We start from the raw sequence: 72,089 nt of genomic DNA, 5'->3' as shown, positions 1-72,089 counted from the left end.
AGACTAGTGCTCATAGCCTGACTGTGGCTTACCTGATAACAGAAAAGCAGAAGACACTGGGAGCTGTGCACAAGATGGATAAAGCTGATAGGGACACAGGTAAACTCTTTGCAGCAGGAAGGGTCCCAGTCTTTAAAGGAGCTTAACAATATGTGCTTCTTACAAAAGCTGTAACTCAGGCTTTGGCAACAGCTCCAAGATGGGAACAAAATGCAAGAGGTGCCAAGGACACATAGGAAAGAAACTATCTTGCTGTCTCACCACCTAGCAACATCTGACACCACCGATGCTTTGCCTGAACAAGTGCAAGGAGCTGCCAATCATCCACCCATAACCCTTCCTTTGGGGTTTATAAATCAGGAGCTGGCTTCTGACTGACATCTGACATTTAAGGTCTCCACCTGAGAGCATTTGCTGGCTTTTTTCTCTCCCCACATAGGCAGCTCCTCTCTCCCATGCTGCACCTTTGCAGTGCTGCTGAGTTGGGATGAAACAGCAGCAGCTATTTGAACTTGTAATGTGAGGGAGTAGTGAGAGGAGCTGGGGCATCCAGGAATTTAGAGAGATGCTGTTTGCTCTTTTCTAAGTTCTAGTGATGCAGAAATGATCACGTCCTCTGTCAGGGAAATGGGGAAGTAAAACAGTGAGCATCAAGTAAGAAGAAATTATATTTAATGAAATTGGATTCGGAAATGTTTTTGTTCCAGCTACTTTAAAGCACCACTGGCATCATAACTGAGGAACTGCCAAGAAGATAATCTTTTCTGCTGCTGTGGTATCTTTTCTCCCCCCTTCCCTGGCTTTTTTCTCAGGCATGTTTTGGCAAGTGATAAATCATGTGCTGGAAGAGTGCATGTCTCTTCTATTTGTCTTTAACATTGACCTCAGCCCTAGGGAGCCTCAAACAACAAAAACCTGTCTTGGTCCAGACTGTCTTCTGGGTTACATCAGTTTCTTCAGTGTGAGAGGACAGACCTCCTCTTAGAAACCCCACAGACATCCCAAACTCAAGTAGTGGGACTGAAACCTCAATAAACATCGAAGCTCAAGTGTGTTGCTGAGTCAATCAAAGGGACAAAGATATCTAGATAATACTTATAACACTATTGGCATCAAATATTTTCACGAGTTAAGAGAAAGAGGTACTTTCAAATGATCTTCCTGCCCAGGTCTTGAGTTACCAAGAGGCTGAATGGACAGTTCTAAAGGAAACAGAACATCTCAGGGTGAAAAAGGAGGCCATTTCTAGAATTTTTGGCATCATAAAGTCACAAATCCTGAAAGAATTTGCAAAGGAAGTAGCTGTTGCTTCTGTGTGCTCATCTCTGGCCATTGGTGAAGCATTGTGGTGAACACCACAACAGCATCCCATTTCCCACGCCTGTTTTTTGTGTGTCAGAGCAGCAGGCTGGGTCCTGGGATGTTGGGATGAATGCAGCTCCCATGACCATCTGGGGATGCAGGGCTCTGCTGGGCCAAGGATGAAGCTCTCCTGGCGTCATGTTGTGAATCCCCTGGTGAACCCATCTTGGGTGAACCCCCTTCTCCAGTGTCAGGATAAAAATCCTATTTAGCAGCACCATCACCGAGGACAAAATTGAAAAGTCTTTTGTTGAACAAAGCACCTTTCACTTAAAAAATCCAGGCAAGATAAAATGACATGTGTGCTAATGATGTATTTTATGAACCACCATCTGTCTCAGGAAAGGTCAGAGAAAAATGGCAACTGCTGCTCAGGTGATTGGTGGTGGAGGGGGGAAAATGGCCTCATCTGAACGTGACAAGAAGCTTCAGTGACATCATATAAATGCCATAATTGGGAAGTGGTAAATTGAACAGGGCTGCCTTCGGAATTTGATGTGTCAATAAACAAGTTCAAGGTGACACGTTGGATCAATACGGCACGACAAGAATCATCCGACAAATTTACTGCAAAGTAATTGGGTGCAAAATGACTCAACTCAACCTTCACACTGCAGAAAATCAAACAAACAGGCAACCTACAGGCAACAGTTTGTATATGTCAGATGCTGCTTAAGGTAGCTTGCGCAGTACTAATAGAGTTGTTTTAAAGAGAGATGGGGAAAAAAAAATAAAAGTGAGGTTTCCGTTATTATGAGTGTGACCTGAGGCATTGCTATAACCCTCTATGCACCTTGAGGGTGTATAAATAGAAAAACAAAACACACAATTGCTAGAGGTAGTCTTAAATATTGATATTTTTCTTCCTGTCTGTGTTGAGATGACAAATAAAATAAACTATAAACAGGGAACACCTTTTATTTTTTTTTCTCTTAGCACAAACAAGAGACTTTTCGTCTAATAGGTTTCTCACCTCTCACTCCCCTTATTTTTTGATAAAGGAAGGTGTAACAAGTCACTTCTATTAAAAAAAACCCTCTATTTTCCCACATTACGCAGAGCTATTGAATGCAAATCGCTGGCTACCATTAGAATTAACCATCCCCACTTACTACTAAACCTGAAAAGAGTCACTCAGAGAAGTCTCTTCAGCGCATTAATTTGTTGACAACAAATTTGATGCTTGATTTGTCCCCACTCGACAACCTTTAATCTTGAGTTTCTCCGAGGGGAAAGTCAAGAGCTTATTTTTTTTCCAAGAAATCTGGGCTCTCGCCGAGGCTACGAAAGAAGCTGGTACACTGACTGCACACTTTGGAAATGTCACAGAGATTGATTGTGTTTTAATTGTGCATTCATTCTGGAGTGAGAAAAGAGAGAAGATGAGTGGAAAGTCACAGCCAAGGAGAAAGATGCCGTTCATGCTCTCATCCCCTCCCAGCCAGGCTGAGTTTCAGAAGAGATTACATTTTTTTTTTTTTTTTTGCAGTGGTGTCTTTGTGCATCCCTGGAAATGATGGGAAAGCCTCTCTCCTGCCTTATCCCTGATGTTGCTGGAGCATAGGGAATCCGACACAGACCTCAGGCCCTGGTGCTGACACATGGCTCCAGCATCCACATAATTTACGGTAATCCGAAAATGCAGGAGAGCAGACAAACTCCACAGCTGAGCTTTATTGATGGACTGACGCCACTGGATAAAGCAGCGTGCCGTATTGGTAAGCTTTGGGCACACCGAGAATTTAATGGATGTCAGAATGTGGACGGGGGAAAAATAGGAAGATTGAGACAGAAGATTTGTGCCGGGGATGGGATTAGTGTGAAGAATTATGGGTGCAGTAGTTATGTTAAAAAAAAAAAAATATATATATATATATATACATATGGATATATATATATAATAGGGAGATTTGCCCCTGGCTGCCATCCTGGAGTTCTCAAGCTCCCTAAAGCAGGGACATCCCTGGGAGCATTTCCCAAGGCCAAAGGCTGTGCAGCCTCTCTAAACCCAGGAACTTCTCGAGGTTGGTATTTTCTGCAAGACAACTGAGCTGTGTTCCATGAAAGGAATGCGACCAAGTTGAGTGAAAACTAGCAGTCCATCCTTTTTGGGGAAAAATACTCCCAGTTCTAGCAAGTGTCCTGATGCTGAGATGTGGAACCAAGAGCACAACATCAGAAGGGCCAGTCTCCCCTTTTGCCTGCTACCAAAGTTATCCTGCTATGTAGCAGAAAGGGAAAAACGCCCCTTTTTATCCCAGCAGTGGTTTGGGATCCCCTTGAGCTGCCACCTGACTAAAGGACAAGGTTATTCACTTATCAGAAGATTTCCTTGTCTTTCAAGAATGACTTGGAAAGTCAGCTGGGAAGTGGGGACGATCTTATCCTGTAAGATTAGGTAGTCCATTATGTGAACCTGTCATTTCTGGTGGCATGCTTTTCTCCCCTCACTTTGGCTGAATCACAGAGCAGTCACAGCAGAACATTAAAACTGGACAGTCTTGGTTGGAGGAAGTAACGTGATGCAAACCATCTCCCAAGCAGGGCCCAAGCGAGTTCAAAAATTTCAAAATAGAACTTCTATCACTTCTTCAGAAGGTATCTTGAGGTGGTTTTACTGTTTGATGGGGTTATTTGCCAGTTTCACACATTTTTTTTTTGTTTTTATTTTGGTTTGGTTGGTTGGTTGGTTGGTTGGTTGGTTGGTTGGTTGGTTGGTTGGTTTTTCCCTGAACTATTTGTATCTGAGCCAAATCTGGCTATGGAAGGAATCCCACAGGATAGCAGGAAGTCTGAAAAAGTGAAAATGCAAGGATATTTTATTTTCAAACTTTTGGAGAACATTTGTGTTATCAAAATGTTGTTAACCTAATTCTATTGTACTCTGGGAAGAAGTTCTTCGTGGTAAAGCTGAAAGCCTCGTGTTGCTCTGCTGCAACACATCTGCCAGGATTATCACATGAGACAGCATGGTATTTCCACTAGTGTTCCAGGTATTTTAGATTTCTACAGCAGAAGGCATGGATGAATATCAGCCTCTCTACCATTCTTTGCTTTGAAGCACCCTGCACATCTGAAAACACCACCTCCACACCTGAGTGAGGAGTCTGGGATGTTCATTTCCTGTTAATTAAAGTGGGAATCAGATATCCAGTCTCTCAGGTTGCTGTGCAAACAAAACCATGAGAGAATCACACTTTGCTGGGCACAAATGGGGAGCTGACAGACTGGTGGCACCTGAGCCCATTGAGGACATGGATCCACCATTTGGGGTTTCCACCACCTGAAGCACACTGGAAAAACCCCAGGCCAACATTTCTTTGCACGAATTTTGCTGAATGTCTTGTTCCTTGAACTGAACTCAACTGATTTTCTCTCTTTGAATGATATTGATTTCCAGTGTTTCTCTAATATATTCTTTATCATCTTTGTTTACTTGTAATGATTATTTTGTTGTTAATTGATATTTCTGTTGTTCTCCTTAAAAGCTAATTGAAAATCAATCCAAGCCAATGGTAAACCTGTCTCTGATTTCAGTGCATTTTCAGGTTATGATTGTTATTTTTCCCCTCTTTTGGTATATCAAAAGGGGAAAAAAATCCAAATAAAACAGTCCTTTAAGCTGTGTAGCTCTTCCTGGAAATATTCTGTATGTATGGTGCCTTCCCTAAATCCTTAACACTTTGATTGTCTTTGGGTTATCAATCACAACAGTTATTTTCTTGTCTGACTTAAGAGGATTATCGGGACTGGATTTTGTACTTTGTCAGTATTATAGAGTGACACCTCCACACTCGGGGCTGGGCTGCAGCCTGGCAGTGAGCCTGCCTGTCTTCCCTCTCACTGGAATCACCTGCAGATGCCACCCACCTTGCTGGTGACAGTCTCTAGGAAATCTGTCCAGCCCAAGCAGAAAATTCAAATTAAGGCACCTGGAAGGCAGGGAAAGGGTGAAAGGGACAGATTTCAACCTAAGGAGCAAGTGATAAAGCGTGGTTTTTCTTTCTGGGATCCTGGCAGAAATCAGATGCCTACAGCACAGAAGCTTTGATATCACCTTAACTCATGCGAGCAGGTTGAAAACAAAAAGGTATTTCATTTTGTGTAGAACTGAGGAATGAATCTGACCCCATTACTCCTCTGCAGAGGAGCTTATGGGCTGTTCTTCAAAGAAACATATTATTTTACAGATTTCTCTGCTCCATAGGTAAGTCGGCTTTTCCTTTCCAGCTGTCTCTCATCTTGTTTTATTTGCCTGTAGGGATGCACAACAGATTTTGGCAGCCTTTGGACCAAGCCTTGCCTGAGGGACCAAGGGCTCTTTGGGTGTTGTGTTCGACCCCAGATTGTCTCCCTCTTGAGTGAACAGGAGCAGAAGAGGCATGGGTGAGGTTTTCTGGGGCGGTGGGAACATGTCCATGGGACATCTTGCAGCCCTCTCTGTGTTCCCTTTCTCCTTCCAAGTGGAGAGGAGCTCAGATGCTGCTGTGCCTCTCTAAAACTCCTTCAGAGGAGGTCTAACCCTGTTCATCTGATGGTCTCACTGAGAGCTGATGTTGCCAGGTATGCCTGCAGGTCTGGTCCATTAGCCCAGGAACTCTCCTCTTACCTGGAATAAATATTGCAGCTTTGGCCGTTTAAAACTATCCTGCCATGGCTGGGACTGCTGTGTTAATTGAGCTGCAATTGCAGGGCCTGAAAGGCAGCAGGGTTTGTTTAGTGTTGCTATTAGTTTTTCTGGGTTGCAGAGAAGCCTTGCATGGCAATTGAGCCCATTATGTATTTGGGTCTTGCTTAACAAGATGCAGTGCAAAAGGCAGTCCATTACTTTGGAACTAGAGGCTTTGCCTTCTTTCCAAGATTGATTTTTATTTCACAAATTATTACTGCATGGATTAATGATCTCTCTGCATGCAAATGCTCTCGGCTGCTACCCAGGTACATTAACCTTTCATAGAACAAAGAATTCCTGCTCCACAATGTTGCTTTGACCAAGGAATTTCTCTTCTAGGTGCTGAATATTAAATACACGGGCATCACATCCTTCCCAACCACACAGGATCTGGATTCAGAAATTTTAGGCCTGTGTGCAAACCTGTGACCTCCTGCAGGTGTTATCTTCTTCACTGAACCACTACAAGCTCCTAGTGCTGAAGGGCAAAATTGTACGCTGTAATTAGTATGATAATACTTGGCACTAACAAAGCATTTTTAGAGCATAAAAGCAGCACTCAGGCATCCCAAAACAGGAAAGGGTTACAGTTTATTGGTGTGTAAAATGGGACTTAAAGGTGGGAAAAAATATGTCCGTGAAGGTGCCAGAGAGAAGAGTCCAGACTCCTGAAGCTCATCTCCATTCTTGAAAGATGAAGCAACACAGTTCTGTTAACAGAAGCTGTTCCACTGAACCCTGATGTCCTAAGATTTCCACAAGGATGTGCTCGACACATAAACTCATAACAGAGGGGTCAATCCTGCAACAACTTCTACACTGAGGGTGGCCATTTGTACCAGGAATATGATAGGACAAAGGGAAACAGCTTTAAATTGCCAGAGGGAAGGGTTAGATGGGATGCTGGGAAGAAATTCTTCCCTGTGAGGGTGGTGAGGCCCTGGCACAGGTTGCCCACAGAAGCTGTGGCTGCCCCATCCCTGGCAGTGTCCAAGGCCAGGTGGGAAAGGGTTTGGAGCACCCTGGTCTAGTGTCCCTGCCCTTGGCAGGGGGTTAGACTACATGTTTTTTAAGGTCCTTTCCAACCCAAACCATTCTGTGATTCTATGATTCTATTTAAACTGTTGTAGAAATGGAGATTCTTTTATTATTTATGTTGACTGACATCCTTAGTCCGGTTCCCTCCCAGTCATTCTGTCGTGGCAACATGCTCATTTAGAATTGAAAAGTCTCCTCTGCTGGCAGATTGCTGCCTGCTCTCAGTAAATAGCATGAAATGTAGCCAGCTTTGCTGTATTTGCGAAACTTTCCCCACAGCTCTAATTATGTCTGGGTAGTACTAACATTTAGTCAGCTTAAATTATTAAACTCTTGCAGCCCCCGCAGGTAAAAACCTGTTTAATTAATGACTGATTAGTTAAATCATTATGTGTTCTGATATGAATCACAATAATTTTTATAGACCGTATTATCATTTTAAAGGCATGCTAATTTATTGAAGGATTCTTTTTCCTAAAAGGAACAGAAATAGGAGTAGCTTAGTGCCTAGGAGAAACCACCTCCTTTATAAGGACAAACGATATCATCAGAAATCTAGTGTAGAAGGATATTCCCCAGACAATCCCAAATGCTCTCTAATATATCTGGAGTCTGGAGACGCTTAGACTCTAGAGTAAGAGATCTGGACATTTATATGTTTAAACTCGCATTTTTATTTATTTCCCCATTTAGAGGGCAAATCATGGCACAACTGCACAGCCTTCAGATGTTTTCAGTGCTGCCAGCAAAAGTAGACCTGATGTCCCCTTTCCATCACTGTCCTTCTGCCCTGCTGGTATCTGCTGCCCATCAGAATCCCTGTCTCAGGCAACAGAGTCCCATGTTCAGCACAAGCAGATTTCAGTGTCAGTCTGGACTAAAATGAGGCATCACTAATTGTATGGGTTCAGCCAGGTAGCTTGTAGCTCTTGCCGAACCATGTTGGTCCATGGCCCCACGATGCCTTGCAGGAGGAGATGGACTGGCATGTCCAGATGTTATCCTTTCTAGCATATGACCCTGCTAGCGAAGTGGTTTCCTGATGGAAACTTTGGCTGTGACCCCAAGACTGAAATATGATCCTGGGACAAACGTCAAGGGTCACAGTTGTGCCAGAAGAATAAATAAATAAGTATGTAAGTAAACCTCAAACCTCTTTTTCTCAAGGATCTTCATGACACATCATTCCTGATGCAGCATTGCCCCCAGACCATGTTCAGATGCTCAAACACCTTAAGTGTCCGAGTTACTGATGAAGGTATTATCTGACACCAGAAAGTTGTACCTGACAACAATAATTTCTGTAAGGACTACAAATTTCTTTAGAAGACTTCATTCAGCTAAGCTTTGACATCTCATAGCAAAACAGTTGTGGCATTATCTGTCATACTTTGGCTTCTGAGCCAGACTTGCTGTGGTAGAGATAAACTCCTTTTCCAGGAAGAAAATATGTTTGACTGTTGGGAAGCAGAGATATACAAGAAACTGTACATCAAATCTGAATGTTGCTCTCCAAACAAGAAAGACTGTAGCCACACTCTTGCAGGACCTGACAGAAACATCCATTTTCTTTTTGAGTGGAAGCAGTGGGCACAAACAGCAAACTTCCCATCTCCAAAACCCCATTACCCTCACCAAGAACCTGAAACCACCAACTGATAGCCTTATTTTCCAAGGCACAGCTGTGTTCAGTCTCTTGGAGACTGCAACAGCCGGATTTGCAAACTCAGGTGGAATTATGCTATTTCTTGGTCTTGTAGAAGTTGAGTTCAGGCTCTCACTTGAACCTTGATAGGTCTGGTTGTCTTCAGCACAGCAAAGTGATGACCCTCCAATGGAATGACCTTGGGAGATGGCCTGCTAGCAGGGTGCACATTTTGACAAGAGGTAGGTGTAAGGCAAATTCAGGTGAATTCAGAGGAATTTCATCTCTTTGCCCAGCTGAAGGCATGTGTGCTCTCCCAGCAGGAGTATGGAACTCCCAGGGGAGCCAGCAGGAAGAGTCAGCTCTTGCTGGCTGGCTGGGTGGACATACTTAACGACATACATACTGTGTAGTGTTGCCTCCCTGCAGAAATCTAGCAAGGCACTTGCAAAAAAGGAAAGGAGAAGGAAAAAAGGGTTATTTTGAGCTAAACATTCTCACAGAAGCATAATGCACTCCAAAACACTGCTCACTTCCCTTTGGTTTGCCTAAGCACCGCAGCCAAACAGCGCGACAAACGCACTCCAAAGAAAAGACAGGGCTTTTTATTTTTTTTTTTTTATTTTTTTTTTGTTGCTCTCCGTTTTTCTCTCCCTCTTTTCCTATCATATTGAATCATCAGGGTGTGAAATATAATAAAGCACTGTACCATTCAATCTGTCGGCTGTACCTTACAGGTGTACTCCAGGTAAATATCCCCTTGGCTGGTGAAAAATGAGCTTACCTGAAACAGATGACTTTGATGAACTTCAGTAGCTGGGCCTCTATCACTCTTTTCCAATTGGCTTCCCCAGCAAAGCATGGTTACCCCACACAAATTTGTCTTACTGAAGGAAAGATATTCTCTAATTCACTTTGTTCCCAGCGACTTGCCCCCCTCACTGACGTCTTCACTTCATCTGGCATTTCATAAAAGTATAAATGGCAGGGCTTGTCATCTCTTTCACTGGGCAACTTTGGGAAATAAATTAATTATTTACCAGCCTATCGCACGCCCCATTGCTTTGATAAAACTGGAATATAAATAAAAATGACCATGTATTAAAAGGTGCAATTTGCTGGATGCAGCAGTGGCAGGTACAGTATCACAGCAAAAGCTCCTGCTTTTCCCCACCGCCCTCCCCAGGCAGTCCCTGCTCAGTGGCAAGCAGGGGCTGATAGCAGAAACAAAGCAGAGACCTATGCAGATAAGATCCCTGTACCTGTAAGGGCTTTCACTGCTGACCATTTTAATTTTAGATAAGTGCTGAATGCCTCTTTACTCTCAAAAACAAGAACATCTAGAAGATTAAGTCCTGCCTGACTGGTCGTAATCCAGGGAAGTCATTCCAAATGGTTTGGAGGTCTGTTCTCTTCAATGGCTCTGTGCTGGTTTCTAATTATGTCAATTTTTTGTTCTTTTCTCAGACAGACTTCTCAAGAGGGCAGGGAAAGGCCAGGAGATGTCTTGGGGGTGACTGGGAACAGAGAGACGCTGTTGTGGGCAGTGGTATTGGCTGGATCCTCAGTGGAAAAGTCACAAATCCAATCCTTCTGCAACGCCAGAGGGTGCAGGCCAGGGAGTAGAGTGAGGTATTTTCCCCACTTTTTCTTTCAACAACTCATTTGGGTGAAAACACATTGTGATTGCCTGAGTAAGACTGTGATTTGGGGAATACATGAGGTAGCTTCCCTTTTTGCCTGAGTATTTTTAGAAGTTTCCTTGAGAAGTACAGAAAACCTCACACATTACAAAAGGGATTGGCTGGTGTGGTGGCAGGGAATGACCCTTCCACTGAAGAACCATTTTGTGCATCATTAATGGTCATCTGCAGTAGAATGTACTGCTTTTACTCTTTAAATGAGTTACAAAAGTTAATTACTTCATCCTTAGAGGCCTTTAAGAGGGACAAATACACTATTTCCTTTTGTTCACTGGAAATAGTGAAGGTGATGACAAGACTTGTCCACAATCATGAAACCAAAATTTTAAACCCTTGAGTAATTGCACAGATCACAACACCCCTCCTGATTCTGTGACTATTCTGTGACTCTTAGTGCTGGGTTGCTGTTGTTGTGTGTCACCTCCCATGGAATAGACAGAGTTTGTGGATTTTACTCTTTCATTTCTCTCTCCCACATGGCTAAGAGAAGAAATTTGAGTCTGTGGGCATCTGAGTTTACATCTTTCCCATACTGGAATCTTTGGGATAGTGGGGTGTGTTTTCTAGAGATGCAGAGGTACTGAGAGGACTGGGCAGGCTGGGTCAGACGATGAAGCATTTTGGGGTGGGAGACCCCTTCCCTCCCCCCCCCTCCCCTTTTCTGAATTTGCAAACAAGTAAACTCTGTTTCACTAAGTGGCTGAAAAGGCAGAGAAACAAAGCTGTTAATGGGGCTCCACAGGAGTTTGTGCATGAAGACACTGAGTTACTTTGGAAGATATAACAAAGGCAGGATGTGAAAGGATGCCCAGAGGAGAACTTCCAAAAATCATCAGAGCAAAAGCAAGGTTATTATATCTACTTAAAAATTAAGTGCTCTGTAAGGTGGCCAGGAATGATATTTCCCATCCCTTTACAAAATTTGTCAATGCCCCAGTAGACCCAAACCATTAAACAGAGTTTCCCCAGGACCAGAAATAACCTCACCAATCTCAGAAACTTCCCTTCTCGTTGAATCCAGTTCTGTCCTGAGCGTACCTCAACATTTTACTTCAAGTCTTATTGTTTGTAATTCTGCAAAGCAGCAGGCAGGGAACAGAAGCCACAAACTCTATTCAAACTCGAATGATTACAGCAAAACTCTGTTCTGGTTTATGTTCTTATTTTTTCTTTCCCAGTCATCATGGAATGGATTAATCTGAAACCACAGCCCAAACTAGGATATGTTTTAAAAGCCTTCAGAGCGGAATTGCACTCATGTTCAGTGCCTCAGCTTTTTGCTTCAGGCCAGCGTTTATTTGTGTCATCCTCCTTCTTCCTCCTTTTTTTCTAAATGTACCACCAAGTAGTAAAAGCACCATCCATGTTTCAGATGCATGCAAAATAAACTATAGAAGGAAAGTGGCAGATAAATTTAACGAGCATTAAAGTTATATATAATTTAAATATGTATAAAATTATTTGGTATATCGATTAGAAAATGGGCTGTTGACCATTTAAAGGCAACAATCAATTTCATAGTTCACAGGTCAGGTCAAGTTTCATTCTAATGATCTAAAAAAGCAAATAGCATTAGGAGATAATGAACTCCACAGGATTACAGATGTGATCTATAGCTCTGCTGTGGCACAAGACCCAGCAAATGAGAGAGGGCATCATCTGAAGTGCCCTGGCCCCCACAGACTAAAACCATGTTTTTATAACTTGGCAAGGTGTCAATTTATGATGTAATCAAAGGCAGACGATGGAATTACTCTGCTCCTAAAACCCCACATGGTTAGGCTCAATGTCATCAATGAGCAAGGGAGGTAGATCCCCATTAATGTGGTCTACAAAGTTATCTTCCCTGTTCTGGTAAGTGAATGTCAGGCATACCCACCCTGTTAATCAAAGGGAGTTGATAGCCCTCACTGCTCCCACCGAGAGGTTGGGTTACACCAGGGAAATACTGCAGGGCTGCCACAGGGCTGTTCCTGGTGCACTGCTGTACAGCAGAGCAGCTTCCCCAAATCTCAGTGAGGGAAGAAGGAAAAAGAAATCTGTGCATAGAGAGAGAGATGAATTTGTGTCCATACCCATGTAAATATACAATTTTGTGTGTGTGTGTGTGTGTGCATGGGTAAGCATATTTTCATTGGGACATGGAAGAAAGAGGCCATTTGAACTAACAAGAGGAGAAAGGGTCAGTGATGGGTAAATATCTTCACAAAGTCACAGAGTTGTTAGGTTTGGAAGGGACGTCTAGAGATCCTCCAGTCCAAATCCCCTGCCAAGGCAGGGTCACCCAGAGCAGGTCATACAGGAACGCATCCAGGTGGCTTTGGAGTGTCTCCAGAAAGGGAGAATCCATGCCCACCCTGGGCAGCTGTTCCAGGATTTTGTCACCCTCAACATAAAAGAGGTCTTCCTCATGTTGAGGTGAAACTTCTTGTGGTTTAGATTATGGTGATTTAAGGATATTTAGCAGTTACTTTGTAAAAAATTGCTGGTTTCCTGAAGAACCATCAGCTTTTCGCCTGGATCTTAAACTTTCAAATTCACGTAACCTAGAGAAGAGGAGATTCAGCAGTGACCTTATCACTCTCTAAAACCCTCTGAAAGGAGGTGGTTGCCTCCTTCTCCCAGGCAACAAGTGACAGGACAAGAGGAGATAGACTGAAGCTGCGCTAGTAGAGGTTTAGGTTGGGTATCTGGAGGAATTTCTTCCCAGAAAGGGTGGTCAGACATTGGAAGGGGCTGCCCAGGGAGGTTGGGAGTCCTCATCCCTGGAGGTGTCCAAGGGACGCCTGGAAGTGGCACTCAGTGCTCTGGGCTGGTGACAAGGTGGGGATTGGCCACAGGTTGGCCTCAACAACCTCGGAGGGCTTTTCCAACCCCAGTGGTTCTGTGATTCTATAAATCCTCAGTCCATATCTTCTGAACCACATGACCAGAATTTTTGTATCCCTACATTTTGCTTTGCCTCAGAATTTGAATGGAGTATAAAATCCATCTAGGTTTGGGATTGGTTTTAAATCCAGGGGTGATATTTATATAATCTTGTTATCCCATTTCCACCTCTGGTTGGGATGCATGAGAAATTTGGCAGTTTCTGAGTGGGTGCCTGAAATGTGAGGCAATCCTGAAGAAAGATGAGGCAAGATTCCTCTGAGCATCCATTGGACAGCAGCAAAGGAAGAAACTCCAGTGTTGCCAAGAGGACATGAGAAAGGTTTTCCACCTTTTTAATTGTGAAGGTGCCTTGAACACCCGTGGGCCTCTTGAATGGCAGTCAGTGCCTGCATTTCAGCAGCTGGGTCCCACTGCAAGTGTTTATGCAGATTCTATCAGCTGGGCATATGACTTTTCTGTCTTTGTGATCAGCCCACATCGCTGCCTTGAGCTTCTTCAAACCGCATTCACTTCCACACTGCTGTGTCTGCTCGGCTGTTGCGGTGTTAATGGTCTTACTTGGATTATTAATTGGGCTCATTAGACTTATTTTCTTCTTTAATATAATGAGTGTGTAAGCACTACACTAAGAGGCATAAAACTTGATAAATTAGAAAACTGGATAATTGCACAGCATCAGTGCTGTGTTCATAGGAGCCTTGTTAAAAAAAAATGGAAGAGGGAGAAAGAATGAAAGCAGGTAAAACAGAGAAATAAAAGTATCTAGAAGCAGCCTTGAGCATCATCGTATGCTCTCCTTGCATATCAGAACAAGTCAACTTGGTTGGGATACAGGCCCCTCAAGTAACACCTCAAAGCATTTTTGCTGAGAGGGTGAGACACTGGCACAAGTTTCCAAGAGAGGTGGTGGATCCTCATCTCCAGAAATATTCAAGGTCAGGCCAGATGAGGCTTGGAGCAACCTGGTCTAGTGGTTTTTGGACTGAATTTTGGACTTTGCAGGAAGGGACCTGCAAAGGCTCCTTCCAGTTTAAACCTTTCAGTGATTCTATGACTTCAACCCAGTTTTTATGTCTCTTAGTGGTAAGAACATATAGGATGTAACTGCAGATGGCTGCTCTAGTTCAGCACAGCATATAAGCATATATTGAATAACTAACCATGGATGAACTCACATACATACAGAATAGGGTCCAATTCAGCAGGGGGGTTAGACTAGATGACTTTAGCAGGTCCGTTCCAAAAAAAACTATCCTGTGAGTATGATCCCGTACATCCAGAATTCCCATGGATCCTCAAGCAAATGGATAAATGAAGAATCAGCCCAAACTTCTTTACTGACAAAAGAAAGAATATACAAAGGCAACCATAATCCCAAAGGCAAAGAGAAAGCAAAGAAACTGAAGATGGTGAAGCTACAAGAATACGTGTATTCAGAACCAATCTACCCATGAACGATCTTGCCAAAAATCTTAGGCAAAAATGTGCTTCAGCTTACTGCAGCACAATGGCAAGAAACCAGTCCTGTGAAGCTGTGCTGCTCATTGTAGTCCTGGATCATTGCTTATCTATTCTAATAGGCAAGAAATACAATGGCTAAATTATAATTATGTACTGTACATAGCAGTGTTAGCAAAATAACATGATGTCTGCTACATTTCCCATCATCTTCTTAGGAGGTACAGAGAGCTGCAGGTTTGTAACAATCTTCTGTTTCCTCACCTCATTAATCTCCAGAAGCAGAGAGAGAGCAATACAAGCAGAGGGAGCCCAGAAATGTATGTACATTACCGAATTAACCAGGCATGTAATTAGTGTTCAGGTGCTTAGTCAAGGAAGAAACATGCAGGATTATTTAGATTTGGATTTAACACCCCAAAGTTTGAATAGTGGAGGTGGGTTGTGTGAGTTTTCCAATCAGCTGCTCCAGCTGTGCTAGAGAAATAGGGATTTGTGCCCTCTTTTCTGCCTCTGGCATTGTGCTGTTTCCCAGCCTTCCTCTTATTTATGGGAATATACGAAAATGAAGCATGCAGCATGTCACAGACCCCCCCTAGGAATGGGGGCACACTTCTGTCCACCAAGGGACATGGACAGTGCTGCTCACCCCAACAAGGGAATCTGGCATGACCCAGTAAGACTTGAATCCTTCTCTGCTGGCTGGCAATAAGAAATGCAGTGCAGGTGAGGTTGGGGTATATTTTCTCATGTTCTCAAGGGCTTCTGCTTTGACAGGGTAGATTATCTCTGTTGTGGTGCCTTCTGATTGACACCTCCCGAAAATCTCCTGCTTAAAGTGCATTTAGTGTCTATGGGGACCTGAAGGCAGATGAGCTCTTCTTGTTCCACTGGGCACCCACATAGCTTTCGAAGTGTGCCCTGGGATCCTGGGTGTGTGATACAGCTTGACACTGAGCTTGCCCTGCTGTGAAGAGCATTTTTGGTTCTGCAGCACCCTCTGTTTCTATCTCACTTTTGGTGAACATTTTGCAATCTCAACCTGAACTACATTGAGTAGAACTGGCCAAAGTGTGCATCCCAATCCACAGAAACCACAAAAAGCTGGAAATCGTAGAACAGTTTGGGTTGGAAAAACCTTTTAAAGCTTTTCTCATTCCACCCCCTGCCATGGGCAGGGACACCTTCCACTATCCCAGGTTGCTCCAAGCCTTGTCCAAACTGGCCTGGGACACTGCCAGGAATGGGGCAGCCACAGCTGCTCTGGGCCCCCTGTGCCAGGGCCTCATCACCTCATTGTGAAAAATTTCTTCCTTTTATCTCATCTAAACCAACCCTCCTTCAGTTTGAAACCATCACCCCTTGCCCTATTGCAACAGGCTCTGCTAAAAAGTTTGTCCCCATCTTTCTTGAAAACATCGTTTAAGTACTAAAAGATCACAACAGGGTCTCCCTGGAGCCTTCTCTTGTGCAGCTGAGCACCCCCAGCTGTCCCAGGCTGGCTGCAGAGCAGAGGGGCTCCAGCCCTGGAGCATCTGGGTGGCCTCCTCTGGACTGGCTGCAGCAGCTCCAGGTCCTTGTGCTGTTGTTCCCCAGGGCTGGGGCAGCTCTGCAGGTGGGGCCTCACCTGAGTGGGGAAGACGGGAAGAATCCCCTCTCTTGACCTCCTGCCCACATGTGAATGACCAGCTTTGTCCCATAACTCATTTCCAAGCCTTATCTAGCCCAGCTTTCACTACTTCCAGGCCACCTCCTCAATCCATCCTCTGGATACCCACATATCCACACCATCGCATTCAGGCATGGGGCTCAGTGTGCATTTTCATGCTGGCCTGGATAAGCACACTGAGAAGCTGAATTGCAAACGGTAGCCTTGAGTTACATTTATGTAAACACCACCGAAAAACAGAGATAAGGGAATGAGGCACATTCCTGCACATCGGCTCACTGGGGTTATTTGCTGCTTGTGGCTGGTGAATGAAAGAGAGGGCTCCCTGGAACAGCAGCACGATGATAAAATTGCGATGAAAATACTTTCTGTATTGCTTTTCATTGAAATATTGCCCCTTGGCAGGAAGCAGATTGGTAACATCAGCCAGCAGGAGTAGAAAGCGGGTCTTAGCATCTTATAAGCTCATCATGGCAAACTCAGGCCGTGATGTGTTTGGTGAACAGCCCTCATGTGCTTAATTTTGAAAGTTCAGAGAGAGGTTTGGCTAGAGAAGTAAAGGAAATGCACATGCGTGAAATGCAGAATTTGTAGGAACAGGCTTTTGTTGTGCAAAAGACATCCAAGATTGTCAGGAAAACAAGGTCAAATCCATTAGAAAAGAGTGGCTTAACTATTTCTCCCAGAAAGTCTGTATTTTCCTAGAAGCGGGCACAGAAAACTTCTGGGGGTTATTCTAACTCCACAGTTGGGAATTCAATTACATCGTAGGGAAAAAGTTGTGTTAATGACAAATCTCAAAGCAAACTTTAATTTATAGAGACTGTGCCTGGTGCAGGATTCGTCATGGCTTCAACCTGCATCAAATGATGTCTGCACACACATGTACATACACACATTCCCCATAATGACCTGATAAAAATAATTTAAAGCAGCCAGGTTAAATAAGGCCTAAATAAATGATGATTTTATGTGAATATGGCTAAACTTCCACCATCTATAATTTTGGTTACAATCAGAGAATACTTACTTTCCTTCACCTGCCTCCCATTAGAAATATTTCTGCTGGAGTAAGGTTTAATTTTTATTCCAATTTTATTTTTATTCTTATTTCTATTTCTTATGTAGAGATGAGGCAGTGGGGGACCCATAGGGTGTAACTCCAGGGCAAAACCCTTGCCTCATGCTTATGCTCTCAAATCTTGTCTCCTCTGCTGGTAAAACAAGCAGGATTAGCACACGATAAGACCAGTGGAGATAATAATTACACTGGCTATGAGCGAACTCCAGAACCACGGAATAAATCCCCAAACAATTATTAAAATGGCTCAATGCATTACGCAAATTGGAAAAGGTTGGGACATTTTTGGGAGGGGCGAAGGGAGGTAAGACACATTATTTAAGTGTTCTTGTAAGCCTTCTAAGATATTAATGTTGCAAAGCTTCTTATGAATATTTAAGAACATAAAATGGAGATACACTTCAGCCCAGCATTACCACAGAAGCCTGTAATACAGTTGAGTCCACTTAAGAAGGCAATATCTGACATCCATGACAGATTTAAACATGATAAGGCAAAGGTCATGTTTATAGCTGAAAAGTCCATGCAAACTAGTTAAATATTACTGCCGTTAGCTCCGTTGTAGTTATTTTATGTATTGATATATGCATTTATAGAATTTTCTTAAAGATTCAACTTTGCCTCCAGCTGCCTGTACTTTTGAAAACACTTAAAAAATACTTATGATTAAATTATTTGATGTTTTATGGAGAAAGAACAAGTACCTTAGTGTTAAAAAGGAAAAGAGCTTTATTTCTTGCTCTTTCAGGAGCTGCCTGGGAGATATTCCCTAATGTTGGTACCACTAGGACTGGTTTAAACACAACTTCTCATAGGAAAAGGTTTTATTTGAGTAAAGGAATGGGTGCCAAAATTTTTCTTCAGAGACTCTATAACACTCATAAAACCTAAACCAAAAATTTTACCTCACATTACATTTTTTCCTCTGTTCTTAAAGTAAATATTTTCATGGAATCACAGACTCATAGAATATGATTACAGAAATTATTTTAATTTATCAAGTTTAGATTTTGATTAATTTGCTTTGCTTTTAGTTGGTATCTACCCTTAGAGAAATATAACATTTTTCTAACTAACTGCGATATTCACCGTGTTTGTTCTAAATGACTAAATCACTGTGTCTAGTTAAAATAGCCACCAGGATATTCCTGTTTTACAGACTGATGAAAACAATTGTGGTTATGGAAATTTTTATATTCCCTTCAGCAAAAGTGATTCTAACTGCCCAGAGAAAATTGGATGACTTTTTTTTTAAAACTTTTAAATGAGAAACAAACTTCAAAACGAAACTAAAGGATCAAAACCAGAAGTGGCCTCTGAAAAAGAGAAAAAATACCAATAAAGCTGTTGTATTTTACAGGAAACTTGACTGTAAGAGAGCTTTATAAACAGCAGATGGCTCCCATATAGAAGAGGCTGAGCAATCTGAGCAAACAATAATCAACATGAAAAGCAAAGCTGAGTTTGACACACGGGGAAATTTAAGACACTGAAATTAAAAGATATATTGGAACATACTGTAAAGAAAGATAGAAATGTCTCTGTTTTGGTCGTTTGGGTCTTGGTAACATCTCAGGTTGTCATGAATACTTACATGGTGAAAGTCCTTGTGGTGGAAGACTATACCTAATACCCTTACAGGTCATGGGATCTCAGAGCCCTGCTTTTATTTTTCTATCACCTGTGCATCTACAGATTATACAGAGATGATTACTAAGGGGTCATGGTTTAGGACAGCCCTGGTGCTCTTATTGGGATATAGAACTGCTGTCACCACTGATAACGTCTCCTGTGCATGGCTACTCCAGTCATGAGCACTTCTGTCCCTATGAGGTATCAATTTCACCCTGGAGAACATGTCCCATGGATAGTATAATAGAATCCTGGAATGGTTTTGGGTTGGAACGGACATTAATGACCATCTTGCTCCAGCCCCTGCCATGGGCAGGGACACCTTCCCCTAGACCAGGGTGCTCCAAGCCCCATCCAACCCGGCCTTGGACACTTCCAGGGATCCAGGGGCAGCCACAGCTTCTGTGGGCACCCTGTGCCAGGGCCTCACCACCCTCACAGGGAAGAATTTCCTCTTCTCATCCAATCTATATCTCCCCTCTTTTCATGTAAGACTCTTCCCCCATGTCTTGTCACTATCTTCCTCTGTAAGAAACTACTATTAGAAGTAGTTTTCCTCAGTGTTAAGTATCTTAGTAAGAATGGAATATTGAAGTGGGAAAATTGTATCAGACTTTGCCTTGAAAAAAAGGATGGAATGTGCAGAAAGAATCTTGGTTTTGTCTCAGTGGATCTCCCCTGTACAGACCAATTGAGCCATGGACGAAAAATACCTAAGCAGCTTCTATTTTTTGACATTTTCCAGTGTTTTTTCTAAGGACCCAAGGAAATTTCAGGTGACAACAGGGATATCACATGCACAGCTATCATACCAAGCTAGTTTCAGAAAGCTCTGTTTGCCACATATTAACTGCAAGAATTCCGGCGCATGTATTTTTACAGCGTTTATTAAAACGGCACGTAGACAAAGAAATAAAAAACAATTAAGAAAGGCAGGAATGGTAGAGAGGAGGGAAGGCAGAGTGGAGAGGGGAGTGGGGACAGAGAGGTTGGTTTCTCCCCTTTCCAGGCTAACCTCCTACAGGGATGTGTAATGAGCCAGCTCCACAGAACTCTCCCAATTGGGCTCCTATTTTTTCAGGGTTTGCTGAGGACTGTGTGTGATCCTTTACTTCACACTCAGATGCACGGGTCTATTAGACCAGCCTCTGTGCTGTTGGATGAAGGATTTATTTTACCAACATAGCAATAAAAGTAGTGTTTTGCAACCAGTAAAGCACTAAGGAAGCCCTCTCCTTCCGTCTGGCAAGTAGTTGTGTTCCCTGAAGATATGACCTGCTCCTCAGGTGACCACGTTAAAGTATATAGAGTCCCTCCTGTGACTTGGTCTTTTCCAGCTTTATTATCAACCCAAAAGCTGGAAATGATAGTGACTGAAACAGATGTATGAGAATTGTTCCCTTCTTTTAAGCTCCGATTCAGTTCAGTAGGAGCAGAGTTAATTTTGTAGGACTGAAATAAATGAGATGGAAGGTCACAGAGCTAAATGTTTTCCACAGCCTCCTACCCTGCATTGCTCCATTTCACTGTGTGTCTAGGATGTTCGTTTCCTGTTTTGCCTCCTATTTTGACTTCTTAAGTTTGTGCCACTAGGGATCAATAGGAATCTGTATTTTGTAGCTGCTGTCTTGGAGAAATAATACAATTTGCTTCAAAACCTAGAGTGCATTCCAGCCACAGACTACAGGGATAGCACAACTGAAATAAAATCCTTGTGTCCATTCTTTTTTTTTATTAAGACATTCTGTAAGGTAGAAAAAGTCTCTATTCAACATTTCTCCTTAAGGATGCTAGAGATTATCAGATGTTTTTACGTTCTGATTCCAGTGGTTTAAGAACCTCTTGTGAATACTGGGGTAGAAATGCATGAAAATTATATTATTTCTATAGCCAGTTACAGACATAATCCTTGAGAAGAAGATGGAATTAAGCTAAAACAGAGTTATAGAACGGTTTGGGTAGGAAGTGGCATTAAATATCTATTTTCAACCTCTCTGTCACGGGCAGGAACCTATCACTACCATATGTAACTGTATTTTCTAAGGACCAACATTTTTTCATTTTTCTACTGGAGAGGAGCTTCTTGGCTGTAGCTGGAGGCTGCTACATAAACATAGGTGAGACAGGAGGTGCAAAACATCTCTTTGCAAAGCCAATTGCCATATCCACTAAATTATCTGAGCCAACCCTATGCTTGCTGTTTAAATTCTTTGATGCATAGAGTTTCCTTCTGGTTTTGGTGGTTTCATAGCTTTCATTAATGGGCAAACAAGATCTAAAGAACAAGACTCAAGGAATTTGGATAAAGTATTTACTTCTATCCGACCTTATGTTATATCCCCAAAGATTAGTGGGGTCAGGGACTAGTCTAGAGAAAATGAATCAATCTCACTTTTGGTACCATCGTAGCTGTTCCTTGACCTATCAATCAGGCACAGACAGTAATTATTTTTTGTGGCGACCAGACAACTCATTGGCTGGTCTGACAGTCTTTTAAAATGATGTTAGTTAATCTTTCCCACTGTCACTGTTTACTGAAACCTGTTGACAGAGGAATTAAGGAAACAAAAATCTGTGTGTTTACAAAGGATTAGCATTAGAAACCTCCTCTGAGGACTGAAGCATCTTCTGCTTAGTAGAAGAGCTGAACAGTACTGGAGCTATGGACCATCATATTTCAGCGAGAGAAGAAAACATCTCTGGAGTGCAGCCTTACAGCTATTTAATCACAAAGTCCTTTACTATCTTTTGTTCACATGACACCAAGACATTCAAAGTCTAGGGCTTGGAGCTCGACTGTCTCATTCCAAGCTTTCCCAGCGTCAAATTAGTTGTGCTTTCCTTTCCAAGTTGATTATCCTCACGATGTCGCCTTGGTGCCTAATCCAAGCCCTGCTGAAGTAAATGGGAACCTTTCCACGGACTTTATAGTTTTTGGATGAGGCCTTAGCTATCTCTGTAGCTATTAGGAGAGGCACAAGTTGTGCAATGAAGTGCAGGTGTTTTTGCTGCTGGGAGGAAGACCTTCTACTGTATTTAACGTTGTTTAATTAATTGAGTCCCTAGGTATACAGTGGGCTTATGTTCCCAGAAAATGCATTAGGGTAACACAGCACCTTCCATTTGCAGCAATCCAAATATAATATTAAAGTTTTATGTTTATTGAACCAGGTCCAGGAATCTGTGTGCAGGAGCGCTTCACCTTCCCTTGGAATGCAGCCTCCTTTGGAGCAAAACGCAGCAATCACTTCACAGGGACAGAAAAAGAGTGAAGCAAAAGGTATGAAACCCCGGTGAAAGCATTAGGTTTATGATGTGGGCTGTCAGTAAAGGACCAATGCAATAAAAGTAGCCAGAATTTTCCCAGTGCCTTGACCTTGCTGACGTGTTGTGAGGGCTTTGTGCAGCTACCGTGTGGTCGATCCAAGACATCATGCTTCCAACAGCAGAGTTATCCTCATGTTATGTTGGAAAACTTAGGCCAAGTGCCCACATTTCTGAAGCTAAATAGTCAGGGCCAGCCTGGCAGCCTGGGATGTCTTCCTAGTCAATGGAAAGAAAGAGGTGCTTTCTGAGGAGTGATTCGATTTGGTTGGGTCAATCTGCCCCTGAAGCTGCCTCTTTCTCTTCATCGACTGGAACAGAGCCCAGCTGACTGGTCTGAGATGTCATTCAGGTGTGAAAGTGAGATAAATCCCACCTTGAGCTAATGAAGCTTTGTGGGAAGCCTGCCTTTGGTTACTCCAGTTCTGAGGTGACCTGCCAAAGTGAAGAAGGATTTGTGAAATATTCTTTAAACTGAGTGAAGGGAGAAGCTTGGCTTTGAAAATCTGTAGAAAAAGAGAAAATCCACCTGCCTAAAAAGGAAGAACCAATTTCTGCATTGTCAAAAATCTTTTACAGACTCAGAATAACAACAGCAGAAGGAGATGACCTGGAATGACTCAGGGGCTCTGTGGGGAAAGGAGCAGTGTGTACTCCCAGAAGGAGATGAGAGCCAGAGCAAGGTGGGTAGTGAAAACCCAGGCACAGGATGGTGGGTGGCTGTCAGATGGCTGAGAAAGCAGCTGGAAAAATACTGCAGGCCAAATTGCTATGGTTTAGCCCTGTGCAGGAGGAGTCTGAGGCCTGGGGGAAGCAGGGAGAGAGCAAAGGGAGAGCAACAGAGGGGTTCAGGGTATTTGACCATGGACATGGGCAAAACAGGCATTGCTGAGGTAAATTGCAACAAAGAGACTTTTTTGAGGCTGTAAACCATGTTTAGAAGGAGTCCAGCCACAACAGAGCGTTTCTGCAGATGTTAATTGCTGCTTTGGTGGGGCAGAGCACTCCATTATTTGGGTTGTGCTAAGATATATGAGAAGACCTCTTAATCAGATTATAAATGTACTTCCTCGAGCAGAACAACCCAGCCACCCCTGCTTAGTGATATTTATTCACCTAAGTCATTAGGTGGCAGAGTTCAGATTTCCAAGTGCATGTTTGGTATAGACAAGTCAATATGTTTTTGTTTTTTTTCTTAATTTAACTTCTTGATTGACTTATTATGTACATTGGCACTTTTAAGAGCTTCAAATAAAACACAGTGAGAGTTCAGAACAAATGTAAATGGCCTAAAAGAAAAGAAAAAAAAATCCTATAATCTTTTTTAATGGCTATAAAACGTGGGAAGGATATATCATAAGCTCCCCGCATGGGGTCCTTGTCTGCGTTCAATCCAGTATTGTAATTTAGACATGACTTTTTATTTAATTTCTGACTGAGAAAGGGAAATTAGAAAACAACATTATCTCAGCTGCTCCGTTATAATGAACAATATTTCACAGTGCCAGTATAAGTTACCTTAAGAACTTATTTTATGAGACAAACATTGGCTGAATTCCACAAACAACTGGTTTTTCTGGTGTCTTTTGTCTGCCGAAGAACCCAAACTTAAGTAAGGTTTTTAATTGTAAATAAACCCATCATTATGGTGACGTGTGTGTTACATGGGTGTAACATGTGGACCTCTGCAGTCATGAAAGTGATGATGGTAGGCTCTGGGTTAGAACCAGGGAATTAATTCCTTCTGAAGTGCAAACAGAGACTGTTTTGTTTCATGCTAAACACTGTTTTCTGACTTTTTCTTCTGGAGCAGGTACCTATGCTTGTCTCCAGCAGCGCTTGATATATAGGTATGACAGACACCCATGGAAATACCTTGTGAGTTTGGTTTTTAGAGAAGTGTAGACTGAAAAAGAAAAATTTAAAATTCAGGATTCAGTGTTGAAAAAGATGGAGAGAGGCACACAGATAGCAGGGCAAGGTGGAAATATGACTGCCTTGAGCACGCTCAGGTCGAGGCCAGAGCAAATCTACTCCTAACAAACTCCTCCAAATATTTCCAAGAACACCAGCCCCAGGGTAGGAAGCTGCCTTGGATGAGCAACTTTTTTGTTTTCAGACAATGTAAACCAGCCTTCTCTGTTTTTCACTGCTGTGAAATGTAGACCATTGATATAAAATACTGACTTTAGTTGTTTTTCCTATGGGGAAATCCCAGACTGGGATTATGCAGCTGAATGTTTATTTAGCTGTAAATAACACATTGTCCTGTTAATCTCTCTATCTGTTTTATCAATTTTTAAGTCATGGAGATTTATCCAGTTTGTAATTAACCCTTTTGTATGGCAAAAAGCAGGATAGTCTCTTTTCCCCCAGCCACTAAACACATAATGTTCTGATAAATATTTAAGCAGTAATGAGGGACGTAATGCACAGTAATCCATTAGTGCTGCATTCTGGGGGAGCAGCATGGTGCTAAAATGGATGCTGTAAGTGCTAAAATCCCAGATTGAGCAGAAGGACTTCTGACCACTGTGGGATTTGGCTTTGAACTATGCTACAGGTTGGAAAACCCATTTGAATGTGCAGACACGCTTTCTTTGCCTGCCAAGAAAAGGTTCCTTTAAAGAAAAAAACAACAAAAAAACCAACCAAACAAAAAACCCCCAAAAAGAATAACAAAACCAGCTATCTCTGCAAATGATGTAGCCAAATATTTTCCAGTCAGAAGACCACCAAAAGCCAAGAGTGGGCAATCAGAGCCTAGACCAGTGGTGAGATAAAGGTGGTGTTGGAGGCATGACCACAATTGGTTCCACTAACATCTAAAACCAGGCTGAAGGAGGATCTATGAGAACTTTATCTCTTTGAGCAGCCTTTTCTCCTCTTTCCCCATTGTTTTCCTCGTCATTATGTCTTGCTGTCTAATTACAATTATGTCTATGGTAGTTGCTTTTCACAGCAGGGTCTTGATTCGTGATTTCCAAGGGCAAAGAAAGGTGAGGCTGGATACCAGGACCTTTGTGCTACAGGCAGCCACTGCAGCTGAGATTTGTGCTGACTTCAAAGCAGAATCCCAGCAATATTCTCTCCACTTATCTGTGTGCAGTGAGCAATGGCAAGTGGCTCTGAAGAGATGTTCTGCTGGGGCACAAGGCAGAGCAGGAGTAGTGTCTTCTGCTAAGACACTAAGACTTAGTGTCTTAGCAGAAGCTGATGGGAGCTGATAGAAAGCAGAAATGCTTCCTTGAGGTCATGGAAAAGGAAGTTTTCAGGAGTATCTGTGAATTTGCACCTGGACCAATAAACATTTTTTTTTAATTGTTATTCATTTTACACCTCAATAAAGCTTAATTATAAGTAAGCAGTAAGAAAAGCAGGAGACATGTTCCAATAATATTGCACTTCTCTGAATCATTCCTGTGGGGCTCCAGCAGTTTTGTTACCATGAAGCAAAATAAAACAAATTAAGAAAACTATTCAAAATTCATTTAAAAACATCATCCAAGGAGCATCATAATAAAAGCACAATAAGAGAGACAAGCTCACTTGGCTAATTTCCTTCATGTGCTGCGCATGTTTATAGTGTGTCTCTTAGTATGTTTTAATTAGCATCACAATCATCAACTGGTAACTAACAGCATGTATGGATCAGGTTGGAGATGCAGGCCACCTCTTTGGAGCAGAGAAAGAGCTGAGGATTTTTTATTTTCTCTGCAGGTCAGCAGAGCCTGCTGGCAGAGCAGGGCTGTAAAGCCCTAACTCTTGGCCAGAGGGAATATACTTGAGGAAAGGAACCAAATTTCAGACACTGGACCTTCCATCCCTTGGGATTTCCCACCCCCATCCTAACTTTTACCCTTCTGCTCAATGCAGGACTCATGTGGCAGACAACTGCATTGATCACATTGCTCACTGACAGCCCGAAAAACACTTTATTTTTTTTCTTGTGGTTGCAACATCCTATTTGTGAATTTAGTCTCCTCTTGGGTGCATCATAAAGAATCTTGCCTGTTCTCGTTTTCACTGAGGGAAGCAGGTTGCTCAGTTTGCCTTTGGGGTGCCCTCTCTTGGCTTGGAATTTTTTATTCTAAGAATTATTGTATCTCTTGCTGCTTTTGTTTTATTTTAGTTTATTTTTATTTTAAGTGATGCTTCTACCTCCATCTGAGCCCACTTGGTGGTGTGGGAGCCATGTCAGGTACCTGAGGTGTGGTTGAACACAGTGACCTCTTCAAGGCCAGGTGGGATGGGGCTTGGAGCAACCTGGGACAGTGGAAGGTGCCCCTGCCCACTGCAGGGGTGGAATAAGATGAGGTTTAAGGTCCTTTTCAACCCAAATCTTTCTAGGATTCTATGACATGCACTCACTCAAAATTGAGATGAATTTTTCTTAACATCTTCTGGATCAGAGCTGACCTGCATCTCCTGAGACTGGGGTGGATTATTTCAGGAAGTCTGTCCAGCTGTGAGCTAGAAATTGCCTCCAAAAGGGAAGAAGAAGATGCAGCTGTCATGGATAGATCATGCTTAGTAACCTTGAAAGTTTTAGGATGCCATTTACTCCACCTTTGGGCACTATTCTCGTGTCTGGAAAAGCATTGCTTCACCAGGCCACCTACACAAAAGCACACTCAAGTGTGTTTTCCTTGACAACCCTGTTTAAGAAGATTTTCCTCTCCTGACCTGCTTCAGGTACTGCTCCTGGAGTAGTTGACACTGCTGTGCAGCAGGGATTTGCAGTGTCTTGCAGTGATCCCGTCAGTCTTGTGATGTGTGCTCTGAAATGATGGTCTTTGCATCTGGTAAAAGCAGGTTAGTGGAGGAAGAAAAGACTTGGCCTTGTTTTCACCTCACCTGAGGATACTTTTATCTGAATGCTTGGCCCAGCCACTTCCTGTTATTATTGAGGCATCCTGTCTAATTCACTTTTTCCTTAAAAAAAAAAAAATCACTTCCCCTTAAGAATATGTTATGAACTGCTGCACTTCAGCAGTGTGATAGTTCATAACAGAATCGAGAGGAGCATGAATTATTGTCAGAGCTACATTACCAATGTGTAATCTGCAGCATTGGTTAATTTGTTTTGATATTAAAGTTTTAATAGGAAATATAATTTGATTGCATTTTAAAAATAAAAACTGATTTTCTGTATTACAGAAAAATATTATGAATAATAAGCAAAAAAGGGGCTAATATAACTAGGCATTTCTATTAACAAAATGAATATGTTTCATACGCTCTCTGTGTACTAATTCAAGTCATCTGATGCCAGTTTGAGCTGATTTAACATAAACTACAGCCTTGTTCCTTTGCTCTGCATTTTGCAGCATTGCTAGCATTAACTTGTGGATGGGATCAAAGTTTGGCAGTATCAGCTTCTCGCACATCAGTTATTGGCACTCAATTATTAACAACATTAACACCTTGTGCTGCTCTCTCAACACACCAGCAGGGTCTGGTCTGTATTTATAGACGTTTTCCAGCTGGACTCAGAGTAACTAAAGAACCCAACTGTGACAACAATGAGCTCTCAACCTCTTAAATGAGTGTGGGTGGCTCATGCTGGTGGCAACGTGCAGATGTATTTGTTATTAGGATTAGAGCAGGGGAGTGGCAGCTCAGCAAAGGTGCAAGCCTGAGTGTGATGAGTGCTCTGGCATGATGTGAAAATGTTAAGGAATTGCTGAGATTGGAAAAGTCCTCTAATGCCATCCAGTCCAACAATTTCCCCAGCATTGCCAAGACCACCACTGACCCATGTCCCCACGTGCCACATCCACACAGCTTTTAAATCCCTCCAGGGATGGGGACACCATCAATGCCCTGGGCAGCTGGGACAGGGTTGGACAGCCCTTTCCATGGAGGAATATTCCCTAATATTCAGCTTAAACCTCCCCTGGTGCAACTGGAAGATATTTCCTCTCCTCCTGTCCCTGTTCCCTGGGAGCAGAGCCCGACCCCCCCGGCTGCCCCCTCCTGTCAGGGACTTGTGCAGAGCCACAAGGTCCCCCCTGAGCCTCCTTTGCTCCAGCCTGAGCCCCTTTCCCAGCTCCCTCAGCCTCTCCTGGGGCTCCAGCCCCTTCCCAGCTCCGTTCCCTGCCCTGGACACGCTCCAGCCCCTCAATGTCTCTCTTGTCCTGAGGGGCCCAGAGCTGTCCCCAGCACTGGAGGTCTGGCTTCCAATGAAAGGTCTATTTTAGTCTTTATTCAGCAATGCTCTCCCATGGGGCCTGGGGAAGATGCTGAGGATGAAGTGAACATCCTTTGACTGCTGCCTTCCAGCCTCTAATCACAGCCCAAGCTTCATTGTATTCCGCATTTAGCAACTTCCAGTGTATTCCTCTACAGCTAGAGCTGAAGCTCCAGAGGGCAAACTGTTGCTGTGGTGTTTTTTCACCTTTAATAAGCTGCTTTGCCCCCTCGTAGCTCTGTCCTTACGCTGTGTGACCTTGTTTACAGTGGTTAAAGACCTCAGGGCACTGTTATTAAAGAATGTGAGCTTAGAGTAATGGAAGGGTAAAAGCTGTCCCATAGCGAGCAGCTGAAGGTGCGTGATCTATTCAGCTTATCAGAAAGATATAGAGGAGAATTGATGAGAGAGTGTATTTTCTTCCTGGATCCTTCAGTGGGTACCAAAGGACTCCTTGGTCTAGAGGGAAAAGACGTAACAAGAGCTGAGGGCTGGAGTCTAAAGCTGTAAGATATCAAATTGGAAACAAAACACACATTTATCTCAGTGAGGATAATTAACCATGGATAATAATCATCAGGGGGAAAAGAAGATTTCTGCCTTCCTGATGACTTTAAAAAAAAAAAAGTCTGGCTTTCTTCCTTGAAAAGAATATTTGAATCAAGAATGTAATTTCAAACCAGATCCGTTTGAATGGCTGACATGGAAAGGCAGGATGGTTTTTATACTAGATATCTAAAAGACCCTTCAGATTTCAGAAAAGTCAGCATTATGCAGGAGCATTTGCATCTGGGATCTTTGCCTAGGTAATTATATTTCACCTGTCTTGATGACTGCCCAGTTTCACTTGCGTTTCAACTGCACCCTGTCCTTGACTGGAGACAGAGCCCAGTCTAGGATGGCTCTTATTATTGATCACAGCTTTCCTGGTTCTCCTAAACTAGGAGATGCATTGCTGTTTCCAGTTAACTGATCACCGGGTAATGTCTGTGGGCAGTGTTTGTGTGATTCATCATCTTTGGAAGGGAGGCAAAGTGATACTTTTGGATATAGGAAAGGATTATTAGTGGAGCAGACAAAGAATGCACATCTGATGAAAGTTCTGTACCTTCTGTATTTTTTATTATTATTATTGGTGTCACTATTAATGACCAACAACAGTGACCTCTCATGTCATTAGCAGCAGGAAAAATGTTCCTTTGATACTGTAGGGAGAGGAAAAAATTATTTAGAGCTACATTAAGCCCCTGATCAACGAATTCAGAAGTTTTTCAGGTCAGTATTTCTTCTCAGCTTCAACTCTTTTCTTTTGCTCTGTTTCGTGACGGGAGGAATTTCCAAGATGGGAGGAATTTCCAATTGACATGGATCTGTTCCTACATCTCTGCTAGTATCTTTGAATGCCTACCTAACTTTGAACACGCAGTTGCCAGAGCAAGGAATAAAGAGATTCACCTTTGACAGGGGGTTTGATTTAGCTTGAGAAGTGCCAACTCCAGTGGAAGAACTGGGGATAAATAACTCCTTGTTCAGATGTCTCTGGTAAGAGCTTCATTTCATCTGGTAAGGCTGAGATGAATTCTAGCCTTTCACTACTTACCTCCTACCCTTAGACTTCCTTGTCACTACTGAAAAAAAGAAAAATATCCTTGTCCATCTCTAAAATGAATGTTGACTTTGCTTTTGCCAATCATGGGGAATTACCTTGTCTGAATATTACTTCTCTCCCTTCAACATTTTTTTTTTCCTTTCTGGCTTGGCACAGGTCATCTCTCTGTTCTCCCTTACAATGAGAAAAGGGTTGGCACCTCTACTCATCCTGGATAAAGGAGCTCATAAAGACCAGTGGTGTTGGGGAATGGACATCTGGGGGGATGGGAATTTTATTAAGCAGCTTAATTCCTGTATTGATAGTTAGAATTTCTATACTTAACAGATATCCCTTAAATTTTGTGGAGTGTGAGACTAATCCTGTCAAATCAAAAGCAATAAATATGAGTCCATAAATTTAACGGAGAAGAAAGAATTATATCTTTGTTTATCCTTGTGGTGGAGAAATAAATGGATCCTGTGCAATAATCCTGCATAAAACATGAAAGAAGTCTCAAGCCCATGAGACTTCTCCAGAGGAGTCAATGAGAATGGGTTGTCCTTGGTGGCAATCTGATTGTTTTTTCTCTGATAAGGATGTTGGGGAAGGCAATAATGGACAGGTTAGGGGTTGGAATAAGTTTTCCTTATCACAGGTGTCTGAGATGTCTTGAAAGAGGCAGTTGAAGGGAAATATTATAGAGGTATGTGCATTTCTGGAAGGCTTAAGGAATAGGAATAGAAAATAGCTATTGACTATTTATCTTCTCAGATGAACCTGTGCATTCACCAGGCAGAGGCAGTACTGAATTAGAGGTGGTTTCCCACATCTCTCCACCAGCCTTGGGCAAGTGGAGAACAGCCTATGCCTGGCACATTGCTTCCAGTTCTTTGGACTGTCCTAATGGACAGTGATGTACCATTATTACAATATAAATTAAAAATAACCAGAAGCACCCCACCATCTTCCTTTGCCAGGCAGGCCCATTGCATTCAATTCATCTCTTTTTATACCTTTTTCTTTTGCCTTTTTTCTTATTAATGTCTTCCTTTTCACCACCTGTGAATTAAAAATCACCTAGTTATCCTCTAACAGATTTTTAAGTTCTATCTGTCTGAAAACCATGTTGTGTTTCTTCTTTTTTATACATCATCCTTGCAATAAAGTTTGTGACACCAGAACTCGCAGTGCCTTTATCTCCAGCTATATCAGCTCCGTGGCTGTAAAATCTCCATTATCTTTCCTTTCCAGTCTCTCAGCTCTGCTGAACCACCCACTTGTCCAAAGGAAAATGAAGAGTGGCGTTTTCTTTTGAGTACCCCTCGGCTGGAGGGAGCAGGAGACGGAAGGGAAAATACATGGACTTAGACTGGAGAAGAGAAGGCTCCAGGGAGAGCTCAGAGCCCCTGGCAGGGCCTAAAGGGGCTCCAGGAGAGCTGCAGAGGGACTTGGGACAAGGCATGCAGGGACAGGACACAGGGAATGGCTTCCCAGTGCCAGAGGGCAGGGATGGATGGGATATTGGGAAGGAATTGCTGTCTGTGAGAGTGGGGAGGCCCTGGCACAGGGTGCCCAGAGCAGCTGTGGCTGCCCCTGGATCCCTGGCAGTGTCCAAGGGCAGGCTGGAGGGGGCTTGGAGCAACGTGGGACAGTAGAAAGTGTCCCTGCCGGTGGCAGGATGTGGAACAGATGAGTTTTCATATCCTTTCCAACCCAAATCTATGATTCAGCTCCTGGTACTGCCACAGACCTGCTTTTATGGCAGTGCCACTTTTTCAGAAGTGGCTGAAAACACTGTCCTTTTCAAATTATGTTTGTCTTCTTTAATTTGATTGACTGTTTCCCCGTCTGCACCCAGCATAGCCTTGTTTTCACTTGCTGGACACCATTGGCAAAGGGCAATTTTGTTAAAGGGCATTTCTTCTAGCCAGGTAAGAGACCTGCCCTTCATTTCACAGCCTGTACATATAATTTTCAGAGACATTTTCAAGGTCACACCTCAAGAGGAAGGTGAGATGAGGCAGGACTTTTGGGCCACTTTGCTGCACCCCAGCTTTCCCAGCAACACCTGGATTTGCTTTGTCCTTCCACGACAGGTGTTCCACAGACCAGGAGATAGTTTCCTTAAAGCTTTACGGTGAGGGTGAAGTAAAGTGAGAAAGGTACTGTAGTAGCATTTGTTATCTAAAGATGATAAAAATGACATGGTAAAATTACTCAGAAGATATATGAATTGGCCAAAAATATTGGCAATGGTCACTGAACTGGTGAATTGCTGGTGTGTTTGGCTGTGAGAAATTGAGTGAGGAGGAAAAGGTGATAAATCTGATAATACCTGGGTTATCCTCAGAACACAGCCTGGCAGCAGAACTCATGGCAGCAATAGTTCAAAAGTACCTAAAGGTAATCTGCATTTGGCATCATGGCTTATTTGTCACGTTTTATAATAGTGCCTGCTTGAGTTTATCATTGTCTGCTCATGCATTTTAACCACACCAAGGCATTATGTACAAGCCATGGGAATATTCCTGAAGGACAGAGGCCCAAATTCTTCCCTGTCACTCTGAGTTTTGTAAATCATCCATTAGCTTGCAGTCTGGGCTAAACAGATTTTCCTCCAACAAACCGTGTCAAGCCAACTTGAGGTCTCTACACTGGCTCCCTGGTGGTGCTTCAGCAAGTCATTCTGATTTACCCATGTGGACAGATTGTAAAGATTAATTTGGATCTACAGACTGAGTTCAGACAAAAACCTGACTCTGAGTTTGAAAGAACTCCACTTTTTGTGAGCTAAACCAGACCCCAGGCCTGATCAGACCAGGACCATGACGAAGTGTGGGTTGAAAGCTGAATGCCTGAATTATTAAGTTTGAGCTCATGTCCGTCCTGGGTTATTCAGCAGTGTCATGCAGAGCTTGATAGATTCAATTGCAAACATGGGCTGTGCTCATGTACATTTGGCTGTGTCAGCTTCAAGCTGAGCTGCAAGTTCAGTGGAATGAAAATAATTCAAAGTGAGACCTCAGCTAGGCTGCTGGGTTTCTCCAGTCAAACCAAAGGGTTTCCCTCATTGAAGATAAAACCTTCTGGATATCAACAAATTCCATGGGAAACAACACAGGAGACAAACAGGTGCAGGTAGGCTGAGCTGTAGTGAGAAACAAGCCTATGCTGGAACTCTGCACCGAAGATTAGAGAGTGTCTTCTGCAGGAACCTATAGCTCCTCCCAGAGCAGCAGCGTGACATCCAAAAAAGGAAAAGCTGCTGCTTCCTGACTCAGGCAGGACAACCAGAGGATGAAAGGTGCTGCAGAAGGAAAATGCACCTCAGTTCTCTCCAAAGCAGGTTGCAAATTGCGATCTGGAGCACAAGCCTGTCCCAGGGCTGAACGCATACTGTGTGACTGCCAGCATCTCCCTTTACACTGTGTCATACCCCTTGTGTGATTATTTCACTTTTAGGTCCTCCTGAGGCAAAGATTGCAACAATGCTTTAGCAAAAAATACTTTTATTTTCTCCCAAACCACACAATTTGTGCAAGGGCAAGCATTTTATAGCACTCAGATCCCTGAAAGGTGGGAAAGAACATACAGCACTAAGTTCACATAGATAACCTTGGTACAATTACAGCTCAGGGCTTTCTTTTCCTTTAATACCTGACTCACAGGTCCTCCTTCTCTGTGGCATCCCTTAGTAGAAATCACAGCCTTTTTACGTCTCTCATGAGATGAAATAACACTGTGGATGATCCCTCCCCTTTGTTCTTCCTGCAGGAATCACTCTGAAATTCCCTGGCCTGTGTTATAATAGAGGTCAGAGCAGAGCAAAATATCCCCTCCTGGCCTTAAAATCTATGAATAATATTTTCCCTTGGAGACTCCAGCCAGGATACAATGGGAAGAGCCTCAGTCACACCTGGGTTATGGACTTGGGCTGGGTGTAGGTTGGATAAAACCATCACACGCGGATGGATGGATTCGATGCACCTTCTGTCTGTCCAGCTGCACCTCCATCCCAGCCTCACAGGGCAGTAGCATTGTGGTATCACAGCAGTAAAGCCACTATGAGCTGGGATGGCATCTCACATGTTTGCTCTTGCTCACTGATTTAGTATTCAGAATTTAGAATTTATTGAGGATTCTTCCTTTGTCACATCATCTATCAGAGACAGACACCACCGAGATGGAAAGGGGAAAAAAAATTAAAAACCTGTTTATTGCTCAACTTGCTCTAGGCATGTTTTAGTTTATTGTTCAGCTTGGTTCATTTCAGTGTTTCAATTTGAACGGTTCGCTTAGTTGCTGTGGCTAAAAAAAAATAAATTAAGAAAACCATAAGAAAACCTATTTAAAAAAAAAAAAAAAAAAAAGAAGAAGAGGCGGCAGGAAAAGTTGAGATTTGTGGGGCCCCTCAGCACCTCCCAATGTCAGAGGTGTCAGCAGATAATTTAAGGGCACAATCCCACGTCGCCAGAAGAGACGTGCTCCCAATTCCCTATTCCGCACATGTTCGCCCATCGAGCTGCTGTTGGCACCCCTGGGAGGAGAGACCCGCATTGCAGATACCCTGCCCAGCCCCACAGGGTTTGCTGCTGTGTCTGCTCTGCACAGAGCCCTTTGCTGGGATGTGCCAGGACCTGAACATTTCCTCTCATTTTTCTCAGGCTCACAGAAGGTGTGCACAAAATTCCTCTCGATGGACACCGGCATGAATGGGGTTGGTGTCCACGGGGAGTAAAAGGTGGTCACATCTCTTGTGGTCACCCAATGGCAGATCTGATTCAGGCCCCACAAGTTCCTGAAAATGGCATCAACGTGTGCTACCTCTCTCCAAATGCAGCAGCTCTTATTTCAGCAGCCATAATTACGGCTCTGCTGATCCTCCAGACCTCGCCTCAGATATCTCTGCCTCCAGCGGGGTAGGGGCTTTCCAAAGAAAACAGGATCCAGCTTCTCCACACAGCTGCTTTAAGCATTTGAAGAAACCTTCTCCAGCAGCAAGTGTAGTAATCTCAATGGGAGATAAGTCAATTACAGCAAATTGAGCTATTTCATTTCTGGCTGCAAATGGCTTTCAGTTACACAAGTAGACACATTAATCTAATAACTAATGATCATATATTTTACTAATCATACAACGCTGCGTGAGGTATTATATCTAATTATATTTAAGATTAAGACATCTTTATATGTGTATTTTTGCTGGTTGCCAGGCTGGTGCAGATGGATGAAAACAGAAAAAGAAAGCAGAAATAGTTCCAACCCCCTCCCTGTAAGAAACAGGAGGTCCCTTTGAAAGATGGAAAGATACAATTCAGAGAGGATTGGCTGAGGTTGCCTCCAGGATAGAATACAAGAGAATAGGAAAGAAAAACTGCAATAAAGTATTCTATAATATTGACTTTTTTCACTGGAAGCAAAGGTTGAATCCAGAAATTTGATGCTAGTGGCTTGGGAGCAAAAAAACCCCACCAAATTGTTGAGATTGGAAAAGCCCTCTCGGATCATCCATGCCAAGGCCACCACTGACCCATGTCCCCAAGTGCCACATCCACACGGCTTTTAAATCCCTCCAGGGATGGAGACACCATCAATGCCCTGGGCAGCTGTGCCAGGGGCTGGATAACACTTTTGCTGAAGATATTTTCCCTAATATCCAACCTAAACCTCCCCTGGTGTGACTTGAGGCCATTTCCTCTTGTCCTGTCCCTTGTTACCAGGGAGAAGAGACCGACCCTAAATTAAATTAAACAGCTCATGTTGTTCTCACCCTCCTAATCTGTCCTTGGAGCCTCAAGGCCTGCAATGCAGATGAGATGCAACCGAGAGATGTTTCCCCAAAGCTGTGCTTGCAGAAAATCTGACTGCCTCCTGCTCCTGGGCTTCTCAAAGAACTCATTTAGAGACATTCCTGAGACAGATCATCCACAAGAACCCTCAGTACAACCCAGCAAACCTGCAGCGCCCACAATCCTCTCAAGGACCTTAGAAACAGAGAATAGGAGGATCGTTAGGGCTGGAAAACACGTCTAAGATCATCCTGCTGCCCACAGCACTAACTGAGTGCTTCCCAGTTCCTCATTCCACTGGTGTGGATCATCTCCTGTGTCTGGTGCCTCCAGAATGGAGTAAATGCACATGGCCACAGGGAACTGCTGCATGATCCTCTTTCCCCCAAGGAATGTCTTCCTCCAGGATGGTATAGCTCTTGTCTCTATGATCCAAAGAGCAAAGGCTGACACCAACAAGATGCCCTAACTTAGACTGCATTATTACCTTTTCCAGGCTCAAGGAAGCCCCCAAGAAGCGAAGGGATAGTCATTAACATAACCACTTGAAACAGGGTCTTTAACTCAATCTCTTAAAGCTTATCCTGAAGAATATTAGTCAGTGCTAAGATAACTCCCTGAGCTTGCCTGTGCTGTTGGTCAATATGATAATATCCTAAATGCAGTTATGCAATCGCTGATTACTCTCTTTGGTAAATACTTTTATTTATGCGGGTATTTTTTGCATCAGTCTAGTGGCAATCCATCATATATGAAGGTCTCGTGGCAGCTGCTGTTAAAATCAATATGTGTTAGGATGCCAGAAAACTGAGCTCATTTTTCTCCTCTTTGACATCGTAACTAAAGATCATAAAAAGAGATAATGATAATGACGCAAGACAATGATTAGAGATACTCTGTTAAAGGAAAGAACGGAATCAAGCAAGTAAAAAAAGAAAGGGTGGTAAAATAACGGAAAAGGGCCTTTCTCTTTCCCTGGAGGAAAAGCTGAGTTAATTGCAAGGGAGGCATGTATAGAAATCACAATTAATAATCCTTCACCCTTGCCCTATCACTCTCATGTAGACCCCTTGCATTACAGCACCTCTGCAGCGAGCACTGCCAAAGCCAGGACCTGGGTCTTCAAGCCCCACTCCGGGCAACCAGCTCTGCAAATTCAGATAGTCCAATGGAACACCTATTTATCAGGAGGAAAAATCCCCTCCCTGCTTTGCAGTGGTTGTTCTGGAACAAGATCGGCTACCAGGTCTTACAAACCTGTGGCACAGCCCAGGTTCTGTGAGATTGTTCCCAGGACTGGGTCTTGGCACCATAATCAGCTGTGACTTACTCTGAAATGTATTTGTGTGGGAAAACAGCACTCTTCACTCAAGCAGAGCCACCCCACTGCACAGGGGTCAACCAGCCTGTGATATAATAATATATATAGTATATACCATGATGACCATAACACGGTGCTGTGCACCTTACGTATGTAATTCCCCCAAAACATCCCTATGGCATACAAGCCATGGTATGCATATACCTCTACATATTTAACTCAAAGGATCCTAGAATTTTTGGGGTTGGAAGGGACCTTTAAAGATCATCTAGTTCCATCCCCAGGGATGCCTTCAGTAGGCGAGGTTGCTCCAAGCCCCTTCCAGCCTGGCCTTGGACACTTCCAAGGGACACTTCCAGGGGCAGCCACAGTTGCTCTGGGCACCCTGTGCCAGGGCCTCCCCACCCTCACAGACAGCAATTCCCTCCCAATATCCCATCTAACCCTGCCCTCTGGCAGTAGGAAGCCATTTCCCCTTGTTATGTTCACTACATACTCTTGTAAAACACACACATGTGCTCACATATGTTCTGTATTCTACCTCTAGAGGTTACAAAGTGGCTACAAATTAGCATAAACACATGAGAATGTGTTTCCATACATCATACATAAGAATAATCTCTCATTCATAAGAACATTTTTTCATACATAATCTTATTTTATTTTGTCTGGATGTAGGGTGTATGAATATATTTGCACATCTCTAAAGTACACCACAAACCTTCAGCACAACGTAAAATCCAAAAAACCCCAAAAATACGTGCATTTGTTAAATGGCAAGTATGGAAATGAGACACACACATAACCCCCCCACTGAAATCCCCACATCAAGTGTGAGGGAAGTCCCAAAAGCTCAAGATCCTTTACAGCATCAACGCAGCAGTCTCAAGCCCCCAGATCTGTGGCCAGAAAATCAAGCTCTGTATCAGTACGAGCACGCTTCTCCTGCTCTGATTGCCTCCCTGCAAGCAGAACCCCATCCCGGGAGGCAGGAGGCATGTTCAGATGACAGAGGGAGACTGATCCCCCCCGTGCCGGCGCCTTGGGCAGCTGCTCTTTGTCGTTCAGTTCCACTAATCACACCGTGGCTCTGACATCCCTCCCAATATTTAACTTTCCTGGGACCTCTGGTAGTTTATTAACATTTTCAGGCTACAGGTGCTGGTGTTTTCTGCCTTCAATTACGCGGCCACTTTTAGCTGCGGGAAAATTCCCTGCCCCAGGCGAAGCGTTGGCTGCAGTGATAGGAATAATCATTTGTGGGTGATATTTCAGCAATGCGCAGAGGGAAGTGGAGGACGATCTGTGACAAACAAAATGGATGGTATCAAAAATCAATTCCACTCCTGCTACAGGAATGAGCAATGGAAAGAAAAAAAAGAGGCAATTCAACAGCTTTTAGAGGCAGAGAGGACTCAAAGGGAAGAAAGCATCCTGCTTAGAAGAAAAGCTCACTTTGCTACGGAACAATAAAACGTGCCACTTGAAAAATTTTACATTTTGATGTGCATTCAGATGTGCCTATGAACACTTCCATTGGGTTTGGTGCTAGGAAACCCAGTCATTGCGAGATTTCAGGCCCAATCTTGCTTGTTTGACCTCAGCCAGATTCTTCCCCAAGGTAGGAGATCCTCGTTCATGTCTCTGTGTGTGTGTGATGTGTGCACACACAAGTTTTCATGCCTGTACATGTGTGAATCTTTTTCCTCTTAGAGCTATGGTACCTAGGTAGAACAGGGTCTGTAATCTATTTAAATTTTTCTAGGTCTTCAAAGAAGTCTTCACTTAAAGCCATGGCCAAAGGACTACAGCACTGACCTCACACCTATTAAAAGTGAATGAGGATTTTTTGTTGAGATACCTGCTTGGCTGTAAAGCAGTTGACTTGTGCAGACATGCGTGAGTCTGGGTTTTCAGGGTTAAAACTCTCACAAAGTAACTTGTAAAACCTTGTGGGTTTACCCTGAAAAAATAACTTTGTGATGGGCCAACGTGTTGATTATGGATTTGGACCACTCATGACAAGAAAGAAAGTCCAGGGCAGGGAATGGAGCTGGGAAGGGGCTGGAGCCCCAGGAGCGGCTGAGGGAGCTGGGAAAGGGGCTCAGGCTGGAGCAAAGGAGGCTCAGGGGGGACCTTGTGGCTCTGCACAAGTCCCTGACAGGAGGGGGCAGCCAGGGGGGTCGGGCTCTGCTCCCAGGGAACAGGGACAGGAGGAGAGGGAACGGCCTCAGGCTGGGCCAGGGGAGGTTTAAATTGGAAATTGGGAAAATTTCTTCCTGGAAAGGGTTGTCTGGGCCTGTCCCAGCTGCCCAGGGCAGTGTTGGAGTCCTCATCCCTGGAGGAATTTAAAAGACATGTGGATGTGGCACTTGGGGACATGGGCTAGTATGGCCTTGGCAGTGCTGGGGGAGTGGTTGGATTTGATGATTTTAGAGTACTTTTCCAGCCTAAATGAGTCTGTGATTCATTATTGCTGCAGAGTGTATCTGAAGGTACACAAATATGTAAAAAAACACACACCATTTTCACTACTGGCAAATCTGAAGATTTGCTCTGTGAATTATGGCTCTGGTGCCTCCCAAAATGCCCACAACGACCAGAACCATCTCGCTTTGTTCAAGAGGTCCTTTCAGATATTCACAGCTCTGATAATTAGAAAGCTTCTTGTAATTTCCAGCCCAAATTTATTCATGGCTAGTTTAGATCCATTTGCACTTCAATAGCCCGCTCCCAGAGGAAGAAGGAGGTTGCAGGGCTGTAGATGGAGGTGATAGGTTTGACCCAGAGAGGAACCTGGTTCCTGCAGCCTCTGTCAAAGTCCCTGGTGACTGGATTGAGCAATGGTCATTTGAAGTCTACGAGTGGAGCCGAAATATTAAGAGGATCAAGCCTGCAGGAGGGGAATTCAGAGATGCTCATCACTTCTTATTGTAAATTAAACATTTGGTCGTGCCAAAATGGTATTTACTTTGAGCTAAGAAATTGTCCCTTCCTTTCTCTCAATGTCTTTCATTCTTGATGAAGCTGGAAGACAGGAAAATAAAATGTTTATTTTATTTTTCCTTGGTTGATTTTTTTTAGTTGTAGCTTTCAATACTCTTCCCAGTGTTGAGAGAAAAGGATGAGAAATGCTGACTAAGTAATTTTAGCCCTATTTAGAAACCTGTATTAAGTTTATACTTTAAAAATTGACTCTCAAATATTTTCGCTTTTTTTCCAAAAGGGTCCCCAAGAAGAAAGTTGTGGCGCAGTACACCTTGAGGACGAACTTGAGCACCCTCTCCTGTACAGATGGTAGGGAAATATGATCTTGCCTGAGCACTTACAGAAACAGAGAGACAGAGGGTCCATGGAGGGTCTAGACTTGGTATGGAAATCAAAAAAATTGCCTCTTGAAGTGCCAAGCAGATTGCAGTGTGTCTTCCACCTCTTAAAGAAATAGAATGTTTGAAAAAGAATGGGAAGTGGAAATGAAAATACTGCTTTTTCTTACTCAGAGTTTTTTCTAGTCCATGGAAAAACCCTCTCTGGAAATAGGCATCCTTTCCACTCCTCCTGGTAGGCATGGAAAGAGGTGTGCAGGGTGGGAAAGCCTTGAGCAGGTCATCTGTGTGTCTGCTGCAAATTCTGGTTGGGCAGGATGGGGCCCTGCAGCATCTGCCCCCTCACATTGCTCCACAGCCAAACAACATCACTCTGGACTCCCTCTCGTTTCATCACAATCCCCAAAATTGTCCAGCCTAGAAAATCATAAAATCACTGAATGGTTTGGGCTGGGAGGGGCCTTAAACCTCATCTCATTCCACCCCCTGCCATGGGCAGGGACAATTTCTACTAAACCAGGGTGCTCCAAGCCTTGTCCAACCTGGCATTGGACACTTCCAGGGATCCAGGGGCAGCCACAGCTGCTCTGGGCACCCTGTGCCAGGGCCTGCCCACCCTCACAGACAAGATCTTTTCCTGACATTCAATCTAAAGCTAACCTCTTTTGGTTTAAAGCCATTCCCCATTTTGCTGTCACTACATGCTCCTGTCAAAAGCATCTCCCCCCACTGCTCCAGCATTCTCTCATGTTTTCCTAGCATACTCTCTGAGATGCTGCTTCCTTCTGGGACCATGCAAGGTCCAGCAGGTCATCCAGAGTGGTGGGACACAGAGCCCTGGCAGAGCTCACCAGTAAGGACTTAATGTGCCTGAACTTAGCCCTGCACATGGATCCTATCAGCCAAAAAAAGCCACCCAGCAGGGCTGCCACGTTTGCCACACTTAACCTGCTGCTGCATAAAATTCGTAGGTATTTAAACAAACACAACACAAATAGACACTGCAGAGTCTTTTTAATAAGAGCCCATTGTTGTTAGTACCCAAATTCCACTAATGATTTGAAAATAATTAGTGCCTTTCCAGGTCATGAAGAGGGTTGATCACCTTCGCCCAATTTGGTTTTATTTACAGCCTTCCCTGTTGTCATCTTGACATTTGCCACATGAAAGTTGGGGAAGGCTGGGGAGGGAGGGCTGAAAGGAAGCAATACCTGATCATGTAAACAATTAGACCTTTATCCATCCTGCCCAAAGAGGTCCTTTATCTGATGACAACCTCTGCAGAACGGAAGAGGAATAGGTACCTCCCTCTGGGACCATCCTAACTATTCAATCAATTCTCCTCAATTACTAACAAATCTAAATGTGATTTATCTGCCCAGGAATCATTCCAATATCAGGCAAGGATCTATCAATAAAGCCCCCAAAGGCAATCTTTTTTTCAGAGCTGTCAATAGAACCTCTGAAGCACAAAGAGAGGGAGCCAACAATTGAGATATTTTGCTTTTTTTTTCTTCTTTTTTTTTTTTTGAGCACTTAATTAAGTCGACAAGAAGCTGTCAAGGATAATTTTCAAAGCACACGGCCTCAGCATCTGACATTTGATAATATTACACTCCATGTTGATTGAAATTGATTTTTTCTCCTCTTTTTTTCCTTTTTTTTTTTTGTTTTGTTTTGTTGGAGGTGGAAGGCTGCAAAAAAGGGGCATTTGACAACTTTCTTGCCCATAGATCCAAGGACAGCGGGCCAGTTTGTTAAGGTCAGTCATGACAAACAGTATGATGGGTTTTTAAAACCAGCTGAGTTTAACAATAGTAGGGCACGGGTGTGTTATTTCAGTGTCAATAAAGCAAGCTGCTCAGCAGTTAGCAAATATCTCAGCAAGACCAGAGGCGCCGGGATTAGAAGTAATAGTAAATTTATAGGGTCGGATTCTGATCTCAGTTAATACCATTGTAAATCCAGAGTGAATTTCATTGACTTCAATAGTTTTTGATCCAGAATAGCCCAGATGTGGTCATTTTCTGAACTTGTTACCTGAGCTGCCAATTGCATCGTTGCTTTGGATTTATTTGTATTTATTTTTCATCCTGATGGGAGTTGGGCACTTCCCTTCCTGTTGTCCCTCCCCCTGTAAAAGTCACTGCTGTAAATCTCTCTAGATTATTATCTTCTTAACTGCCTAAGCTACTTTGTAAACCTATACATGCAGTAGCTGCCATTCCCCATGCCTTTGAAACAAGTGCAACTTTGCAAACATGGAGCAGAATCTGGCCCCTGTCCTTGCTCGAACAGGAAAAAAAAAGTCAGATGGCAAAAATGAGGTTCCAGGCTTTTCTTGCTCTTTGGCTCTCTAATCAGTGATCAGTATTTACTATTTGCTGCTTAGCACCCCGTGAAGAAAGCAAAGCAGACTCTCAGCAAATTGATTTGAACGATAATATTTTATTAAAGTTCTGTATTTTTAGTTGCTCTTGCAGCTGCAGCTGAGCAATTATGGCATTTCAAAAATAATTTATTGGTTATCAGAATCCAAGATATCATTTCTTTTGTCTCAGCTACAGAAAAAGACCCTGGAGTAAGGCAGTGGTGTGAAAGGCTGGGAAGCAGGAAGATGCTCTCCCTGGCCTCTGGGCAGAACAGCAGTGACCTGCCAAGTTTTTGGGTTCAAGAGGGGATGGCTTGAAGAATAATGGGGCTCAGAATGTACAAGTCCTAACCCTAGAATCCTTTAGGTTGGAAAAACATCTAAGGGACCAAGTACTCCTCAGCACAGCCAAGGCCATCACTGACCCCTGTCCCCAGGTGCCACATCCACGCGGCTTTTAAACCCCTCCAGGGATGGGGGCTCCAACACTGGCCTGGGCAGCTGGGACAGGGCTGGACAGCCCTTTCAGAGCACTTTTTCCTAATTATCTCTGTTCCTGCACGTCCTGCTTGGCTTCAGTTCATGCCCACCCAGAGCCCAACTCATGTCACCTGCTCCAGCACCAGGGCTCAACAGGAATGGGAACAGCTTGGCAAGTGCTCCCTTGGTCCCACACTGAACTGGAGCTCCAAGATGAGGTCAGATCCTGTCCCTATTTCATTTATTTCTGTTTCCTGCACAGGACAAGGGGGAGATGCATCAACATCAAGTTGCAGCCCATTGCAGAAGACCCAGTTCTGGACAGCTTGAGCAGTGGCAACAGGGTCAGTCTCATCAGCAACCAGATCTAAAGGGACAGGTCTGGCTTAAACAGATAAATCATTTCTCAGGAGTGTGTAATTTAGATACCAGGCACCTTTCATCTGTCAGAGAGCATCAGGGAGCAAGCAAGCTAAATTAATTAATTGAATTGCCCAAGGTCATTGAGGAAATCTGTAGACGAGGTCAGCCGTGGCCACAAACACCCGCAAATCATCGTCCCCATCGCCACAGGTGTGGTCTCAGCAGGAGTGTGGGATGAGAAGGGTTAAGCCAGGCTAGATTGAAGAGAGACATAATTATCCCAGGTAAGAATTAACTTGCGAGGAATTGGGAGCAAGGCACCACCTGACTCGAGCGAAATGATCTAAATCTGTCTGTCCCACGCCGATCCCCACGCGGCTCTCCCGCAAATGATGCACCAGAATTAACTGGAAGTATTTTACAGTAGGTACAATTCACCCCTCGGAGGGATGCTATAAATGTTGGTCTCATGGACGCCACTCCTGCAGCATCCTGAGATAAGGAGAGAGGGTTTAAATCCAAATCAGTGCCAGCACTGCCTCTGGAAAGCTCTCACAACAATTAAAGCAGAATTATAACAGGTTCCCGGGAGTGACCACAGTTTGGATTTGAAGGGTGAGGGATCTTGGTCTCTCCACCTCGTTTCAGGCAAATGAAGCCTGGGTTTTATGACTTTTGGGACTTTGTGGCTAGGAAATTAAAAATTACCAGGGTCACTGCTGGGCACTGGAATGTGACTGTAAGCCAGATCATCAATCCAGTCTGAAGGTATTCTTGGTATTCCCTCTTCCAGCTATTTCCCAGGGGTACTCTGGGGAACAGCCTGAGCCAGGCACCACCTGACTGCCTACTTGGGTCTGGCCACCCCAGGTATGAGTATAGATGAGGGTGTTTGTGCTAGAGAATGGCCCAGGTGGGCTGATTTTGGCAGTGCAGGTATGGCCTTTATGGTCTGTCTTCCTGGTCTCTTGGTTTAAGAGAGAGTTTGGGACCTCAGCTATAGCACAACAGGTGCTATCAAGATGAAAAAGTGGAAGTGGAAAGGTTCATCTGGCCAAACTAGCAGTGATGCTGCTCTTTGGAAGTGTCTCTGAAGGATAGATCCAGCCCTGTCCACCAGTCTGCTCCCTCCCTGTACCCTTGTGCTTCCAGGGGCCAGGCTTGTCTGATGGCTGATCCCATCAAAGATGCTGGCTCAGGTTTCTTTCCCAAGGTTCAGGGACAAGATGACACTGTGGCCATCCCTGAAACACTCTGCGTCTCTGTCCTGCCCTGTGCCATGGTTTCCTTGCCTCCCCACAGGGCTAAATCACAGCTCTTGTGCTTCCCATTGTCCTGAAGCACGTCTGCAGGATTTCCTGGGAAGACTCAGAGGCATAAAAATAGTCATCAGTAACAACCTGAGCAAACTTCTGATCCAAGAGTATGCTTTTCCCTTTCTTAGGCTCCACTTGGATGCACAAGAAATGAGCACCAAGATTTACTCCTGGTATTTGCTTTCTTTTGTTAACTCCTTGTTTCCTGGAGCCTTGGAATAATGGGAAAACTTGTTTCCTTAAGAAATAGCTGCATGCGAGTGTGGGCTGGAGTCTGGGAAATCATGAAGGAAGTGCATAACTCTCACATGTAATTCTCCCCTGGCTTCATGTGCTCCCCCTCTACCATCCAAGGGGATGATCCCTGCCCAAGGTGACCCTCAAAATGTGTAGGGACCAGCCAGGCTGGGCTTGCTGGGATGAACCCAAGCTGGTTTGAGCATTGTGATTGTCATCAGCCCTACAGGGTGACCTGCTGTCCTTAGGGACATCATTCAGTGGAGGGCTTGGCAGTGCTGGGGAACAGGTGGACTCAATGATCTTAGAGGACTTTCCCCACCCAAATGATTCTATAATTCTGTGATTCTATCCTCTCTCCTGTGCTTGGCTGGAGTTTGGTCCTCCTGTATCAGAGGGGCAGAAGGTTTGCACATCTGAAAACACAACTGTTGTTTTGCAAATATATGAAGAGATGATGCTCTTTTTCACAAACCCACCTCCACCTCCAAGTCTGAAATCAAAGTAGAGAGTTACTTGTGCAGTATGCTAGAGAAGGATTTACTCTGAGCCATCAGATCCCACACTGTGACCTGAGGCAGTGCAGACATGATGGGCTGAGTCCTGGCTACCTTGACCCTGCAGTGGTCATGCAACAACTCACTTAGATTCTGAGGACAGCATGGTACTAAAATTCTGTTTAAAAAAATCTTCCCCTGTTGAACTCCATCTCTTGTCTGGGATTGGCCCACCCTGGGGCACAGCAGGGGGATCCCTCAGAGGGTCAGCAGCACACTTGGATGATAAAGGTAGCAGCGCCAGGCTCACCAGAACTCAGATTGACCGTGGTGCTGGGCTTTGGAAAAATGATTTTGGGGTTTTCCTTGGGGAATGAGAGTGGGGACTGAAGTGGTCTTGGTACACTGAGGTCTTGAGGTGATGAGGACAAGCAGTGTCCAAGAGAATTTTCTGGTCTGGAGCAAGACCTGGGGATGCTGATTTCACCTCTGGTGCCTTTGCCTCTGGCAAGTCACTTAACAGTGAGGTTTCCCTCTGTGTAAAATGGGTAGAATAATCACTTCCAACCTTTCAGGGGAGACATGAGGATTAATTAATTAATTAATTAATTGTTTTGGAAGTAATTAAGTTTCTTATTTCACAATGAATTGCTTTTTTCTTTCTGGTCCTTTTTTTTTTTTTCTGAAAACTGTCATGTTGTGGGGAACCTTGAGTTTCAGCACAGCCATGAGCTGATGGGTTTTCCCCTGGACCAGGACAGCTTCAAGTCCTTGCCTGGAAGGACAGAGCTGGAGTCTTATCATTTGTATTGGGTTTGCAGGTTGCAACCACCAAGCCATGGCTGCCCTCCTCAGCCAGCTTTAAAAAACCAGTAGTGGCATCTTCCCATTGGAAAGACCAAATCCTGCCAGGCTCTGGCTCCTCTAAAACCTAGTTATTGAGGCTAGGGTTAGGTTCCAGGTCCCTCTGGCGTGCCCAGGCCTTGGGGCTGGTCCCTGTTTCCCACTGGCAGCTCTGAGTTACAGCATCTCACAGAATCTGTGGGGCTGGCAGAGATCCCCCGTGGCAGTCAGGGACATGGGGTCACCACGGGAACAGAGGACAGGAAGCAGTGACACACGAGTCTTCAACAGATGATTTGTCTTTGGCTATCTTTCCCTAAAGTAGACAAATCTTTCAAATTGCAACTAAGACTTTTGAAAGTGTCTCTAATCCTTGAGAAGTATTATTCAGGGTTCAAAAAGTACAGATTCTGAAGTGAATTTGGTATCAGAGCTCATATATTCAGATTGTCCTTAATTAACAATTAAAATGCAGAGTCTAAAATCTCTTGTTATGTCATTGTTTTCCAAAAAGTTGCAGGAAAGAGGAACCCAGCACTATCTGCTCTCAATAGACATCTGACAAAGGGGTAAGTATGGCTAATTCCCCATGGCATTATTTGTACACAGTGCGTAGGTATGGGTGAATTATTGCTGTCCTGATCATCTCATGATTTTTTTTTTCCCTTCTCATATGATCTTTTTTTCCTTACCTGGTGTTTTGACATCTGAGAAATTCATATTGGCATGTTGATCTATATTGTCTAATACAACATGGAGTGTAATCAATCACAAGTCCTGCTTAGTTTTTTTTCCAGCAACTTCAGACATAGTGAAATGGTAGAGATCTGTTTCCAGGTAATGGTGATTACATGACAAATTTTCACTAAAAACTTTCCATACAGACCAGAACAACTGAAAAAATAAGATTTGCACTCAGGCTTTGAATTATGCTTCGGTATTTACTACTGCAGGACCAGCTCAATGCAGAGACTTGGGAAGTCTTGCAGTTAAGAATTGAGAAAATGATGCACAAGGAGGGATTTTCATCAAGAACTGAGAAACTCTTGAGGAGAAGCAGAAGACACTTGGCCAGAGCAGCACTGAGTCTTACCATTGAAGTGTTCCTAGAATGATTTTTTAAATTAAAACTCAAGGAAAGCTGACAGGGAAAGAGAATCACAGACTTCAGGATGATGCATACTCTGGTAGTAAAGACGATAACATCTCTTTATGTTGAAATGAAGGGTACAACAGAACCTGCCAAAACTCAAGAATCCAATCACATAAAATCTCTTTTAAACATTGCACTTTAAAACAGGCTACTAGATCAGGTGTGGGATGGGGCACAGTGACGAAACAACCATGAAGCTTCAGCAGAAGTATTGATGTTGTTCCATTTTAGAAAGGAGACCTGCATAAAAATGGGGAAGTCTTTAAATAAGAAGAGGAGAAGAGTGAAGAAGGGGTAAAGGGTGGTAAGAGGCAGGGAGTTACATAGAGGTGTTATTTCAGAGACTAACAGTAAGTCTCCACCCCAGATCATAGTACCCAGTAGAAAAATTCACACTCAAATCAGCAATAGCTCAAAGGAGATTGCCAGGATTTGGAAGGTCCAAGCTGAACCCATACCCACCAAAAGAAAAATATCTGGCACCTTCAATCTAAAACTGTAACGGGACAAACCAACCAAACAACCAACCAAAGAAAGAGAAAAAAAATACAAGGAAGATTTTGAGGAAAAAAATTGCTGAAATGGTAAACACTGGTAATAAATCAGAGGTAAGAGCCTGAAGGTTTGTAGGGCAATAACAACACAAGAACAATTGCACTGTCAGACTAAAGTTTCCTCTACCACAGTACTCTGTCTCCAACAGCAGCTGATACAGATGTTTAGGAAGGCATAGCACAACATTTACTTTCACAGTAACCTTTCTCAGCCTTCAAGGATTTAAGGCTTGCTGCCTTCCTGTAGACCTCACCAGGGACTTCAGGTATTTATCATATAATAAGGAAATTTAAAGAAGATTGGGCCTCAGCAGAGAAACTAAGTGAGATTTTCACATCTATATTCAGAACAAAGAAGCCTGGAGTGTCCTACACTTGTAATGTCTGTTTCTTTGGGCTTCAGCAGAAGACAGGTCAGAAACTGAAGTTCCAGTAGGAGAGCTGTAGAGTGGCTTGATACAGTGAACACAGCAGTTATTAGGGTGGGATGCTGCTCTTCTCTGAGCTTTAGAGGAACTGGAACATGACCTTGCTCACACTTTTCTGTGCTGCGTCCTTGCTCGATGTCAGTGTGACTCCTGCACACACACACTGCTCTCCAGGGCGTCTGCAGAGTGACAGTGCCCATAAGTCTCCAGTCTGCACTAAGTAAACTGTTAGATGTAAAGATAATCATGGGCACATTCATGGTAAATACAATACAACAAAGAAGGCTCAACCCATCCTTCACAAAGGGAAGACAAGCTTATAAATCTGTTAGAGCTCTCGGAAGGTCTTTTTAAGCATATGGAAAAGGTAATCTGATATTAGTTAGGTAAGCTTTCCATGGCATTCTGTCCCGAAAGCTTAAGGAGCAGCTAGAAGGATAGGACCTTTAGTCAATTAATAACTAGATGGGGTAAAATCCCCAGGAAACAGAGCATAGGAATAACTTGCACGAGTTACCAATGGAATCTCATATGTGTCTGTAGTAAGATCCATTCAGTTCAGCATATTCATAAGTAACCCTGGAAGGACTGTGGACAGTGAGATGACAAAGCTCAGTGATATTATTGAATTATTCAGGGTGGTAAAAGCCAGAGCTGGCTGCTGAGACTTGCTGAGATCTGCAACCCAGAGTGATGAGGAAATAAAACTGAAATTCAACACTGCTAAATGCAAAGTAATGCACGCATGTACTCTGACTCATCTATTAACTCAGAAAAGAGAATTTGGTGTTACAACAGGTAATTTTGAGAAATTGTCAGCTCACTGCTTGATTACAGGCAGAAAAGCAAACTGGCTGCTGCTAATTACTAAAAAGGAGTGGAGAACAAGCCAGGAATATTACACAGCTGCATGAATTAATGTTATATCTGCATCGTTCCTTTCTGGACTTCCTGTTCCCTGAAGGAAAGCATAGGAACAAGATGGGCAGGATTGTTCAGGAGAAGAATGGCTTTACAGTAGGTCCAGGAAAGTCCACAAAAACAGGTGAATATGGAGACAGAGCTGTATAGAGCCAAAAGAGGTATATTGTTCCTACTGTACATGGTGGGCTTCACAGCTTGTCAAAATCAGATGAGGTGGAAGCTGAGAGTCCTGAGTGGTTTCAGTACTCAGTGAAACTAATTAATGGAAGAGAAATCCAATAAAGTGTTTTATGCAGATCTATCACTTTTGCTTCAGAAAATTCTTAGCTGGGAATTTAGAGAATATTCTCGATGAAAAATGATTTGTGCTTGCCATGGTCTTATATTTGTCTCCAGGCTTGAGCCAGGAGTGATGGTCAGACACGGAGTACTTGGCCATGGGGTCTTTTGGGTTGAGGCAGCTGTTGCATTTTTTTTGCTGCAGCAAAATCCCTAAATTCTACAGCACTTCAAAAAGCATCTCAGAGGCCCTGTGCTCTGGACAGACACCTGGAGCAGCTCATGCCCTTCCCAGCCAGCTTCCCAGGCTGTCTGCACACTCAGGTAACCACCACAGTTACACTGCCTCATTTCAGGGTCATTTCCTCTGAAATTAAGGTGAGGAACACATCTTTTAAATGAAGTTTGGGTTCCTGTGCCTTATTTTGGGCCAGGATCACTTCACAGCTGGGGACTCTCCAAACACAGAGGGTGACTGACCATTATCCTCCCGCTGCAGGGTAGAACGGATGGGCAGGAGGGTATGACTATTGTCACCCTTCTTGTATGAATATCCTGAACAATGTCCATGTGGTGAGGACACTTGGGACAACCAGGAGCTTTTGGAAACCTGAGCCCTGTTCCCTCCAGTGAGAAGGAGGAGCAGGATTCCATCTCTTTCCTGTCAGAAATATGCCGCTCCTGCTGCCGCATTTAAATCTCACCAACCTCCCTGCTCTACCTTAAACCGCCAGCTTTAGAGGTCCCCACTCATCAAAGTCTTGTCAGGCAACAAGAGGGCGAACAAGGAGGGTTTAATTGATCAGCTTCGAAAGTAGCCTTGAGAACTTGATTCAGATATTGACTTCCAACGAGCTGGTTTAACTCCAGCTTCCAGAGCCAGCAATGGCTGAACATCAAAACTATTAACCTCTGGCCTTACCAGTTGGTGAGACATCACAGCAGCAGTAATTAGGAAGTCAATCGGAATCACATGTCTCACTTACACTGGCATGTCAATCAATAGTGCCAGTGACAGATTCATTAGGCCAGGCCTTGCAGCACAAGCTAGTAACAACCTCATAAAATACGCTTTTGAGGCAGGGCAAAGAAAAGTCTGCTTGGAGGACTTGACTAGATGACAATATGTATTGATTAGGGCTCAAGCAATTTATGAAGTGCTACTTGCTCTGCAACCTTTCTGTCTCGGTGCTAAATTTTCCCAAGTAGCTGCTAAAGAAAACAAAATATTACACTTTTTAAAGCCTTCTTCTGACACGGCATTTTTTTATTTTAGTTACAACTAACAAATAATCAAGCAAGGTAAAACTTCTATAGTTACTTAATGGTGAAAGGTACCTTTCATTTCTCTGGCCGTCAGGCTTTGAAAGAAGATATTCATCTAGATGAGAAAAAAAATATCATCTGAAACATTATTAGGAAATGCTCCTACCTTCCAGAGACAAATTTCATTTTAGCATTCCTTTCTTTAGAGAATTTAATGGCCATTTTTTCTGTCAGGTCACAAGAAGTGGATATTTTGGTTTTTAAAACCAAATTAATAGCTTGTTTTGTGGACTACAACCAGATCTCTACTGCTTGTTGCAAACAGAGTTTTTTAAAGACAGAAACAGTGGAATTGGGAACTTTACGAAATGGTCCTTGCAGGGCTGTTCTTTTCATTGGATCTTTGTGTCTTAATTTGCTTGTATCTGGTTTTTGTCAGGATTTCCCCAAGGTTCATAAGGACTCGCTGCCCCCTGTTCCTTCTGTCACTGAGGGTGGGATTTATTTCCTCTTGCCCTGCACAGTGAGGGAGCATCAGGCTTCAGGGAGAGTGGCAATGAAGTGTTCCTGCAGTGACATCTCTCTGTGTGGGATTTCAGGACTTGTGTGCCTCGACCCTCTCTCCAAGACAATATCAGAACTGGTGCATCTTTATCTCACTAGCCCAAGATGTCAAAATGCATCTGCAAGGCTGGTGAAAGAATTTTCATGAGTATTAAAGAAATAAAAGGCTTTTCAGAGTCTCTCTCAGCAGATCATAAATCGCCTGTGTTTGGCTGTAACTGGCAGGGGACCTGAAAAACATGTGGAGCCAGTTTCAATGAAGACCAAAAAAAAACTTGTCCTTTCATATTTTGGTGCCAAAAGTACATCTCCTGGTTCTTCTGCTACAGGACTGTGCTCAAGTCCTTACTCAGCATTAACAAGACTCACTCCTTGCTAAGTATGCTTTTAATAACACTTTCTGGTACCAAAGATTGCCCCAAAGTGGCAAAATGGCCATTGAGTTTCAGCAACCCCTAGGAAAAGGGCTCAGAAAGATGCAGGAGAGAGATTCTGACTGTCTGTGAACTGAACACATGTTTTTTGCCTTGCCTTGCCTTCTTTTTTCCCCTTCCCTAATGCAGCTCCTGCTGAATTTTCCAGCAGGTATTTCATTGTCACCAGAACAATCCTGGTGAGCAACTTTAGTAATCTGTGGCTTTGTACAGGAAAGATCTTAGAGAATCCTAGAATCCAAGAAGAAAGGAAGGGTTTGGGTTGGAAAGGATATTAAAGCCCGCCTCATTCCACCCCCAGACATGGTTAGGGACACCTTCCACTAGACCAGGTTGCTCAGAACTCCATCCAGCCTGGCCTGGAACACTTGCAAACCCTTTCAACACTTTAACTTCTTCACCTTTAGCTAAGTGTTAAAGACACAGTGCAAGTGTTTGATGGGTCAGAGTCTAAGTACTTCTGATTGTAGGGAAGGTTTCTCCAATTTTTTTCCAAATATCGTTGGCTCTGAGGTAGCAAAGGAATGTTTCTCAGGTTGGAAAAGCTGACCCCCTGCAGTGACACCGTGTCCAGAGAAGGCCACAGTTTCTTATTTTCACATCAGATTAATAAAACCACCAAAGCAACCCCTGTGAGGCAAAGACCTAGTACTTTGGAAGGACAGTGACTGCGGGCTTGATAATTTGTTAATAACAAAAGTTTAAAAGTTTTCTGGTTAAATATTTTGGGAACTTTATTAATGTTAATAGTACAGTTGGGCCAATAATTTATGATGATATATTTCCTTGCCAAAATCAGATCTTTTCTGCTCTTGAATCATCCAAGAACAGATTGTAGTTTTCTCAAATTGATTAATTACTTTAAATTATTTGCCAGACAACTTCTGCAAATAACTCTGGCTTTGGGACTGGTTCACAACCAGTTCACTGGCATGTACTACACATGAAAGCTGAACTGTGGGATGGGACAGGTAATTCACCCCAGGAGTTTGGTTTTCCATTTTGGGTCATGAAATATTTTAACTTGTTTTCATTGCCAAATGTCTGTGGGTAGCACATTAAATTGTCCTCTCTCCAATTCTCTCCGACTCTCCTGCCAGTAAACTCCTCATTCCACCAAACAACCCTGCCAGTAAATTAAAATTCATTAGAATAACCAAGAGAAAAGGCCATAAACAGGATCTAAGTAGAAACAACTTGATTTTAAATTCAGAATGAACACACATGACCATATTTTTCCATTACTTTTCATGCTATACCAATTAATTCCTAAAAACTCCAACCATCTTTCCTAAAATAATCCCAGCTGGTTCAATAAAATCCAATGGAAATGGAAGAGTGAACTGGGCATGAGTTGTTGAGTGCTGGGAATCCTTTAAATTATTTCTAACATGGAAAGTTTTGGGAAGGAGGAGTATTCACTCCATGTACAGATGAGAGGAAGGTCACTTTGCTTATGGTTTCCTCTGTAATAGAAGCACGTTTCCCATAGTAAACCAAAAGATTTAATGAAAAAGTAATAACTGCTGACATTGGCAAAGAGTGAAACCAGCTGTGTTTTTGCGAAAAACAATAAAATCAGTTTGTTTCCTCCAGTAGGTTGGCTTTTCGAGACTTTCAAAAGACCCTTTGGTTTTACCCCTTGGTAAAGTTATTTTTAAAGGGTCTAATGAGAAGGCCAAGCCCAGCTCATTATAAACATTGTGCGTGGGGAGAGGCAGTTTTCTCTTTCCTGCAGCCTCCCCAAGCAGCCCTGGGTCAGTCCCATGTCCATGGGACACAACCCACCCAGGGCTGAGGCGGCAGCAAGACGTGGATGTGAAGAGGTTCATCCTCTCTGCCAACTCACGGGACCCCTGCTGCTTGTACCTGAAGAAATCCTACTGTTGCCACAGCTCAGAGCTGCTGGTATGGACAAGCTGGGGGGGGTCACTGCCATTTTAATTCTCTGGTCTTGGAGACCTGCTTGGATTTTGTCAGGTAATGAGTTTTATCCAAGCCTGGCGAGTCCCTGGATCATGTCCACACTTCAGCTTGCACTTTGCAAGGCTGATTTGCTCCGGTTTTATCGAAACACAGATCTGGAAGAGGAAACTATTGAATTAATATCACAATTAAAATTCAACCAGCGCAACACTCAATTGAAATCTCTGAATCAGCACAACAGGTCATGAAATCAAATTATGAGGTATTAGAAGGAGCTGGTTGTTGCAGTCATGTCTCAGCAAATTTAACGGGGAAAAAAGCTCTGCTGTGCTGTCAGGGCAATGCAGTGGCACAGCTGGTGTAGCAGTACATGTGTCCATATGACTTTGATGGTCATAATTCTGTTCTGATCTAAGGCAATTTTAAGGCGGCAGAACAAGCAGGAAACACATCATGGATGTTCATGTACAGACGTGATACAAAACTTTTTGCATTTTACAATTTTGATTTGTCAAAGACTTTCGGTGTTGACTCTTGAAGCATCAGTTGTTCCCTTAACATCGTTCCATGAGTGAAGACGCAATGGAGGGATGTCCTGTGGCAGAGGGACTGTCCTTCCTGCCTGCTGGGTAGATGGGCCTGTGCCCCTGCATCCCCAATTCCTACACGCCTGTATCCCTGAATTCATCCCTGGAAGTGTTCAAGAAACAGCTGGATGTGGAACTCAGTGCTGTGTTTTAGTTGACAACGTGGTCAGTCAAGGTTGGACTGGATGATTTTGGAGATCTTTTCCAACCTAAATGATTCTGTGGTTCTGTGACCTCTGTACCATCCTGGCTACGGCTGGCTGCCCCACCCTTGGCAGTTTCCAAGGCCAGGTTGGACAGGGCTTGGGGCAACTTTGGATAGTGGAAGGTGTCCCTGCTCATGGCAGGGGGTGGAACAAGTTGGGCTTTAAGGTCCCTTCCAACCCAAACAATTCCATGATTCTATGACACCTCTGTCCTGAGACTGTGGCCATGAGCCTGCAGAGTCATGAAGATCAGCAGCAGATCATAAGAACTTTCTAAAATATGTGATAAAGAGAAAGAAGGGACTCTTTGTTCAGAGAAAGTGATAATTAGTCTCATAAACAGAGGTGTTAAATTAAAAATTCTGCTATGGTGTCTAAGAAAAATAATTTTTAAAAAACAAAAAGGAATCTAGAGGAAACACAAAGCTTCTAAAAAATGTTTTCTGGTATCCCATCCAGGTGGTTTTCTAGTAAAGAGGAATATAAACCCCTCATCTGAAATTTTTCAGCAGTCCACCTGAAAAGCTGAAATGAGAGCGCACCTTCCATCCAAAACTCAGAAATTTTTTTTTCTCACTAGCTATTTCTCCACCAACTACTGTCTCCCATAACCCTTGGAAGGCTGGATACTCTAAGGGCCTTAATAACTTTTCTGAGCTGTTTTACCTCAGCATGTTTTGAAGGCAAGTCACACGAGACATCCATTTTGGGGTTGAAAACTTATTTTTAGAGATCTGCTGGGTTTTAAAATGGGAAATCGTCTTGGATTTGCCTAGTGGAAGGCTTCCCTGTTCATGTCAGGGGGGACTTCAACAGTGATCAGTAAGGTCTATTCCAACCCAAACTATTATTCTATGAGTGGTTTTATCTGATGCAATCACTGCAGGTAAAGTTTTCATAATTTGTAGCCAACAATATTTTTTTTTTTTTTGGGAAGGCATGGTTGATCTGTGTTTAATTTGTGGAATAAGTTAAAACAGAAAAAAATTTTAGCTGGAAAATCTAAAATAAAACAATTTAAAAAAATAAATGAAATTTTGAAATTTTCCTAATAGCTGGTATTTGAAAAGATTTAAAAATAGGAAAGAAATTGCTTCACTATAGCATGACCATTTTGACTAGACCTCAAACAAATTTTTAATTAGCTTTTCAATTCCACAAAAAATAAACAAGAAATAATTTGCAGCTAACACTGGATAGTCTCCCTCCTCCTCTTCAGGTTTCCATTCTCAAAATAATATTTCACCCCCTAGACCTTGGGGAAAAAAAGTAATGAAGATTATTTCTATTTTTTTTCCAGAACAGCTGGCATCCTTCCAGGTAGAACTGGTGTGCTTGGGTCCGAAGAAACAGAAATTCTTATCTCTTGTGCCTGGTTGATAGAAAAAATGTTTGGTCTTTTTAAGACTCTGTAGACCTAAGGTCAGTCTCTTATCCTGAGTGTTGGTCTCTTTTCCCAATTAACAAGGGACAGTACAAGAGGAAATGATTTCACCATGTGCCAGGGCAGGTTTATAGGAGATATTAGGAAAAATTCCTTCATGAAAAGGGTTGTCCAGCCCTAGCATGGGCTGCCCAAAAGAAGTGATGGAGTGACCATTCCTGAAGGGATTTAACAAATGTGTGGATGTGGCACCTGGGGACATGGGTCAGTGGTGGCCTTGGCAGTGCTGGGGGAGTGGTTGGGCACGATGGTCTTGCAGGACTTTCCCAGCCTCAAAGATTCTGTGATTCCATGGGCATTCCCATTACTCTGGTGGCAGTGATGCCATGAAGATTTTTGCCTTTTCTTTTATACCCCTGTTATACCTTTTTACAACTTCTATATTCCTAGTGCTTTTTGCCTACATTCTTGGACTTGTTTGTCAAGCTGAGAGACTAAACATTTTAGAAGCTTCGTAGCCAGAGATCAGTGTGCCCCAGAGCCCAAGGTCCTCTCCAGAACTCATTCTGTAAACCAAGATAGAACCATCCAGGGGAAGGCTCCTTGGGGAGGGGGGCTCACTTGAGCCTCTCATTGGGGAATCTTTGATAGATCTGCTAATTAGTAACACCTATAATGTTATACCCAATGTTGGGGAGGAGGTCAGACAAAGAGAGAGACACAGAGATAGACTCAGCGGAGTGCATCTCGATGCATATGACCTGGACATGTACACCTAAGGATCCTTAAAATAAATGCCAAGGTAAAATCTCTTTTCCCCTTCTAACCTTGTATGACTCTTGATTTTAACACCAGGACAAGGCATCAGCAGTGTAAGGCATGGGGGGCAGAGGGACCTCTGGGGAGCCTGTACTGGACCAAATTCCCAAGCAGATGGGGGTTTCCCTCTCAGCACATGCAAGAGGCTTCAGAAACAGCTCTTCATCTGTCACTTGGCTTTGTTCTGTATTCCTTATATATGAGAAAGATTTGATTTGAAGCTTCTCAAGAGTGAGATGATGCTCTGGTTCCAATAGCAACTGTCTTATACGGTTACGTTTCAAGTTTTAGTGGTCCTCAATGAGAAAAAATTCAAGAAAAAACCCAGGAAAAAGCAAAATTTTCCAAGAGAGACAGAATGACTTGAGGTTGATACCTCATTTCCATATCAGGAGGACATGGTGAAAATCCCAGACTCCAGATTTCCCATGGATGTTGCATCACTGCTTTTTTCCTCTGTAGAAAAGGTGTCCAAGGTGCACTGGTGCATTGTCACCAGGTTCTGGGCTCTGCAGGGACAGGTAAGAAACACAAGGATCCCAGAACCACATTCTTCTGTTAAAGAAGGAATGAGTAAAGGAAACACCTCTTGGGCTCCTACCAGAAGTTACAGGTTTGTGCTCTTATTGTCTCAGTGCCCAGTTCATCAGCATTCCCTGGCAAAAATATTGCAAGGATCTTAGTTTTGGCTTCACCTTCCACAACCAAAACCAACCTGCTTTTCCTGGGACCGCCTCCTTAGTCACTGTTCTGTGTTTTTCCAACAACTTCAACACTGTTGCTGCTTCAAGGCTTGTGCAAACACAAAAAGCAAATGTGATAGGAAGGTTCTTCCCTAGAGAATAATGTTAGGAATGACAGGAGCAACTTCTGTGTATGCAGGGGATCTCTTGTGGCTTGCTGAAAAGACTAAAGGCAGAAAGACTGTCACTTAAAAACAGAAAAGCAACCTCAAGTAGCAAACCAATAGCCATGTGGTTTCACCTCCTGTTGCAACTATTTTTACCACCACTTTATGCTTCATTGACCAATGGATTTTTTTTTTTCCAGCTTTGCACTTTTATATATATTATCCATACACACAGGACTATTATTTCTATCTTCATCATTACATAGTGGTGCTTTTTGTTCCATTTAGATATGAACCTCATTTGAACCCTAAAGCCCCATTTGTGGCACACAAAAATACTGTCATTTACATTCTGTGCCAAAGTATTATATAAAAAGCATCAAACGGGAGGAGAGGCAGGAAGCTGGGAGTAAAGATATATAGACAGCAAAGTATATAACTTCTGGCATATTACTGCTTAATCCTAACATAATTATTCTCATCCTTTTATTTGATTAACTTCTAATGGTTCCTCTTGGTGTTAAAGGTCCCAGTCTGATCATTTGATTTTAGTGTCTGCTATAATTACCGATAATGTTCTTTGCAAGACAATTTAATGATAACCGCATAATGGCCTATATGAAGAAAGCTGCAGGGTTTCAATGCTTTTGAGTAATATAAAATACATTAGACTAACACAAGCTATCAACATGACAGGGAATGTTTGATTTACACCAAGGACTACGTTATAGAGTTGTGGAATTTTTTTTTTGCCCTTCTTCCTTCTTTTTTTCATTTTTTTTTTTCTTTTTTATTTTGCAACCATTTACAATAAATGACAGAACAGTTGGACAATCTGCAACTTGCTGAGAGCAATAAAATGTAGCACAAAGTTAGAAGTGACATGGAGCCAGGCCTGAAGAGCTGTGCTGAAGCATCCAGACAGACTGGAGTGGCAGCAGGGCTTGCTTTGTCCTCACCAGGGGATGTTACAGAGGCAGTCCCCTCAATGTTTATTAAAACCAAACTTAGCCAAAGTTTCTAACCTCCCATATCTTTCCTGGATAAATGTGTGGTTTGCATTTCCAGGAGGCTTTTTCACTGTATTTAAAGTCACTGAACAACACACAACTTGCCCCAATATTTATTGACAGGTCTTTGCCTCCTTTTCCCAGACCTGCCATAAAAAGAAATTTGATTTCAGCCCAGACAGCCTGCCGTTTGCATTCATGTTTTGCTTCACACTGTCACATTTTTACAGCTAAATACTACACTGAGCTAAGTGGTTCAAGCTTAGCAAACACTCTTTTGCACGAAATTAAACAATCGCTCATGGTTTTGGCAAAATGCAGCATAATTCATGGTGTGCACATAGGAAAGAAAATTTCCTGTCAAAAAAAGGTTAGCAGTGGACATATTACGTTTGCTACTCTTTTTTATTCCAGGATAATGGCATTTGGACAAAAGTAGGCCTGTCCTGTTTATAGTGCTTTATGCCCCATTAGTATTATTGCAAGTCTCTGGACTCACATGTTAAAGCACTTAATCAAAGGCAATGGGTTGAAAATCATGTCCCAGCACTTCTCATATTTGATTTGTTCCTCCCAGATAGAAAGAAGTAAAAAACACATTACTAGCATCACAACAGCACATGCATTATCTGCTAAGCAGTTGAGAAGCTATCATTGGGTTTTATCCCTTTGGGTACTAGGATGGACAGGAATTTTCCCCATTCATCCATTCAGAGATCTGAGACTGCTATTTTTCATTTTTCTCCCTTTGACAGACAATCCTTTCAGTTTTTTCATAGATCTCTATTTTAAAGACATCATCATGTCACTTATTTTAATTGCAGGCTGCAGGCATCAGGTCTTAAAAAAAAAAAGAAAAAAGAAAGAAAAAAAAAAAGGGAAAGCTTTAGAAAGACAATATTTGAAGTAGTGGTAGTTTTATGAAGATCCTCCAAGGATTTTCTCTGAGACAAACCTAATAATGGGAGAGGAACATATCTTAAGGGGAGAATTAATTTATACATTTAATTACTTGGGATCCACTCCAGTTCTTGACGGTGTATTTTGATTCTCCACGAGAGCCTTGGCTACCGCAGCTCATCTGCTTGATGGGGATCAAGGGAGTCAAGAAACGGGGTGTCAGGGGCGAGCCCTGTCCAGAGCTGCTGCAGCATTGCAGAATCGATCCAGGTGCATCTGTCTGCAGCTCAGGGAGGTGCTGATGGGTTTGTTTCTCCTTTTCTCTGAAGAGGAGAGCGATGTTAAACCCTTGTCCAGGGAATTTACAGCCTGCAGTCGCGCCAGGCAGCCTGAGCACAAAGAAGGGCAAGGAGGCCGTGTGGGAAGGAGGCAGCTGAATGGGATGGTTTGAGAGAGGTGGGTGGATGCCTGAACCATGCAGGCTGCACAACTCCGCCAGGTCCCAGGGAACTGAGCGGTGATGGCATTTTTGATGCCATTCCTACTATTCTAAAACCAAGAGTTTCATTTTATTTATCCATTGCTAAAGCAGGAGGACTGAAATTTGCATGGATGCTCTGCAAAAGCAGAGTGTACTCCACATTTTCTAGGGCTGTAACTTCTGGCTTCAGGAGAAGCAATTATGATTTGCCACAGGAAAAAAACATAGACGCTACCCAGGGAAAAAAATGAAGAAATAATTCAGAATAATCCACAAAATCTATAGATGGTCCCAGGCCCAGAAGTGGTAACAGAACAAGTTTTAGGTTCAAGGGCCGAAATAAGTCAGCCTCATAAAATCACAGAATGGTTTGGGTTGGAAGGGAAACATTCTACTATCCCAGGTTGATCCAAGCCCCATCCAAATTGGCCTTGGACACTTCCAAGGGACACTGCCAGGGGCAGCCACAGCTTCTCTGGGCACCCTGTGCCAGGGGCTCACCACTCTCACAGGGAAGATTTCCTTCCCAATATCCCATCTAACCCTGCCCTCTAGCATCAGGAACCCAATCCCCCTCGTCCTGTCATTTCATCCCTTGCCTAAAATCCCTCTCCAGCTCTCTTGGAATTCCTTTAGGCACTGGCAAGGGCTTTAAAGTCTCCTTTGTAGTCTCCCTGGAGCCTTCTCTTCTACAGGCTTAACTTGATAAAACTTACCTATGTACCTTCCTTTTTGGACAGCCGGATCCCCACAGCTGGTTTTGCAGAAAGATTTCTTTCATGAAGAACAAAAATCCCTGGGCAGGAGCTTTGCTTTGAAAAGTGTTGTGTTTCCTGTACATCTCCAAGCACATACAGGTTTGTAAATAAAATGCAAATGACTAAAGCTCATCAGTGAAAGCTCCATGGTTGATTTGTACAGGCACATCACTTTTTTTCCCCCTTAGTTTTCACTTATGAGTTAAAAAAATGAAGACAGAAAAATTAGACTTTTCCATTTTCCTCCTCAGCGAACTCTTTTGTGGCTCACTCTCCAGCCCTGCAGACTCCAGGATCTTTTTTCATACCAATGAAACTCAAAGAACAGAGAGAATTTACTGATAATGAAATATGAATATAAATCAATACATTATAATATTGATAATTTGTTTAGGATATTTCATAACTACAGGTGTTTTGCTTATTTCTGCCAATGTCTAAAGGAATTCAGTAGCTAGCTAAAAGAAAAATTATTTTTCTGGTGATTTGGGGAGGCACAGGCACAGGTTCCCCAGAGAAGTTGTGGTTGCCCCATGCCTGGAAATGTTCAAGGCCAGATTGAACAGGGATGGAGTAACCTGGGATAGTGGAAGGTAGCGGTGTTGGAAGCTGGGGGTCTTAATGTCCTCTTCAAAGCAAGCCATTCTATGATTCTGATGTAAAGCTCCCCTGTACCCTTTTTGCTTTGTGAGCAGATGGAGCACCTGGGCCACTTGTCTGAGGATGTGGAAGGAGTTTTCTAGACGAAATGGGAGCCCCTGATGTCAGAGTCCAGATGATGCCAACATTTTCCCCTGTTACCTTGTGGTAGAAATGTCTGGACCCAGAACGTGTGGTCCGTATGTGGTGCATGCTCTGGACAAGAGCCATTGGCTGTTCGCTCTGATGTGTGCTAAGCTCACCCTTTGGCTGGCACTGGCATATCTTTTGAGATTCCTCCTTTCCTGAAATACCAGTTGTTGACAGTCTCTTCACTTCCCTGCTCTGGACAGTCCCAATTCTAGCAAAAGTCTAGCAAAGAAACAAAGGCTGCATTTATAGCACAGGCTCAATCCTTTGTGCATGCAGCACAGCCACAGCCTTATATTTGCTCTTTATTCTCTCTCCCCTTCTAACAGAGCCTAATGCCTTATTTACTTTTTTGACCTCTGCTGCACATTGAGCTGTCAGTAGCAATGCCTAAATCTTGTCCCAGTGAGTTACGACTAATTCAGAACCCATCAGCATGTACAAGTAGCTTAAACTGTTTTCCTTCCAGTGTGCATTACCTACACACTGCCTCTGTTTCTTATCTGCCACTGAACTGCCTGGTTATAATTTGGTAGAGCCTTCCAGAAAACCTCTTTCATCCTTACACACATTTGGATGTCTGACTGGTCATCACAGGGATCCAAGAAGAAGACGAAGAAGGAAAAGGTTATTAGTGCCAAAAAAGAGGATTTTTCTCCTCTTAATGGTGCTCTGACACAACTTTCTGGCACAGCCGGCAACCTGGTCTAGTGGAAGTGTGCTTGCCCATGGCAGGGGGGTTGGAAGAAGATGACCTTTAAGAGTCCCTTCTGACCCAAATCATTCTATGATTCTGTGACTATGATAGTTGTAAAGTTATTGCCAGTTGTGTCAGACCAGGTTTGTTGCTCTCAGGATTGTCATTAGGGCCCCTTCAGGAATGTAATGTTGCCTTCTTACTTCTGTTGGTGCCTTTGTACCTCTCTGTTCTGCCCAGAAATTAGTTTGATTTTCCAGTCACTCTTTTCAGTGTGTTGGGTCCTAAAACCCACTCTTGATTCAGGTTTTCTTTGGATCTAGCAGTCACAGCTTCCACAAGCAGATTGATTTAGAGGGGAATTCACGTCCTGGAAGAGGATGTCAAAGATGAAGGGAAGAAATGCTTTCCATGGAGGTTTCTTTTCTTCACTGGCTGGAGGAAAAATCTGAATAACCACATATTCTGACATAGAGGTGGTTGAGAATTTTTCACAGAATCACAGAGTAGTTTTCGTTGGAAGAGACCTTCAAGATCATCTCATTCCAGCTCCCCTGCCAAAGGCAGGGACAGCTTCTACTAGACCAGGTAGTTCAAAGATGAAAACTTTCCTTATTGTTGGTAGCAGAGGACCAATTCCTACAATTATTTTTTGTTCATTATCTCTGTAACTGCCCCTTACCCCTTCTAAGGTTTCTTATCTGTGGTTATTATCAAGACAAATGTTGAGAAATTTGTTCCCTGAAAAGTCTCCAGGACAGTCAGTCTGAGGGGCATGGCTTCAAGGAGGTCTTGAGCAAAGGGACTTGTTTGGTCCAATAAAAGATTAATTTAAAGGAGAAACCAAACAGAACATTAAGGCTACTTATGAGGTTGCTACAAAGAGTTGTTGGTAGTGAAATACACAGAAAGAAGTTGCACCTGGAGAGGTTTTGGGTTGGGTAGCAGGACACAATTATTTCCATAAGACAATGTTGAAGCCTTGGGCAGTAGTGCCCAACATGTTGGATGTATCCCACTTGGACACATCTCTGACAGGTTGAGCTGCTATCAAAGCAACTTCACACTCCCAATGCCTCAGCTGAGGATATACAAGTTTCTCTTCTCCTGTAGTGGCAAAGCACCCTCTGGAGATGCAGAGACAACTGAGCAACCCTCTGCAGAGCCTGGATGGTTATGCAGACAGGAGATCATTAAGAGATTCCCTACACATATCCTAATTAAAAACTCTGCAATGCAAATAGAAAGATAAAGGGATTTCTGACAATAAGCAGGATGAAGTGCCACTCAAGCACTAATTAAATATGATGGCGGTTAATCAGCATGGAGTGTCTTCCAACAATTTGCTAATGATAATGGTGGATTGACCTTGAAGGCTCTTGGAAATGTTTTCCAGAAGTCCTTTCAAATGTGTCAATAACATTGTTGAAAGTAGGTGACGCTCAACAAAAATTATTTTTTTTCTTTATAGGATTTATAACAGGGTTCATCAGGTCTTCAGTTCCCAGGTGTATTTGAAGGTTCAGCTCCATCCCGAAAATTGGCTTCTTTGTTCATCCTGGGAGGATGATTCCTGCTTTGGTTTACCTCTTTTGCTCTTTCCTCATATTGAAAGGTGGATGATGATTTCCCTGTTACGCATCACAAGTTGATCTTCAAAAACTCCAGTACTACCTGAAAGGGAACATCAGGATATTCCCAGAACCTGCAGCACAGACAGAGATGAGGTTTCATTGTAAATTCCTTAATACAAAATGATGCATAAAGGGGTCTAAGAGAGGTCATGGTGGGAATTTGGCATGAAACTCCCTTGGTTTACAAATACAAAAAGAGATAAAACATTTGAGTGCTCAGCTTGAAATCTGTATGGAGTAACTGACGGTGCCAGTATTTATATTGCAGCTTCATCAATCAATAACTTTAACAATAGACAATTAATCAATACCTTTAACAACCCTGGGAGAGAATGACATCGCTGGTAAATCTGAATGTTATGCTATAGATCCATGCCTTAAATACTCATCCCTCTGTCACAGCTGAAGTATTTGACTGAATCCTGGACGGTGCTGAGCACCTGCAGTTTTTATGAGGTGATTGCACCCTCTGAAATCTCTGTTTTCCTGCTTGTAAATGGAAATGTGTGTTCTTCATATGGGCAAATAAAATGCAAACAGATTTTGTTGACTATGATGACCTCTTCCTGGTGAGTAAACCAGTGGCACTGGGCTTCAGAGAGACCATCTCTGATGAGTTCACTCTACCTCTTTTAGAGACAGAGCCTATTAAGTTTCTTTCACAGATGTGTAGACGTTTCCCCACTAGAATCTGTTTCAGCATCCTCAAGGAGGACGGGCAGCCACCCCCAGGCTGTTTTCAACACCACTCACAGCTAATTCAGAAAACAACCCACAGCATCCACTGACAACAGCATCCCTGATTAATCCAAGTTCTTTATCAAGATGCTCTGTACTGTGCGAATATCTTACTGAACAGTCTTGTACACAACATAAGCCCATTAAAATGATGGTCTGATTCTCTAAAGGTTTGGCTATATGGCTTCCCATAAAAAGTTTCATAAACCACCCACAATCAGCCGCCTTAATCCTCAATTCCTAAAAGCATATTGTGCACAGAGTGACACACTGAAAAATGAGAGGAGTTCTCTGGGCACAGCACCAGAACTCGACTGCTAATTGTGGAAATAAATAACAACAGCTCCTAGAGGCCCAGTGTTTGGATTGTTTGGTTGGTTGTTTGTTTATCCTCCCTACCAGCAAGATTTCTCCATGGGTGGAATATGGAAGTATGAAATGAAACAAACAAACAAACCAACTCACTCTCTCCTGCATAATTTTGATTAAATGCAATACGCTGTGAGTGGGTTTTGGTGTTTTTTTTTTACACTGGGAGGGTCATCAGGAAATGGAAAAAGCAGGCCATTTAGAAATTGAAATTCTCTCTTCCGCAGCCATCCAGCAGTGGCCAGCAGCTTGATTTTTCTGCTAAATATGACACCCAACAGTGACAGAACATTGCAAATGATGCTGACAAGGAGATGTTCTACAAAACAGGTTCTGCAAATCCTGCTCCTTTCATTGCCTAGACTCTGTTTTAGCTCCAACTAGCTGCTGAATGTTCATCCTGGTGCAGCCTGTGGTTGCTCTAGGACTTCGTTTCTGCTAAGATTTCTGGATTTTTCATAAGTGTCAGGAACAGCAGCCATAGAACCATAGACTGGTTTGGGTTGAAAGGGACTTTTAAAGGTCGTCTGCTCCAGCCTCCCTTCCATGGTCAGGGATGGTTTTCACTATACCAGGTTGCTGAAAGCCCCATCCAACCTGGCCTTGGACACTGCCAGGGCTGGGGTTTCTACTGTGTCTCCAGGTAATGTGTGTCAGCCCCTCATCATCCTCACAGGAAAGAATTCATTCCTAATGGCTGATCTAAACCTGTCCTCTGTCAATTTGGAGCCATTTTATCTTGTCCAAAGCCCTTCTGGAGCCCCTCTAGGCACTGGGAGGGACTCTGAGGTCTCCCTGGACCCTTCTTTTCTTCAGGCTGAACAACCCCAACTCTCCCAGCCTGGCTCCATAAGTCATACCCCAGCCCTCTGACATTCCAGCTATTTATTTTCTAAGGGTGAGTAGCAAGACCCACTGCAACTGATTCTTGATGGACTTCCTTATTTTGCATAGGCCTGCAGCTCTGTATCATGGGGAGATTTTTGGGGGAATACTACAACCATGTCCCCATGCCCTGCATAGAGATAATATGGCTGAAAACAGAGTTTAGCTGAAGGCATCTGTTTTACTACTGTCCACAAATTGCAGTCTAAAGATGCTAGCCAAGAAGGAAAATCTTTAATTTTGGATGTCAAATTTTGGCACTGCTAAAAAAAGCCAACCTTCCCAGCAGCAACAATCAGATAACTAGCAGCACATGTCTTGGAAGAGGGCAGTGATTTTCCATATGCCAAATTAATACTGACCATTGAAATAGTCTTTCATGTCCAGGGTGTGAGCCATCAGATTTTTCCCCTTTTATTTCACATCCATCTTAAGCATTAAGCAGAAGGTCGGACATCATACAAAAGGCAGAGAGAGTTTGGTGAGGTCCAGCTGGCAGTTCCTGAGAGCCCTGCTAGTTAGAGACTTTTGAACTTCACTTCTGAGTATACCCAAGAAAACTTTGCCATTAAAAGGTCAGCCCAACTGCCATTACAACCTTTGAGTTTGAGTTACCAGGTTTTACCAGGAAAGAGAAATAATTTAAAAAAAAAAAAAAGAAACCACTCAAGTTTTCCATTTAAACACATTTCTTGTGGAGCCCAAACATCAGCGTAAAGCCGATCTTGGGAACTGTATATTGTTTCAATCTTAGTTCCAAGTACTAGAACCTTGTTCTGCATGGAAAAGAATACCATGAATAGGCCAGGTTACATTAGTGAGTGGGTCCCATCTGTCTCCTGCTACAACTCAATTTGATTTCATTCATTCTCTTTTGTCTCTTTCACTTTGGAGCAGACTTTTGAGAATCTCAAAACAGGCACCAGGGCAACTGCTTAGTGTTCAAAATTGCTATTAAGAATCCACAGAGGTATCTCACAAACAATAGGACTGGCCACTTTCTCCAGGTATCGTTTCATCAGGCTCTTTAGAACCCCAAAATAGAAGGAAAAGGCATTTCAAACCATTATTTAGTGAGGTTAAAATATCTGTGCAGCTTGCATCTGGCCAGTGTCAATGGGATTGTAAGGGCTTCTTTTAGCTTTTACTTGTTCTTTCCTTGCGACAATAGTAAGAGGGTATAGATATAGAGGGAGCTATTCTGTCTTTGTTTAAATTTTAAATAGGCCATAGAAATGCTGTTCAGTAGAATTTGATTAAAATTGGACTGAATAAAAACTCTTTCAATTTTTACTCATGTAGACGAGCACTGCACACCATTTAATGGAGGCATTATTTATGTAATACCCTGCCTGTAATATGCGCATTCAGAAGCGTAGATTGAAAATCAGTTTTTCACTGACACAATTTTAAAGTTCAACCATCAGCTTCCCTTTTTGTGGTGATATCAAGTAACTCCTGTTCCGTTGCCCTGTACATTACCACCAGCAAGTAACACAGAAAATTGAAGCTTAATGTGGAGAACGGGAACTGGGAAGATCAAGAAGAAATTGTGCTCCTACTGAATCCCATCAACTCAGCAAAGTGGTTTAGAAATCCCTGGAAGGGACTGTAGGGAGCAAGATAATGATTTTGTGTAGGATGGCCCACAGCATACATGGGAAGGTAGGAGCTGTATCACTCCTTGCCAGGGTTTGAGGGTACTTTACTTACATCTGGATTTCACCCTGAAAGATGGGGTTGTGCAACCCTGGGAGGAAAGGACGAATCTGTGTTTTCACAAGTTCTCTGGCTGGGTTTTTCATTCTCCAGAGTTTGCTGCTCTCCTTACCACTGTTTGCAGGAGGTCTCGTCTAGCTATCTGCCTGGTCTCTTGCTTAAAAATGTGATGAGCAGAAAACTCTAAGAGGTGAAAAATTCCAGCTGCTACCAGATGTGAGTGCAGGGAATACAACAAGAAGAGGATTGGTATTAAATATTGGATGATGAATGAATGGCAGTTGTGTTCACATGCAGTACACGATACCTGGAAAATGTGATTTGTTTTCCATTAATCATGCTTGTTCTTCAACAAAAAAGCTACACACAGACCTGCAAGAACCTCTGGGATCCCTGGAACTTAAAACGGAAAGAAGGAACAAGCAGCTCAAAAATTATGTGAAACCAAGTGGGAGATTGTCCCATGATTGCTCAGAAACCCGTTGGGTGATATACGTTTAAGTGGATATCACTGACTCATTAGCCCCAGTCAACAGCAAATTCAAAGTTTCAACTACCCACAGATCTCCATGGTGTACACTTAATTCTAAAACAATTAAAACAGCTGGGTGGGAAGTTGAACAGCAGTAGAGGGCATAGAAGCTGAAAGATCATTGTTTATCTTTTAAGGAACTATTGGTCCTGGCAGAGGGAAGTTCTTCCTGCAACAGACTGTCTGATAAAAACGAGAACATATGGGAAGCCTGTATTTTATGGTTTAACAGCTTTCCTATGTGGATGAGGCCCCATCCACTACAGTCCAGGAATAATAAATACTCAGTGAAGATTGCCTTGCTCTGAGGACCGAGGCATGGATTTACTGGAGGGAAGGTGGTCCATATGGCTTGTAGCCCTCTCCCCATCCCTCATACCGCCATCATTTGAGACGAGTTTCTGCACTGGCAGAAACCCCCAGCCCACACTGCCCTGTCTTGGCATCACCCTGATGCAGCTCCCTGTCCAAACTCAAGGGCTCAGGTGGACATTTGACCTCGCAGCCTTGCAAATGTTGTGTACAAACTGCTCTCTTATGCACAAGTCTGATGGGGAGCGGCTGACGGAGGTGGGGGGCTCAGCCTGGAGCAAAGGAGGCTCAGGGGGGACCTTCTGGCTTTCCCCAACTCCCTGACAGGAGGGGGCAGCCAGGGGTGGGTCAGGATCTGCTCCCAGGGAACAAGGACAGGAGGAGAGGAAACGGCCTCAGGTTGCACCAGGGGAGGATATGGAGAAAATTCCTTCACAAGAAAGTCTGTCCAGCCCTGGCACAGGCTCTCCAGAAAAGTGCTGGAGTTTCCATCCCTGGAGGGATTCAAAAGCCATGTGGACACGGGTCAGTGGTGGCCTCGGCAGTGCTGGGGGAATGGTTGGACTCAAAGGTCTTGGAGGGCTTTTCCATCCTCTAAGATTCTGTGATTCCATCTGATGTATCCTTTGTTTCATGAAGGAAGGCTAAACCTGCAAAATGTCCCTCCTGCCCTTATCACTGAGGTGAAAACACGAAGGCATAAACACCCACCAACTCTTCATGATAAGAACGATATCACCCATTCTTCTTGAAAAGTTCAAACCTCTTTTATGTAGCCTCTTAGAGTTTGGGAAAAGTGGTTTCCAACAGGGAAGTGAGCTTGAGCTCACTTTGATTTAACCAACAATTCTCATCAAGGCTGCTGACTTCCAGGTTTGTGACAGGAACGCCACAAGTTACCTCCTTTTATAAGTTTGCAAAGCTCTTCTCAGCCATGCCTAGTTGATTGTTGGAGAAAGTAAGGCACGGGTTGATGTGATTTTTCCCCAGTCAGTAGTAGGGCAGAGGACGCTACAGCACAGCTTTTGAGGCCAAAAACCACAGTTTTGGCTTGCAAAGCATCATCTCCCATCAATATTTTGCCACCTCAAATTTCCCTACTCTATATTTACAGCTTTACAGGTGAACCCCCCTGGAGCTTTGTTTCCTTCTTCCAGATTTAATCTTTTTTTATTAAGACTATTTAGCACTGATCTATGTATCAACCCCATAATACCCTGCTGACACATAAAATGTCAACACATCAAGTTGAAGTGCTGGAGCCACCATTTTCTGGTGGCTTTTTGAAATGATAACAAGCGACACTTATCATTTGCCACCCAATCCACTTGTGCAATAAGCAAAAAGCCAAGCAAACTGCTTTTTTTTCCTGCATAAAGCAGTAATTTGTGTGGCAGAGTCAGACCAACTCAGGCTGCACAGGGAATGAAGATCAAAGGGGAAATTCACCTGCTTGTCTTGTTTGCTATTGATCTGAATTGTAGCCACTTTATCAGTAGCACTTTGCCATCACCCCTCAGAGATCAGAGCCTCCTATATCTTCCCAGCTCTTTTATTTATAGAACCATTTAATAAATACATTTTCTTTCCCTGGTCTCCTTTTTGTGTGTGTGTGTGTTCTGTTTTGTTTGACCAGCAGAAACAAAGGGTTGCCCTCGGTGTCAAGGAAAAAGAAGGGTATATGGCCCCAATTCAGCAAAGCATGTAAATACGTGCTTGGTTTTTAACAGGGCAACAAACACATGCCCTTCCTCTTAGAGGCATGTAATTACGTGTGGGGTTTTGAAATGCAGCTGCATGACACAGAAGCAAATACCACTAGGGGAAGGAACTGGTCAGCTGAATATTCATTTTCCATCTCTGCTTCCTCTTTCTTCCTCTAGTTCATTACTGCTAATTACTGGGGCGACTGGGGCAGAGCAAACCACCTCCTGATGAAAGGGAAGGAACTATGAACCCTAAACGCCTTTTTGCATTACCCTTTAAATGGTAAAAGGGACAAGGCAGACTGTAAAAAACAGAGAGGGGAAAATGAAATCCCAAACCATGCAGCTAAGAAATGAATAAATGACTCTCCTCTTCACGCTGCCGGTGTTACACAACCTGCCTGCATTAGATTGAGACCTACGTGATCCTCTTCTAATTGAAATCACTTTACCTTGACCTCCAACAGTAAACTGAAAGCTTGCTGCTCTTGCTGCCAGCAAAGCATCAGCAGTAGGTTGTAGGAAATCCCAGCTGGGGACATGAGCTGCATTCACATGGCATTAATCTCGCACTAAGTGGCACTAAGTCAGGAGGTACCAGCCACTCTGTAAAACAGCCATCGTGCCCGTCGGGTGCTGCTGGTGCTGTGTCCACCCAGGCTGATACCTGCCCAGCTGTTGCCTTGTCTCTTCTGCTTGAAGCTATACAAGTACAGCAAGCAAAGCTGGAAGGAACCCTAGAAAGTCATTTAGTGAATGACCTTGACCTTGGGTGAGATGAGCTAGACTGAAGCCACGCCTGTGAGTGTGCTTTACCAGTGTTGGAGGTGCATTAGTTCCCCAGGCAAGCTGCTCCAGGGCTTTGACAGTCTTTTCAGTGAGACCCTTAACTCCTCTGAGAGTCTGGGAGTGGCACAGGCACCTCATCAGTTCAGCCAGGTTTGCATGTCTGGGTCTGAATAAGGCTCACATGGTTTTCTGAAGGATTTTTTTATGGTATTGTGACACTTCTGGTGGGCAAATGCTGGTCTATAGGGAAGAGCAGGGACAGGATGGGTTATCTTAGCAGGTGCCACCCATAATTCACTCCCTCTGTGGAATACAGGTTATTTCATTTTTAGCATTGCCAGCTCAGGTTCCCTGTCATGGAGTGTTCTTTTTCCAAAGGCATTCCAAAAAAAGGGCTTGGGTTTCCCCTTGCTCTGTCTTTGACTACAGTAGCACATGAGAGCTCCTGGCACAGCTGAAACAACCTTGCATGGGACAAGATCTGAGAGAAGATGGACATGCCCCATACTCCAGAGGGTCCCTGAGCCCACATGGGCTGGCTGAAGGCAGAGATGGGAGCACCCTTCCCCTTCCCCTTCCCCTTCCCCTTCCCC

The 72,089-nt window shown here is 43.3% G+C and overlaps 1 long non-coding RNA gene across 2 annotated transcripts; it reads left to right on the top strand.

Moving 5' to 3' along the window:
• Positions 1–22,883: 22,883 nt before the first annotated feature.
• Positions 22,884–47,373, top strand: LOC138103396 (uncharacterized). 2 transcript variants are annotated; one of them, XR_011147715.1, is made up of 6 exons: positions 22,884–22,954; positions 23,056–23,159; positions 40,597–40,667; positions 42,383–42,458; positions 43,810–43,891; positions 47,318–47,373. It is a non-coding gene; the product is annotated as an uncharacterized lncRNA (long non-coding RNA). The 2 variants fall into 2 exon arrangements; XR_011147714.1 differs by lacking the exons at positions 40,597–40,667; positions 42,383–42,458; positions 43,810–43,891; positions 47,318–47,373 and adding an exon at positions 30,435–30,680.
• Positions 47,374–72,089: the final 24,716 nt, after the last annotated feature.

This window comes from Aphelocoma coerulescens (genome assembly GCF_041296385.1).
Source record: "Aphelocoma coerulescens isolate FSJ_1873_10779 chromosome Z unlocalized genomic scaffold, UR_Acoe_1.0 ChrZ, whole genome shotgun sequence".
NCBI lineage: Eukaryota > Metazoa > Chordata > Aves > Passeriformes > Corvidae > Aphelocoma > Aphelocoma coerulescens.
Note: the sequence above shows the minus strand (reverse complement) of the source record. Positions and strands in the feature narration are given on the sequence as shown.